General features: G+C 36.1%; 3 protein-coding genes across 5 annotated transcripts; 1 reads left to right on the top strand and 2 right to left on the bottom strand.

Moving 5' to 3' along the window:
• Positions 1-5264: 5264 nt before the first annotated feature.
• Positions 5265-22211, bottom strand: LOC121408725 (2-(3-amino-3-carboxypropyl)histidine synthase subunit 1-like). 2 transcript variants are annotated; one of them, XM_041600334.1, is made up of 13 exons: positions 22104-22211; positions 18554-18678; positions 17881-17951; positions 17348-17417; positions 15126-15189; positions 13643-13764; positions 12727-12881; positions 11947-12065; positions 11099-11167; positions 10399-10555; positions 9173-9273; positions 8132-8210; positions 5265-7735 (listed from the first exon to the last, which is right to left on the bottom strand). In XM_041600334.1, the coding sequence occupies exons 2-13, from the start codon at positions 18636-18638 to the stop codon at positions 7511-7513; spliced, it is 1317 nt and encodes a 438-aa protein (XP_041456268.1). In that variant the 5' UTR covers positions 18639-18678; positions 22104-22211; the 3' UTR covers positions 5265-7510. The 2 variants fall into 2 exon arrangements, with proteins under 2 accessions (XP_041456268.1, XP_041456267.1); XM_041600333.1 differs by having other exon boundaries at positions 18554-18663; positions 22104-22206.
• A 4748-nt stretch (positions 22212-26959) lies between these two features.
• On the top strand, positions 26960-43412 carry LOC121408724 (sin3 histone deacetylase corepressor complex component SDS3-like). Of its 2 annotated transcripts, XM_041600331.1 has the most exons (11): positions 26960-27140; positions 29535-29601; positions 30853-31000; positions 32139-32198; positions 32478-32574; positions 33379-33474; positions 33846-33907; positions 34191-34218; positions 36237-36287; positions 38884-39206; positions 40023-43412. In XM_041600331.1, exons 1-11 carry the CDS (start codon positions 27017-27019, stop codon positions 40116-40118), a joined length of 1152 nt encoding a protein of 383 aa, XP_041456265.1. In that variant the 5' UTR covers positions 26960-27016; the 3' UTR covers positions 40119-43412. The 2 variants fall into 2 exon arrangements, with proteins under 2 accessions (XP_041456265.1, XP_041456266.1); XM_041600332.1 differs by lacking the exon at positions 36237-36287.
• LOC121408723 (THO complex subunit 5 homolog) lies at positions 41973-62636 on the bottom strand. The gene is made up of 16 exons (XM_041600330.1): positions 62490-62636; positions 60629-60778; positions 59355-59566; positions 57244-57390; positions 56313-56427; positions 55596-55728; positions 53639-53757; positions 52799-52898; positions 51818-51929; positions 51422-51523; positions 50563-50774; positions 49923-50026; positions 47155-47242; positions 46535-46650; positions 45530-45741; positions 41973-44971 (listed from the first exon to the last, which is right to left on the bottom strand). Exons 1-16 carry the CDS (start codon positions 62604-62606, stop codon positions 44905-44907), a joined length of 2106 nt encoding a protein of 701 aa, XP_041456264.1. The 5' UTR covers positions 62607-62636; the 3' UTR covers positions 41973-44904.
• Between the last annotated feature and the right edge of the window lie 9453 nt (positions 62637-72089).

Here is a 72089-nt window from a genome sequence, read left to right as displayed (position 1 = left end):
ACACTTTAAGGGGCAAGCCCAGGAGGCTCATAATTCACAGGACGCCATCTCCCAGATACAAATTAACTACATTCTTACAATACAAAACAAGGAATAAGAAGAAAAAACATAATCTGACTGGGTGTTCCGTTCTCCTACACTTTAAGGGGCATGCCTAGTATAGGCTCATAATCCACAGGAAACCATCTCCCAGACAGAAATTAACTTCATTCTTACATATACGAAAAAAAAATCTGACTGGGCGTTCCGTTCTCCTATAATTTAAGGGGCAAGCCCAGTAGGCTCATAATTCACAGGACACCATCTCCCAGACAGAAATTAACTACATTCTTACAAATACCAAAAAAAAAAATTAATCTGACTAGGCATTCCGTTCTAAAACACTTTAAGGGGCAAGCCCAGCCCAGTAGGCTCATAATTCACAGGACACCATCTCCCAGACAGAAATTAACTACATTCTTACAAATACAAAACAAAGAATAAGAAGAAAAAACATAATCTGACTGGGTGTTCCGTTCTACACTTTAAGGGGCATGCCCAGTAGGCTCATAATTCACAGGACGCCATCTCCCAGACAGAAATTGACTACATTCTTACAAATACCAAAAAAAAAAAAATTAATCTGACTGGGCATTCCGTTCTCCTGACCAAAATTACTTATTCCATACAGTTGCAATTTATTTTTCATTAGTAACTTGTGAATAATTTTTGCATTCACCAGAGCGCTCAAAAACTTGAATTCGGGGCATATTTTTTGGTACGCCCACTATTGGTGGAAAGTAATATGGCAAGAAAATATTCATTTTAGATCTCTATTTTTAATTAAGAAAAAAATAATTTAAAGAATCAAATTTAAATAAGTCAAGTTGTATGAATAATAGGTGTAATGGAGACTGTCAGTGTAAAAAAATCAAGCATTTGCCCCAAAGAAAAAATAAGCCAAACATTGCCACCCTTATTGTTGCCACACATGGAGATATAACAAAGTGAGAACCACTTGTTCACTGCTACCACCCTGCCTGTGGGGAATCTACAGGTAGGACTATGGTATGCCAAGGTTGTACAGAGCACACACTTTAAAAAATCATTAAAATATCACTTTTGTGACCAAAATTACTAATTTCCATACAGTTGCAATTTATTTTTCATTAGTAACTTGGGAATAATTTTTGTATTCACCACAGCGCTCCAAAACTTGAATTTTGCCTTTTTGGGCATATTTTTTAGTACGCCCTCTATTGGTGGAAAGTAATATGGCAAGAAAATTTTCATTTTTTTATCTCTATTTTTAATTAAGAAAAAAATAATTTAAAGAATCAAATTTAAATAAGAGTCAAGTTGTATGAATAACAGGTGTAATAGAAACTGTCAGTGTAAAAAAATCAAGCATTTTCCCCCCCAAAAAAGAGAAAATAAGCCAGACATTGCCACCCTTATTTTGCCACACATGGAGATATAAGTGAGAACAAGGTTATATCATATTATAACCTTGTTCATTGAATGAGTGGTGAGAACAAGATTGTTCATTGAATGAGTGGACACGTGCAAAGTTTGGACTCACTGCCATACAACTTACATGGTCAAGGAGAAATTTAAAAAATAAAAAAATGTTAGGCCTAGAAAAGTAGAATCTAGTACGGTACTTGAGAAAACTCCTAGTAACAGATGGCTGCCATACTGTTACTACGGTACCGTATGTGTATGATGGGGTGTCCAAACTTCGCGCACTTTTCAGAAATATTCATCAATCTTAATTTTGTTCACAAATCATTCATAATTTATACAAAACCAATTCAAGAAATAGTTACCACATTGACGGCAAGATCGTAAACTATAAAATCATGGACGAAAATGTAAAGTAGGTCAAGGGGTTTCGCCGGTATCGCTATCTCAAAATTCTATTCCGATCGGCGAATGCGGGCTGTGCTGGAAAACCGTTCAGAAAAAGTGTGACCTAACTTCGCGCACCAAAGCTTTTGTGGAGATTTAAACAAAAAATCAAGCTCAAAAAGTGAAATATTTATATCAGATTGATGGCAAAATGCTATGGAATCGGTTAGTACCACATTTAACTCACATTTTTTATGATTTCTACTTGCAAAATGGTGATATCGTGATGCTTGTTGCTTTCTTCAAGACGGGCGCTAACGGTGACGAATTTGCCGATCTTTTGCCAATATTTTCATGAATACTGAACTCATCCAAAAGAAACTTTCACTAGAGGGTAATTTTAGGTCGCTTTTCACGTTGATGATGTCAGATTTTAAGGATATTGGCTAGTTTTTGAGATAATGGCGGTCCGCGAAGTATGGACACGTGCGAAGTTTGGACTCACTGGCACTGCCATACACATGAGTGACATGAATAGAGTATGATGTAGGCCTAGATCAAACATGGATTTTCAAAACGGGTCTAGACCTAATTTAAATCTCCTCTGAAGAGGATTTTTTCAGTCTAGGCCTAGGCCTATATAATTTTAAGATTTTATTCATAAAATACGGCATAGAGTAACTGCTGTAGACCAACTCAGCGATTTAACTCATAGGCAATTCAGATCATCGTAACACAGAAACGTGATACGAGACTTCCAATTGAGCAAATATTGAATCGCACATTGACATTGTGCTGGATGTGCAGGCTGGTGATCTTTGGACGATTTTCATTTCAGCTAATATAACGTTCCACAATTTACTAAATATGATTAAGTGAGTACCTGAATTAAGTTACTACCGAAATTATTGCCAATTCTGTAATAAATTAACAACGGTTCCTCGAGTTTACAGTGTATAATAAACTTGAAGTTTGATTTTACCGCTCCTGCCTGGCTCCCTGTCCCTGATAACATCGTCGACAAATAAATGAAATAAAATGCACCGTAACTTGCGCATGCGTCTCCCGGCCGGCCCATATATATTATAGCCTGTGGCGTTAATTGTGGGTGGCGCCTGTAATCATGCAGAGGTTCGAACCCTGGGGCCCGTACGTTTCTCAACACATGGACAAGTTAGTCATATCTTTACCAAAAACCACGGAGTTAGTTCCAATCTTACTAAACCTGTTTCACGAAAGGCTTCCTAACTAAAATACTTTGATATCGAGGCATGCCGATATCGATACTATCGGTAAAAAGTGCAGATGAGACGTAGCCTTAGTCACAAAATAGCATAATTTCAAAAAGAAAAATTATGACAAAATTGCAAATATTGTGATGAATTGGGAATTACATCTTTTAAAAATAATAGCACAGGTAAATTATGCATCATACATACTTAGACCATGAAGACTGGGGCATTCAATTGCTGAAAAATTGAATTATGAATAATTTATTTCATGACTAAAAAATCACATGTGGACGTTGAGATGGGTACCCCCGGGATATCCAATTTTAGTAGTTAACGAAAGTAAACCATAACGGTTTTATTTGTAAAATTATGATAATTATACAATGTTTTACGATTCCAAACATCATCGAAATAACATTTTTTAAATAAATCTTTGATACCGATCTTACGAATTGACAAATTATATGCATAAATTAGAGATTAGAATTTATCCAAATGTCAATAGGGTCTGAAAACGACAAATACAAGTCCAGTTATGGATGGCCTGACGTGGTAGAATTTTTATCGATTAAATTATTTTACTATTTCAAAATGAATAGTTTTGTGGAGTTTTACCAACAGTTTTCATAGTTACTTTGTATTACCGGTACAATAATCATTGAATGCAATTATCCCACTTGTTTTGGGGATGTAATTTCAACATTACGTAAGATTATAATTTTCAAATTTCTCGGCACTTTTGCATGTCATAGTCTACCCACGTGATGCCACTACGTCAACAAGTTATGACAGGTTCGGAGGTGTCATAAATATTTAGTGAGGTTGTTGTACCCGATCTTGGTAAACAGGGCTTCGTGAAACGGTTAGCGGACAAGCTCACTATCTCCGATTTAGTCAAGAAGTTAGACTTATGACTGTGTTGAGAAACGGGCCCCTGGTCACGTCTTTCGGATGGTGACGTGAAAGTCATAAAGATCGGTCCCAGACGTAAATAATATCTGATTGATATTATGGATTGATACACGTCTAGCTGACAAAACTCAAATACACACACACACCGGGTAATGGCGCGGCGCGTGCCGCTGCAGTGAGTGAGATCATATAGATAGCGCTCCTAGCTCAGTATTGTCAAAGATACACCTTTATAGCTTGTATGAAAAGTCCATTTTATTTTGAGTCATATTCTGAAATTTCTCCCCTTATTGTCATCAATCAAGACTTATGGGTGGAGTAAAATTGTCATTTTGCAAAGTTTTGTCTTATTTTGTACTTGTTGTAATTCTTCAGTCTCCATATACCGTAAAAAGCAGTTGAGTTTTTTGGCAATTTTTCATATGAAATGCTCAGAGAAATATTTGTTAAAGACTTTTGTAAGAAAAATACATATGGAGTACGTTTAGAATCCATTGTCATAATGAGAACATGGATACAAAATTTCGCTGCTCTATATAGTGCTCTTTTTACAATTAGAACAAGACACTTTATGTACACCTCTATAATTCATGACATTAGATTCTAAAGTAAGACTTACATTTCTCTCTTGCAATAAACATGTGTGCGTGAAAGGGTTAATTGAATAAAACATAATGCTGAAATTTTGAAAGAAAATGAGATATTGGCAATTCTATAAAAGTAAACTGTAAGAACAATTTTTCAATTGGCTGTGCATCTCATCTCCCTACAGCAATAACACAATGACTGCATTGTATTCTTTTATCATTTGAAGTAAAACTTAAAAGAAAAAACATCTTAATCTATTCTGGGCATTGGAGCATATTGTACTGACAACCCTGCATCACAATGACACCACCAACCCAACCAATATAGGAATGGTGATAGTATATTTTGTTAACAAGTAATTCAAAACTTCTCTTTTTTTGGCTGCTATTATTCATTCTTTCACCTATCAATTGTCTGACTTTCCTCTTTCCCCTATAACAACTTTATATCCAGGTTGGATTCTGGCATTTATCATTGGGAGATCACAGATGTGATTATCCATTTTTATTTTGCATTTTTGCACACAAACTTTTCCATATTTTTGTATTTTCCTCCAACAATGAATCTTGACCAATTGATTTGCCATTTGTAAAATATGATTCAAGACATTAAAGTGCATTTTCAATAAGTAAATTTATCAAAATTAATTAACAAGCAATGTTTCATCCAACATAAAATACAAAAGAAATATGAAATAGTGAGGATTTGATTCATTGCCATTTTTATTTGCTTATCACTTAAAATGTCATAATTTTTTTTATTTCACATCCTATTTACATGAAATGTCTACTTGTCTAGTTATATAGTTGCTTGATTTTTCTTGATTTGTTTAGAAGACCTGGGGCCCTGTTTCATAAAGGACTTAACTTTCAACTGTTGTAACCTTGCCTTCATGGCAACTACCATAGAAACCTTCATTCTGATTGGCTGCTGAGTCCTGTTACCATGGTAGTTGGCATGACAAAGTTACAACAGTTGTAGGTGCTTTATGCAACGGGCCCCAGCTGTTGGTAGAAAAGACAGGGTGAGATGAGGGATTTTATTAACATTTTCTAAATTTGAATTGACTTATTAGAAATAGAAGTACGAGGCTTGAGTAAATGAGAGAGGTCTTCTCCGGAAGATGGACAGTCGACTTGCCCAAAATGAAGAGTCTATTCTCCTGCTCCACTCGCCGATCAAGGCCTGCCTCTCTCATCTACTGAAACCAAGCCTCTCACCCTGCCTACTACTCAGTTTTCCACTCCTTCTGGTTTACTGTCCTTTTAAGGATGACATTCAATCAAAAATAATACTCTTTCTTCCCAACCTCCACTTTTTTGCCTTTCCATGTCACCTCCATTTCTATCCACTTTCTATCTCAGTCATTCCTGGACTGGACACAGTGTACCACAAACCACTTCCACCATTAAGATATATTTATTTATTTATTTGTATGAGGAAACTCAATATGAAAAACAAAACAAACATATTTTCCTAGTATAGCCCTTTATCAAGGAATGACAACATTAATTAAAGTCAACAGATCACATCAAAAAGCAAAGCATGCCAAATGGTGATGTAGCAACAATAATTATATCAGAAAGTATTTTGAGGAAAGAGAGGGCAACAAAACAGAGGAAAGGGTGAGAAAAGGGGTTTAAAAAAAAAGAAAAAGTAAAAAGGACGCAAAAGGAGGTAAAATCAAGTAAATGATAAAGGGGGAAAAAAGAAAAGAGAATATAACAAAAATAGTAAAAATAAGAGTGGAGAAGGGATGGGAGGAGAAATGAAGAATAGCTACTAGGACAACAACAACAAAAACAGAGAAAAGGGGAAGAAAGCAGAAAACAAAACAATAGGAAGCAAAATAAAACAAAAGGAAATAAAATTATGTCATAGGAAATGTGGGTGAAACATTTATCCCTATTGGTTGGAGGCAACCAAGTTGAAAAATCATGTTTACCTTCCTCCTTGTGTATATTGTTGGCATTGGGTGGGCTGCAAACTGCGCACATTTTAAAATTTCTCAAAATTATTGTTGTGAAAATTAAAGGGTGCAATAACACGTTATCCAGTCCATTTGAGTCGTATGGATCTCAAATACTCAGTCATCAGTCAGTATTCGATTCTTAATTTCTCCTTTGTTGAACTGATGACAATAAATGCTCTGGATAGCATAAATTGATAAGGACCTATTATAGTTGGAATGGGTACCACTGTAAGGAAGGTGAGGAGGAGGCTAGTCACAGAGGTAGCTACTTGAAGTCGAAGACTGAAGATTTCTGTGGTAGCTCAGTCACACCTCAAGAGGTGGCAGTTATTGTTGATGATCTTAATGACATATTGGTTGTTGGGGTGGCGCGTGAGGACGAAGAGTACCCTAGGGGCACTGGTTGCCTTACAAGGTACCAAAGCAGCCATGACAGCTAAGGCAGAGGTGCCATGTGGAGCGTTGTGGCCCAGTAGATTAGTCTCCGGACTTTGAAACAGATGGTTGTGGGTTCGATCCCAGCCATGGCGTAATTTCCTTCGGCAAGAAATTTATCCACATTGTGCTGCACTCGACCCAAGTGAGGTGAATGGGTACCCGGTAGGAAGAAATTCCTTGAATGCTTGAGTTTTCAGTACTGAAGTGGCTTCCCTGGTAAATATGCCATTATTATAATTACTATTATGATGATAAAATTATACCAAAGTTTTAGTGTCACTGGTCTTTAATTCTCTTCTGACTATATTAAAACAATTCGTAATCCAAACAATGAGATAATGATGATCAAAATGCAATAAACCTCAGTGCAACATATCAACAAGACTAAATACTCAGTCAAGAGATATGATTTTTCAAAGATTTGTTGAATTAATTAAGGCACCATCATGAGTTGTTGACTATGTATGTCATCACCACTCTCCACTGATTTGATCTTTGACAGTCTTCTAACACTCAATTTTCTTAACGACTTGCACTTTCACCTATTTGTCTCATCTTGCTGGGGAGAAACCGATATTGCACCCTCAGTTTTCAGGATGTCCTTTGAGGTGTCACTTTTATCTTTTACAATTTTTGATTTCCTAGTATGTCTTGTAGGTCGATGAGCTTGGTTGTTAGGCGTCCATGGACCCAGGCTATCGTTAGCATAAAAATCCATAGGGTAACGCGATTGCCATTCAGTGGACTTGAAGGCTACAGCAGCCTCAGTGAGAGAAAACAAATATGAATATCAATTAAAACAATTGAAAACCTTGATTTTAAAAATCACTTGGTAATATTGTATATTTAAAAATCACTTGGTATTACTGTAAATTGCATCAAACTTTCATATAAAATAAGCAATGAATTTCATGATTATTAAACTTGATTTTCAAAATGATTGACCCAGACAGGTCTGGTTATGCAACTCTTGATCGCACAAAGGTTCAAAGTAAGCCACACACGCAACAGAGAGCACAAAACTAGGACCTCGGTGCATGGAGCAGTGGGATGTCCCTAGGAAGTGTAAGAAAGTAACAAGCTATAACCCCACGTACTCATTTCATATATACACTAAAATTCACCTAAGATAAACAACATATATTGAATACTTGCTTACCTCATACGGTGAAAGTAAGGGCTTAGGAAAGGCATATCCCCAGTCGATGGACAGACGTGGACAGGCAATCTGCACCCATCTGTTTTGGATAGAACATATTGAGTTTTGAAAGTGAATTTTAATCTCATAAAAGTTGGGCATTAGTACGAACTTTACTTGTCCAGGGAGGCCACTTAGAATTGATTAAAAAAATAGAATAAAATCACATAGAGAATGGACCTTTTTGCACAATATATTGTTTTCTATGCATGGCAAAACATTGAATAATAGTGTCTAACTTCATCACTAGTAGTACCACCTCTAATATCCAAAAAGATATTCTCAGATCTAAAACAACAAACCCTGCAACGACTCTGCAGAATAATATTTTTTCAGAACCTGTAAAAGCACCCTATCAATGTTAAATATTAAGCATTTTATATCATTATCAAGAGAGAGAGATGAACAAACTCTTGACACATTTTCTAAGATATATCATTGGACTACACATTTTTCCAGGAAATATGGCAATAAAATAGTTTTCTCTCTTGGTGATATTAACATCATATCAAATAGCTCAAAATGGGATACCAGGAATATCACACACACATAACACCTAGAATATTTCTGGTATCCTATGAAATGATTACAATCTATGTTGACCGCTATTCATTAGGTGGTGCAATACAGCATGATATCCCACAACAAATATAGTGTATAAGCCTACATGGCAAGTTCATATTTTATACCAATTAATACATAGTTCTTCATATTTTGGTATCAATTAATACTTTTCTGTCAAATATAATTTTCAATTAATATTTGACCCCTGTAGGGGATCTGCCTGATGGGACTTCTGTTTTTTTTTTCTGGTCCATATGAGAGGTTGTAATACTCAATGCTCAAATTATCACGACTTGAGCAGTTTGTGAAGTGAACTAAGAAAAGTAGAGATCAGATGTATATAAAAAGGCTGATATCTTATGGAATCACCCTGAAGTGGTATTGAATTGCAGTTCCCTTTTTTCTAACAAAGTACAATATAACTGACAAAATACTCACGCATCAATGTCAGCAAACAATTCTAACTTTTGAGGGAAGATTTCAGACAGAAGAACAACAACATACTCCTTCCCTGCCTTTGTCACTTGCTCCTTCAGACTCTACAAAAAGAGAGAAGCATGATTTGAAACAGTTAGTAAATAACTTCACTGAAAAAAGAATGAAACCATACGAAAAATCGTTTTTAAATAAGACAGGATAGAGAGAACCAATAAAAAAAAACTCCATCATGTTCAGTTAGAGATAAGAGGGTAAAAAATGTTTGAAAGGTCTCAATTTATGGTGATCCTCAAATTGGCAGTAGCTTGACCCTACAGTGGTTTTGTAAACAAAATTGCATATTTTCTCTAGTACCTCTGAAGGTGAAGCTTGCCTCCTTCTTAGTTAAACATAAACCAAGATGATTAGTATTTGTAACAACAAATGCTGAGTTCACAAAAAAAGATAAGCAGCTTTTGGTACAATAAAAAGGTATTGGAAAATAAATGTTTTTTTTTCTTTTTGGATATGGCTCTCATTTGTGTACTGATTCAAATTAGCAAATTTGATAACTTCATTATTGCTAAAGTGGTAATTAGAACTTCTGGAAATTTGACAAAGTGCTAGACTAAACGAAATATGGACTGAAATTGAAATCCTAGCTTTTATCTTATCAGAGACTGCCAGATGTGATGAGGATCAATAAGCTATCTCCGTATCCAAGTAAGTAAGTTAAGTAATTAGACCAACTAGTGACTGATAAAGCAAAGTGATAATTAGTCCAAGTGCTCATTAGACATGGAAATTCAACAAAGTACTGGTTAGACAAATTATTTATGGACCAAAATGGTTTAGTCGAAATGAAGATAGTCCCACTGGAAGAGCTGCAAACCTTGAGAAATACAATTAGTTATCCAGTTTCCTGGAAGATCTCCAAAATAACTTCCAAGAAAAAGAACATTGCAACATGCTTCACATTTGTAAATTAGTAATGCACGCAATATACAGATGTAAATAAAAATCAAAAGATGTGTGAAGTCTATATGGCAAATCATAGAATACAATAAGGCCAGAGTGTTCAATGGACGCATGCCCTTTTGTCTCACATTCATTATAATCATTGAAGATACATACATACTTTAAAAAAAGAAGTCTGAAACTCGTTAATCATTTTTCTTTGTAATGGCAGCTCTTCACTGGACTTTGGCGATTACAGACGAAGCCTAGGTGTTAATCTTGTTAATTACCTCAAGAACTTTAGGAGAGCCCTGTCTTCCTAGGGTACCCAAGATGAGACCAATCTTCTTGCCATGTCTGGCCTTCTCAATAGCTTCTTGACGTACACCATGCATTCGCTCCGTCTCGTAATACTCCCTGGTGAATTCTTTGCTGTATGGGTCATACCTAGTTAGAAATTTATTGGAAGGTAAGAAGATATTTCAAGCCAGTCTAACACATTTAATAAAGGGTTAGTAATGTAAATTACAATAAAACATCATTAAAAATCTAATCTGACAAAAGTGTAGTAGTAGTATATATTTTTTTCTTCAAATGTTGATTCTAGGTGAAAAATTGAATTGCGAATTTTCTGATATCTGGCATCCTCTCTCAGTGACGCGTTGTTTATTTTCGTTTACAATAAGCCTTTTGAGCTCTTAACTTACAAAGTTAGTGATTGGATATAAGAAAGCTGAAAACAAAGATTCTATGTTGATCTTTAGCCTATTCTATAGTATGGGAAAAGGTTCCAAATCATAAAGAAAATACAATACAGATATCTTATTTGATCAGAAATGCATAATTGAATAAAGACAAGAAAAAGTGTTTAAAAATGATGCAATACTTGCAAATAGATTTCATAATGTATGTGATACAAATATGTTTTTAGACAGAGTGACTATGCATGCTGCAAATAAGAAATGTTATCTCTATAATGCTAAAACTTACTTGTAAGCTTCGATGGATGGATTAGCTATCATGATGGATTCCAGATGAAATCTACCATCTCCCAAATAACTACAAATAAAAAACAAACCATGATAGTTGAGATGTTAATTTCATTCAGCAAGAAATGTATACGCATTGTGCTGCATTCAACCCGGGTGAGGTAAATGGGTACCTCAAACATTTGTTTCTCTGTATGCGAAAACCACGTTATCATTATCAAGTAATGTGGACGGCATAAAAAATCATCATATCATGTGATATACAAGAATTGCAAATTGTACCATTATTATGAACTCTATCAAATACTGCTACATAAAGTAGGTCTTTGAAAAAACTTTTTTTTACTTTAATTTGTTCTTCAACTGGCTTGGAGATATTTCCATGTTGCCTAACACAATTAGTTAACAGGTAATTTCAGGTTTGGTCTATAAACTTCTTGGTGCTGATTTTTAGATCATCAAAGCACTGAATAAACTTAAGACTGGTCTTATGATAAGTTACAGTTGGTATTGAGCTAATGTGAATAAGACCATATTTGTACACTCAGATTGGGTGTTGGCACTAGGAAAGGCAAGCTGAATTGCACTTGCAACACCAGCACCAAAACCAATCATGAAATAATCCAGTATAAACAGACCATAATCTCCAGTTCATTCATCCATCCATTCATTCATGTGATTCTCTCTTCTGTTAACTTTCAATCTATCCAAACCTACTTTAAAAAAAAGCTAGTTTGGTCTCATTCACATTGACTCGCCCGTTTCATTTATAACCAGGGTCAAATGACACAAAGGTTGAAAAACTACCCATGTTCAATAACGAAGGAAATAAGACATAAGCTAGCTTACATAATGTTATCAACTTGACTGAGCTGAGGTGCCGTGCAGCCTAATATTTCCCCTTTTGAGAGAGGTTTAGCTTGAGGTAGTACCACTGTGTAGTCTGACTTCAACTCTCCTGCAGAAGCCTGCAAGATGAAAGAAGATATTCACTATTCAATCTCTATAATTGATAATAAGGGACGATTTTGATTTTTAAAAGTGGGAGAGACAACAATTCCCATACAGAAGAAGTAATTTGTTTTTGAAAAAGAGGACAATTATCTCACATAAATTATTTCCCACCAAATTCAGAATGGATTGGGGGTATGTTATTTTGACAGATTGTGGATTCATTTTGGGTCTCCCAGTCATCAACATTTCTGTGTGAAGAATATAATTTTGAAAAACAAAATAATTTAGGAATGGTACTAGAAATAAATTTCATAGAACACAAATCATCTAGAGTAGGCCCTTTTGAGGGTGTTTTCAATGGCCAGATATATGTTGTAGAGATTACTACTTTTGTCTGAAAAATGGCACCCATCTGCGAAGTTTTATGGAGGTATTGTAATGCTATGCACTTTACGCACATCTGGTTAACCCTTTTTTTTTGGGGGGGGGGTGATTCTGATTGTACATCACTGTGATTCCTATCACCTGGAGATGAAATTTATTCTTTGTACAAAAAATTCTTGTGGATAATCATACGAATGGAAAAATTCAATATTTTATACATTTGTGTTGGGAACTATATGGAATTGTCGGAACCCTTATGGCACACCGATGGATTGAGATAGTTATGCTTACATGCACGGCTCCAATGAACTGGATAGTACTGACGAGAGCTATAGATGACCCAGGATCAAAGTTGTGTCTGATGGTATCTATGAAGTGAGCTGTATCAATCTGGATATCCACAAACACATACAGCATGTTGATATCTGATGTGATGTTGATCGGAACTGCAACAACAGCAGAAATACAATACAATACAATTCATTCATAACTGCAGCATCAAAAATACAATACAATTCATAACTGCAGCATTAGGAATAAAATACAATATAATTCATTCATTTATATAACATTCTTACACAAGTCAATCTAGCAGTTTACCAGCCATTTACAATGTTCAAATAAACATATAATATTTACAGAATGCAGTTGAAAAGAGCATTTCTTCAGATTATTCTTAAAAATTTCCAATGCCAATACAAGTTGACGTATTGTGAAAGTGCCTTCCATATTGGATGCAGCAGCCTTAAAGGAGATGCACAAGTTTGTTGTTTATTCTAGGCATTTGGAGTCTGGTGTAATCTGAGCATGACCAAAGTGGGGGCTGTTTAATAAAGCTGTTGGTAAGTTATGCACAACTTTATGCTCGGCTTTACCCATGATTTTATGCATTATTTTGCAAACAACTGGTGACCCATTCTTATGCCAAATAAAATACCAGAAATTTTCCCCATTTTATCACCTATGTTAGTGCATAACTTTTAATATACCAAATATTCTGTTCAGATTGGTTGGTAAAAAGAGAATTTTAATCTCCAAAGATTGAAAAATTTTCAACTTTAGATGAATCAAAATGAATTTGTATCTGATAAAACAACCAAGAAACATCAGCATGGAACATTTAGGATTGGTCTCATATAATGAAACAGAACCTAACTAACAAGGTTAACTCACAACAAACTAATTAAAAGCCAACACCAATGCTTACCCAAGCAGCTATGTCCATAATGAACCATGAGGTCTGCCCCAAGGGCTCTAGCTGTGAAGTCATCCACACAACATGCCCCGTAGGTCACATCACCCATGATCAATGTGTCTGCATCGGTAAACCTATTCAACAAAACAAAAGTGATATTGATCATTAATGTATTATCTAGCGATAAATGATGATGGTTTGATGATAATGATGAGATAACGATGATAGTAATATGATGAAGCTGAGAATCATTATATTCATATTCATTCATGAAATAAAAATCATATTTAGGATCTTGCTGTACGATTGTTTATGTCATTTACATGATTCATTATAGTTGGGTCCATCACTCACTAGCAGGTGTTTCAGGTGATCAATCACCCATATTAATATTTACAGTACAGGTAAATTGAGAGTATGTTGCAAAGTGTACCATCAGGTAGTTACTGAAGTAAAAGTTTGTTGCACTCACATTTGCAAGTATTAGAGGAGTACAATATCTTTAACCAAAGCTCTGCCTTTAAATCTTATCCCAAATCCATGATCTGTACATCAAAATTCAGATTATATATCAGCAACAAATTCATATTGCAAATTTGAGTTTTAAAACAATTCCTCCAAAACACTGTAATACGAAATCAGTGATATATACATTAATGCACTCTACATTGGGGTTGTACTACTTAACTAACGGTGCTCTCCATGCAGCCATTTAACAATAATGTCGGGCTCCCTTTATCAATAATTGACAAACAGGGTTAGACATCTGCAAGTTCGTTTTTATTCCTGCACCTAATAACGGTAGAAAAGCTTTGTCTGTCAAGATCTAGATAAACTTTAAAGGGGAATGAAACCTTTGGAACAAATAGGCTTGTGTAGAAACAGAAAAATCAAAGAATAAGAATAAAGAAAGTTTGAGAAAAATTGGACAAATAATGAGAAAGTTATGAACATTTGAATATTGCAATCACTAATGCTATGGAGATCCTACTATTGGCAATGCGACAAGGATGTGTGATGTCACTGATGAACAACTTTCCCTTTGGTGGACTATAAAATACCCTCAAAATGTCTCTTTTTGCTTTTTCTTATGATGATACAAACTCTTTATCCATGATGTATTCTTAAAAAATATGTATTACATGCCCTCATGTAGAAAGAACACATGATCTATGGTTAGATGTGATAAAAGAGGCAATTCAAGTGAAATATATACTAAAGTAATGGGGAGAGTTGTTCACAAGTGACATCACACATCTTTGTCGCATTGCCAATTTGCTATCTCCATAGCATTAGTGATCGCAATATTCAAATGCTCATAACTTTCTCATTATTTGTCTGATTTTTCTCAAACTTTTTTTGATCTGTTTCTTTGATTTTTCTGTTTTCTCACAAGCTATCTTGTTCCAATGGTTTCATTCTCCTTTAACTTCTGTATCTTTAACTTCTGTGACAGTATGTTATGGGGACATCGCCCCCCCCCCCCTCCACCTACCTCTCAATGATATCTGCAATTGTGCAAGCAAATAGAAGCAGGCCTTCTGGAAACTGAAGAGCAACTAGATTAAAGAGTAAAGGAAAATCATACAACTGAGTGCATAAAGCAGGCATGAGTTATTATCTATTGAAAATGTTAAAGTACTAAATTAAAGACTGTGTCTTGTGTTGTAATAAAAGCAGAGATGCCTACCTCTTTACATCTCACGAGATAATTGTCTGCATAAGGAGCCACTGCAGACATGAAATGCACTTCCTGTTATCTTTGATGGCCATTTTGTGAGTGACACTGTCACTCCGTTGGATCCCGCACATACAATTTGGTTCCTCTTATTTAGATTTTAGAATATATATGCAGACAGCCTTATTTCATCTACACTTTTGACTCTCCTCCTTTCTGCATTACAAAATGGGTCAAAATAACCCAGCTCTAGCAGGATTACTAAGTGTTTTTGATTGACTAAGAATCAGTCATTACCGTACCAGGTATTCTACCCAAGCTGGATTTAAGTAAACATACTAAGAGTCACGCAGATACAATATCATTCCTGATTCCTAAAATAATGCACCATTATAAGATCATACCATGAATGCTACCTTATAATCATGCACAGCTCGAGATGAATATACCCGAGAGAGTTGTAATACCAATGAAGTTCAATAGTTAAATACAACAAGTGGAATGCCTCTGGCCGTCTCACCTGCATCACGCGGTTCAATATAGCAGCAGTGCTGACTTTGCATACTACTCTGACTCGCACAAGATGTTCAGTGATACATGGTTACTCTTATGTCCACTTTTTATGAACTAGACCAATAAACTTACAGAGATATGATGGTTATTCAACAAAAAACCCCAACATGGCCAAAGTTCATTGACCTTACATGACCTTTGACCTTGATCATGTGACCTGAAACTGGAACAGGATGTTCAGTGATACTTGATTACTCTTATGTACAAGTTTCATGAATCAGATCCATAAACTATCAAAGTTATGATGGTAATTCAACAGATACACCCAATTCGGCTAAAGTTCATTGACCTTTGACCTTGGACATGTGACCTGAAACACGCACAGGATGTTCAGTGATACTTGATTACTCTAATGTCCAAGTTTAATGAACTAGACCAATAAACTTTCAAAGTTATGATGGTAATTCAACAGATATCCCCGATTCGGCCAAAGTTCATTGACCCTAAATGACCTTTGACCTTAATCATGAGACCTGAAACTTGCACAAAATGTTCAGTGATGCTTGATTACTATTATGTCCAAGTTTCATGAATCAGATCCATAAACTTTCAAAGTTATGATGGGAATTCAACAGATATCCCCAATTCGGCCAAAGTTCATTGACCCTAAATGACCTTTGACCTTGATCATGTGACCTGAAACTTGCACAAAATGTTCAGTGATGCTTGATTACTATTATGTCCAAGTTTCATGAATCAGATCCATAAACTTTCAAAGTTATGATGGGAATTCAACAGATATCCCCAATTCGTCCAAAGTTCATTGACCCTAAATGACCTTTGACCTTGGTCATGTGACGTGAAACTCATGCAGGATGTTCATTGATACTTGATTAACCTTATGTCCAAGTTTCATGAACTAGGTCCATATATTTTCTAAGTTATGATGACATTTCAAAAACTTAACCTCAGGTTAAGATTGCGATGTTGATTCCTCCAACATGGTCTAAGTTCATTGACCCTAAATGACCTTTGACCTTGGTCATGTGACATGAAACTCTAATAGGATGTTCAGTAATACTTGATTAACCTTATGGCCAAGTTTTATTAACTAGGTCCATATACTTTCTAAGTTATGATGTCATTTCAAAAACTTAACCTCAGGTTAAGATTTGATGTTGACGCCGCCGCCGCCGCCGCCGTCGCCGTCGGAAAAGCGGCGCCTATAGTCTCACTTGCTTCGCAGGTGAGACAAAAAGTGGCTAAGCATTTTAAAGAGAAAATCCAATCTTCAGTGCTGTTTGACTCAATACCGGCCCTTAAATAAATAAATCAACTTTCAGAATGAGTTGGAAGATAAATGAAGTAAAATTATCCATTCATTTTTTAATTTATGCTTGCCCACTCTTTTCAAATCATTTAATAGCACTTTTACTAATTTATCCTATTCATTGTAAAAAAGATAAATATATCTTAGATCAACTGAAAGTCAATATCTTCATAAAAAAGCTCAAAAAATGGAATACCTCTTTTTGCACCAATAGACCTTGCCCGCCATATCGTCTTTGGGATTTCAAAATTATAATTTTGGGGAAGCTGAAATGACAAACCGGTAAACAACTGCATTTAGTCTATTTTTTATAATAGGAAACATCAAGTTTATCTGATATTGCAATCGGTAATTAAACAATAATATCACATAATACTGAAAGAAATCTTTTATTTGTTGCATTGCTCCCCCTCTTCCCTTCTTCCTTTTCTTATTTCCCATACAAATTCATTTTTCCTATGCAACAGATATGCCGGTACATTAAGATCATATTGCAATCATATTGATTCAATAAAGAGAACAATCTGTACCAATTTGAAATCATTTGTGCAACAGCAATAAGTAGGCCTAGCCATCTGCATCCCCTTTGGTTGCAAAAGAGCCTGTTTTAACAGTTTAGATTGTAATTGGATTTGATCATAGAATTTGAATTATCAGGTGTCAAAATAGCCCCCAATAAAGAACCCCCCCCCCCCCCCCATCCCTCTAAATCTACTAATATCATCTTACACTCTTCATGGCATCTTGGAGTAATGGATCATTCCTGAGTTCATCTGGGACCTGACCAATCACTGTTCCACCTGATTTAAAAAAGATACAGAATAGGTTGTAATAGTTATGCTGGTTTGTAGTGGGCAATTTCAGGTTGTCAAGAACTTCCTTTATTTTGCATAAAACTGGATCATGTCAGTAAGTTGAATATGTTCATTCATATTACAATTTTGCAATTTATTTCACTTTAATTTGGGCATTCTCTTCTTGGTTGATTCTAGACCTCCCTCTCGGTGTAGAAGTACAAGCAGTTCCCTCTACTCTTCTCTCCATTACAATAGCCGTAGTATTAACATTATTTTCACCAGTCGCTAAATCTGTAGAACTGGAGTAAATTCAATTGTACTGTCGAGATAAAGTCTTTTACCTAAATTTCTTAATGTACAAACTTCATATTTTTGCTCTTTAGCTACAGCAACTGCAGTATTTTAAGAAAAATATTGTTTGAACTGCCAGTGTTGCTTGATAAAACCCATCACTTTTTTGGATAGTGCTCTAGTTAAAGAATCAGAGCTTTTGTCAGGGCACAGAAAATCTACTTATGAAAAAGCAAATACACAAAAAGAAAACTCTCCCAAGCTCTTAAAAACTATTCTAATTTGTTTTGTTGAAATCTGGGAGTATACAATACCTTTTCTAGGTTTCCCTGGGGTGACTCGTTTAGGTGTTTTCTCTTTTGCAGAGATTACCAGCGGTCCTTTGTTATCATCACTCATGATGTTGGAAAAGCATACAGGCCCCTTGATAAAGAAATATCTAAATAAAAAAAAACAAAAAAAAAACAAGTATGAACAAAAATATTATAATTATTATACAGTTTTTATTGCTTGTAAACAAAGTATGTATGCATAGCTTTAGGTCCCATCCCACCCCCAGCCCTCTATCTTCAGATCACACAGCAAATATGATAGACTCTCTCCAATACGGGAGACAATATACCTAGAGATACCTCTAGAGGGAAGATTCTGAATGCAGGCTAGACCAAAAGCTTTGGTCTCTGTTATGTTGGTTGTTCAGCTGAACTCTGTTGGCTTCATTCACTCACCAAATACAGAGACCGAAGTTCTAGTGCGATTTGTACAGGGGACTCAATGGCCATATGTTTATGTACTTAAGATCGGATAAAACAGGGAAGTGAATTTGCACGACAGCCGAGGTAAGTCACTGTTTTTGTTCCTTTTAACTTGATTTTTCTCCGTTTTTTTTGGCAATTAATGCCAAGAGGAAATGTTAATTTGCATTTTGGTCGCGTTAATTTTCAAAATTTTTATTCATTAAAAACAAAAATTGAAGAGCCCCGACGGGGGATTTTGCATTGCAAGTCCCCTAATGGTGGCTGCACGATAGCGAGCCGTCTGTGTATGAGAAATTTAAAAAAAATGTTTAAAAACTCCTCGAAACAGATGGCTGCCAGCTGTCTAAATGCAGGCATGCTATGTCTCTGTATTCAGTTCCACATATTTTCTCCTCAAGATGACTGGGTAACTTCCTGGAACAGGGCTTTTGTGGGACTTGGCTCATTTTTCCTGCATCTATCTAGAGCAGCTTAAAAAATGTGCACACTTGGTGGCAGTGACAATCATTATTTAGACTATTCTATGCATTACATATTCTAACATAAAAAGAATTCCTATAATATATTTCTGTGTCTTCTGATATTGGAGAATTGCTTTGCAAATGGACAAAACAGAAACAACACTCATACTTGAGGTTTGATAAGATGATTTTTTTCCCACCAAAATTTTGTCTCACTGAGGTCAGAATTCAGAAGCTCATTTGCTTTGTGGATATGGATGAGAAAACTCCAAATCAAAACTGTAGTGTAGAGTAGACTATACAGAATTTTAAAGGTACATGGTGATAGATCTGGGATATTTTTTCTGAGAATCTTATTACCACATTTCTACCACCAAGCAGTAGAGGCACTGGTCAGAAAATTTGGATCATCCCAGTTTACAGGGACTGTAAGAAATCTAGGAAAGTTCATTTACCTGTCATATGCCCACATCCATAGAGTGTGCTTAGTCAATTTAAACATATCAGATTTCATAATTTAAGATTATTGGAGGATAGCAAGTCTTGAATTAGAAAAGCAGACAGTGAACTGTGGGGGGAGGGGGGGGGGAATTGAGGTCACTGAATCTATTTCTAGCACTAATATATTCTCCTTTATTGCCATATATGTCCCGCACTGTGGCAGAGGTAACTGAAAAAAAAATCCCCATAATGGCATAAATTTGGGGTATAAACAGGGACAATCTCAAGAAATGATTTGTCTTGGTTTATGAACACGAGGTCATGAGGAAATCATTGCTTTCAGGGACATTCCTAAGTCCTAACCATGGTAATCCTTTTATAAAAAAATGTAAACAAAGGAAATTAGTCTCCTGAAACACCATGTATCTCATTCTCAGTCACTGACTCACTCAGGATCAATTGGAAATTGACCATTTTTATTGTCCGGTCTTTAAATAAATTGTTGGATACCTTAGCAGTTAGTACCAAAATTTCAAAAAGTATATTTGGAAACAGGGTTACCAGATTTCACAAAATGAAATACGGGACAGTCAACAAAAAGGATCAACAAAGATACACAGTGTTAGACTTGTGAAAAATATAAGAATTGAAAGGGAGGGTAAACGAAAGAATGGAGGAGAGAAAGTAAAGACAAAAGAAAAGAGATGAATTAAAAAGAAAGAAAGAAAAACGAACTGAAGGGGAAAATGAAGAGAAAAAAATTTAAAAAGTTAGAATAAAAGAGAGAGAAAGGGTTTCCGTCATTCTTTGAAATGAATATAGAAAGAAAAGGACGATGAATAAATGTGCGAAAGACAAAATAAAGGAGAGAAAGGAAAAAAGAAAATAATAAAAATGGGGTGAAAAGAAAGAATGAAGGTAAGAAAAATATTTCCTTCATTCTTTGGAAGAAAGAAAACAGGAAGTGAGGAAGGAAGAGGGGAAGAAAGGAAGGAAGGAAGGAAGGGAAAGAAATGATAAGGGAAAAGAGTTAGAAAGAAATATATAATAAATAATGAAAGAAAGGAGGAAAGAGAGGGAGGAAAGAATGAAGGGAAGAGAGAATGAAAGAGAAAATAATGGAAGGAGAGAAAGCACGAAAAAAGAGAAAGGGAGAAGGAAGCAAAGAAAAAGTTTAAGGAAAGAAAGATGAATTTAGGAAATAAAAAATGAAATTTAATAAAGGAAAGTAACAGAAAGAAGGAAAGAAAGACAAATGAACAGAGAGAAAGGTTCAGGAAAAAAGATTGGAAATAAAGATAGATGGAACAAAAAAGGGCAAGCAGGAAGGATATAAAGATGAACAAAGAATGATACAAAAGAAAGAAAGAGGAAAAAAGTTCAAACTTCAAGCAAACAAAAAATCCAGTCATCTAACAAAAATCATAATGATATTTAGTGCTTTTTAATACATTTTTAGAATTTTGAAAATCTTAAATGTTTTAGATAATAAAATTTCAAAGTAAAACATTTTCAAACTTAAAAATTAGATGAAACATAGCGGCATCATACACAACAAGACTCAAAACGAAAGCTGAAACAACAAGATCTAGTTATGAAAATCGAAAACTCAATAATTTGTCATGTTTGTTCCACCGATTACACCTCCAAATGGTTATTTGATTTAAATTCATCACTTTTATCAACTACATTTTGTTCAATATTCTTAAATAAGGGACAAGGCGTCCCGGGAAGGGTTTGTCAGGATGCCGGGACAAAGGAGCAAAATACGGGACAATCCCGGGAAATACGGGACGTCTGGTCACCCTGTTTGGAAATAATCTTTAAGACAGTCTACCATTTACTATTCATTTATTGTCATAATCAAAGTGCTGTGCAAATCCACTGATATTATAAAACACTTCATGATCAACAAAGTTATTCAACTTTCAAGATGCAAGACACACAGTCCAATAATTTGCACAAGCACGGCCTGTGATTGACAGCGGACGTGCGGAAGTTGGCGATTTAATTCATGTGCAATCTGGATACACCATTCCAGGAAACGTGCTATCGCCTACTACATTACGTGGATACAAAATCGCACGCTGATTTCAAGCAGACAGTACCGTACTAGCGCAAATTGTAGTCTCGCTTTACATTAAAGGTATCCGCCTGTTTTACGATAACGACTTAAACTATCGCTATGTCTACTTAATACTTACAGGTACTATCGTAGTACTAGCCTAGTCTAGTTGAATCTGGGAGAAAACGGGAATAAAACTAACCCTTGGCCTCGATTATCGGACCCACCTTGATGATGTCGCTCTTGGTGGGCGACCAATACGCGTGCTTCGCTGTCGATCTTAGAGGAATTTAGCGACCAAAAGAGTGTAATATGTCTTCAAAAGGACGCAAAAGAAGAAGAAAAAATCATTATTCCCTATTTCAAAAGTCAAACGGTTGAGATTGGATATTGGATTCATTCAATAACTGATATCATATAAATAATAATGGACGGACGGACACCGAGCGATACCATAATACGTCCCGACTAGGACGGGCGTTACGGGGCTTATAATCATCACATTTGCCTAATTGGAATAATTAGAGTAACTCAATCAAAGCGAGCTAGCAATACGTGACTATCAGTGTATTGAACCCAAATAAATGAAGTAAATTAAAAGAAAAGCAACTGACCTACTGAAAAAATCGAGAAATATTGCAAATAATAGTATAGTAGTAGGCCTAGTAGTAGTCGTAGTAAGAAGTAATAGTAGTAGTAGTAGTAGTAGTAGTAGTAGTCAGGCGCGCCGGAATTGGAATTAACCATTTTCAAAAATTATAAATTATAATCCTCTACACATGATTATATCTGTGTGTAATTTTCTGATAACATGTCTATATTGAGTTGAAATAACCATGGTATTTTCTTTAGGGCACTGACTTGTTATCACTTTATTAACCAATTTATATTTAGTTGAAATTAAAATATTGAAACAAGTTTCTCGAGATGTTATGGTTTCTGGGCTCGACAGCTATGACATAGATCTCGGGGGGGGGGGGGGGGGGGGGTACTTCCATTCACGAGTGGATACCTTGCGCGACCATGGGGTCTCGAAAAGCACCCTAAACACGTAATTTCCATATTCTGAAAATGAACCCCTTAACAAGTATTGGCGTGTGAAACCCTACCCTTAACAAGTATTGGAAACAAAACGATACTCTTAGCAAATATTCCATGAAATGAATCCCTAAACAAGTACAGGAATTTTTTATTGTTACGGGTCCTTCGGTCGTCTGCTTTACCTTATTTGGTTTAGTACGACCCCCATCTTCTACACCTTGCGCGAATCGGACTCTATACACGAAGTGTTGGGGCAAAAAGGACATCCTTTATAAAACATTTTAATTTTGTTTTATCATCCCCACAAATTCGACCCTAAACACGTTATTTTCCTAGCGAAATAGATTTTTTTTCATTATTTTTGTGTTTTTGACACCAGTTATCACGTTACGTACGTAACGTGCCCTATCGTGAAAAAGACATCCTTTTTACGTGTTTTTTTTTTGGTCGCGCATGGTATCCACTCGTCAATGTAAGTGCCCCCCCCCCCCGGACATAGATTCCATATGTTGCTCGAGTAACTAGTGTTCACGCGCGTTAGTGATATCGGGTCCGGTCTGAGCGTTTGGGCGGCCGCGCGTTTGTTAGACGACACAGCCAGCATAGAGTTATAAACCTAATCATTGGTGGACCACTATAAATTTGCCATTCGCTTTTAGTCTGAAATGTATTCATTAAAAGGTTAAACGTTTTAACACTGTAATAAGATGGAAAAGGGGCTTATCAAAGGTATGTTTCACAGAGGAACTGTTCGTCAAAAGACTCAAGGCTTACTATGATAATGTATTTGCCCCCGGTCAGGGGCAATTTTTTTTTCATTTTTGACAATGGAAATGACAATTTACAGGCAGAAAAGTGCCTTCGTTTACTTTTGTCCTTAAATAATTTATCATTTTTCTATTTTCAGGGGGGCACATTGGGGGGGGGGGCAAAATCTCGTTTTGCCCCCCAAAATTTTATTTGGGGGGGGGGGGGGGCAAGTGCCCCCCCTGCCCCCCGCTTCCGGCGCCTTTGGTAGTAGCAGTAGTAGTAGTAGTAGCATTGGCGACGGAAGCCAAAGAATAGGGGGGTCCACCTGAAATTTTGGGATGGGCACGTACAGGTAAAAAAATTGGACAAGCAAAAAAAAAAAAGAAAGAAAAAGAAAGTACGTTAGCAACCAAAATTTTAAGGGGGACACAATTTTTTTTATGGAGTCCACGTACCTGAATTTAGGGGGGGGGGAATGCAGAAAACAAAATTGACAGCCCCCCCCAAAAAAAAGTTTTCAACAGAAATTTAAGGGAAGGGTTCCGCGCCCCACCTTAAATTTAGGGAGGTGGACAAGTACAGGACCCCCCGCTTAGCATTAGAATTGTTTAGAATTAGCATTGTTTAATACTATATGATTCAGTCAAGTCGGTCCCTATGGTCAAATCTGTAAAAAATGAAATATTGTGTAATTCAAACGATAAAAAAAAACAAAATAAATAGTGAGTGATGGACATCATCGGCTGACTCATTTGCATGTCACTGAGTTTTGTGAAAAATAAGCGAAACTTTAAAATGCCATAACTTTCTTATTTTACATCCGATTTTGATGAAATTATCAGTGTTATGCTAGTTTCATTTTTCTCTATTTATTCAAATCAACATTTTCCTGGGGTGGACTTGACCTTTAAATATAGACCAATTACATTGCAATCAAGAATTCGCATCTTTCTCAATGATGCGAACTAGCGCGAAGCGTACGTGAGCTGAACTTTTTGATAACCGATGTAAAAATTGAACATTTCAAGCACGTTCTACAAGATAAAGCTGGGTAAAATAAAGACGAATGTCAGCTCTGAAATCATCGATATACTGATCCGAAATCTAAGATTTTTAGCACACGGCACGCCTAACATACAGGAAAATTGCAAATAGCTATGGGTCTCATCTCACCTAACAATAATGAAAATACGAAGCGCGAGCTATATTCACGGAAATATATAGGCTATACTGGCCTCCCGGGGGGGGGGGGGCACTTACATTGACGAGCGGATACCATGCGCGACCAAAAAAAAAACACGTAAAAAGGATGTCCTTTTCACGATAGGGCACGTTACGTACGTACCGTGAAAAGGGTGTAAAAAACACAAAAATAATAATAAAAGGGTATCTATTTCGCTAGGAAAATTACGTGTTTAGGGTCGAATTCGCGGGGATGATAAAACAAAATTAAAATGTTTTATAAAGGATGTCCTTTTAGCCTCAACACTAGTGTTTAGAGTCCTATTTGCGCGAGGTGTAGAAGGTGGGGTCGTACTAAACCAAATAAGGTAAAGTCGACAACCAAAGGACCCGTAACAATAAAACATTCCTGTACTTGTTTAGGGGTTCATTTCAGGGAATATTTGCCAAGAGTATCGTTTTGTTTCCAATACTTGATAAGGGTAGGGTTTCACACGCCAATACTTGTTAAGGGGTGCATTTTCAGAATATGGAAATTACGTGTTTAGGGTGCTTTTCGAGACCCCATGGTCGCGCATGGTATCCACTCGTGAATGGAAGTGGCCCCGGGACTGGCCTATAGAAAGATGCCATTTCAAGGGCGGTGGGATCTTCATGAAGACGACACGGATCATTAATCAAATAATTCATGTATCGTGAGCCAAACATTATTTCTATATTCAGCACTTTTGCAAAAAAAAAACAAGATATGAAAACTCGAATCACGAACAAAATATCCCACATCATCTTTAGCAGAATATTATTAACTTTCATTCACTTTTCGTTTTCTTTTTTTTCTTCCTCCCCTCCTTTTGTTTACCCTCGCATATGGCTTGGATTTGAGGTCGGAACTATATGGCTCTGCGGAGGAGCGCGGGGGGGGGGGCAGTATTAGTGTATTTTGTTTTCTGCACCCCCTCCCCCCAAAAAACGATCACAGTTTTTGTAAAATCATGAATCAGATGGCTGTAACCACAATTTTTACATACCGTACCCGGGATACCGTGTGAGTAAAAAAGAACATGACCCCTTACAAATCCCAAGTTAGTTTTTCTTAAATTTGGGATAGGTGTCGAGTTTTTTCCACATGAAAAGGGATAGATTTAATAGTACACTAATAATGCGAGAGCAAAGCACGAACTTTAACTTTTGTAACATATTATTAACATAACATTATTAACATAATATTAGACATATTAAGGGAGCATCGATCGAGAGGCTGGGGTACAAGAGAAAAAGAAAAAAAAATGGAGTATAGGAAAAGGATTTTTTGCGCAATTAACCATTTTATTTATTATGTTCCCACATGGCCACATCCAAATCAATTCGACAACCATTTTATTTTTCTTTGCTAACCGAGTGATAGATGTGTGGAACAGTCTCTAGAAGATGTAGTTAGGCCTACTGCGGAGCCTATGCTTGTGCGCTCACTGATTGTATTTAGACTGAGTGGATAGGTGTGGGATGTCTAACCTGTGCAGGAGTGTTGAGAATATGGTCTTAGACACTGAGACGCTAAGTGTGTGAACTGTACGTGAGTCTCATTTGATGATATTGCTAAAGAGGAATGGAATACATGAATTATAGGATATTCAAACAATTTTTTTTTTCTATCCACGATACCCCCGGCGATACCCCTGTCAACACAAGTAGTGCATCTAATTTTGTCTGAAGCCGAGCCGTAATGGACATTCTACTTTGATCGATGCACATGCTCAATCCTACAACTTCGTTGGACTAAACTAACTAACTAACTAACTAACTAACTAACTAACTAACTAACTAACTAACTAGCTAACTAACTAACTATATACATGTATACTGTACATGATTTAGTATTGGTTTTATTTCCTTGAAGACACCGCACAAAAATTTTGTTACATTTATTGGTCTCCTAATTCACCTACGTTAATAGTCGCTCAATTGCAACTGAAGAAGGTCGACCGGCGTCAATTTTTTTGTTGTTCGGTAACAAAATAACGGCGATATCAATATAATTATTGCATTATTTCAGATAATATTAGTGATTTTCACCCAGATATGAGTATCATGTTGGGAAATAAATCCCTGCCGAACGGCGTTGATCCAGCTCGAGAATATGAATTCAGCGACAGTGAGGATATTCGAGACAAACGGACAACTGCACAACAAGAATCAGATGAAGGTAAACATGGTAAAACTCGGGATGGGAGTCGGGGCAAAACTAACCCAGGCAGGGCCAGGGTCCGGGGAGCTCCGGCCCGCTTCCCAGGAGACGACGGTGCAAAACGAGGGAGACACTGCCAGTCACTGCGGTAGATTAGGTAGATTTGGGGTCTCGATAATAATAATAGTATGGCAAGTTCCCCCAAGTCTGCGCAGTACCCCAGCCCAGGCCCCATAACCTCGTTCGTAGGATGAGTGCAGTCAGTGTCTGCGCACACGCGTTTCTGCGCGAATCAAAGAAAGTTAAAGAAGATACGGGACAACCACAGACTTTACATGCAATAGTTTTTAGTCATAGAATAGATATTCATTGAATTCAAAAAATCTGATTTAAAATGGTCGAAAAGTAATGAATTTTTGGAATTTCATTTGACGGCCTCAAAAAATGCATTTTTTTCATCAAAATCCCAGAATCGTGAGCAAAGTGAATGGTAGACCAAAAGCTTCGGTCTCTGTTTTGTTGGTTGTTCAGCTGAACTTCGTTGGCTTCACTCACCAAATACAGAGACCGAAGTTCTTGCGCGATCTGTACAGGGGACTCAATGGCCATATGTTTATTTACTTAAGAGTTAAGATCGGATAAAACGGGGAAGTGAATTTGTGCGACAGCCGAGGTAAGTCACTGTTTTTGTTCCTTTTAACTTCATTTTTCTCCGTTTTTTGGCAATTGATGCCAAGAGGGAATATAAATTTGCACTCTGGTCACTATAATTTTCGAAATTTTTATTCATTAAAGACAAAAATTGAAAAGCCCCGACGGGGGGATTTTGCATTGCAAGTCCCCTAATGGTGGCTGCACGATAGCGAGCCGTCTGTGTACAAGGAGAAATAAAAAAAAATGTTAAAAAACTCCTCGAAACAGACGGCTGCCAGCTGTTTGAGTGAATGGGTGCGCAGACATGGGGTACCAAATTATTTTTTGGTTCAATCTGGAAATGACTGCCCGATATTTTTCCAAGAAAATAATATATTTCTTTCAAATTTTTATGAGATGTTTGGTTCATTTACTCATAATAATATGAGGAAAATTATCAACTGAAAGATTTTGTGAAATAAAAAGAAACTCATGTAAAATCTTAACTCAAATCGTTAGGTCCGAAGACTTTGGGACCACCATCATAATCTTAATCAAATGCGGAAACAGAAATTATGCACTTGACATATCACAATATGGATGAATGGAGGTCTATCGTGACACGCAAATACTGGCATCGAGACACAGACTGGAACCTGAAAACCCCCAGAAAAGTTCTGTCGCGATACTTCTTTCAAAATTCAAAACAAAATGGCTGATCGAGACCAAGGTTATGTATTTTTTTTTGAGGTTTCACTGCCTCAATGTCAATCTACTCCAGTCCTGGTCTCCCTTGTTTTGCATGGTCGACTTCCTAGGTAAGCCCCAAACTAAGAAACGTTAAAACTAGCGTGAAAGAAAAGAAGAGAAGACGCCCGTACATATGCCAGTGTATCCTACATGTAATCCTATTACCGGACACCTGTATTTCAGTGCTTAAAAATGACAACTAGAGAGGAAATAAAATCAAGAAAAATTTGCACTTGCTATTCCAAATATGAAAATTATGAAGATGATAAAATCGTTTTCTTTGCATTGCACTTACCATGCTTGCCGCATACTGCATGCCCCTCCACAAAAAATTATTTTTGTGTGTGAAAAATTACATCATGATTCTGAAGGGGTAAAGCAGACCTTCATTTTTGAGGAGCGCGATCGCGTCGGCGCTCCTACCGCGATTAAAAAAATTAGGAGAACAAAAAATCGCGCTCCAAAAAAAAATTGCTGAAATTTCACATTTTGCATCTTTAAATCCATGAAATGGCCATCTATTTTCCATAATTCCTTGAAATTATTTTGATTTAGTTAAAAACCATCAGAAAAATGAAGAATATTCACCTCTTGCCCGACTCTGATATGAATTTAAACTCGGTAAATATTGTAGTCCCATATCTAGATTTTCATGGCAACACCATGGAAGTCCTTGAAATTATGTTCAATGTATTGCTCTATGAAATGATCTCGATGGTTTTAGAGGTGTTGTCGCATGAGTTTTATCTCCCCGCATAAAATCCCATCTTTGTACCTTGATGTTTGGGTAGATGTACATGTACATGTAGCATAGTGTAGCAGTAGTGTAGTGGTAGTGAAGTGGAGTGGAGCCCAAGAATAAGTTATGGAATCAATGATTTTGAACTCCTTTAGCTTTTGTTTTTGAAAGAACAACAACTTTGAATCAGATCCATTGGAGTCATAGGGCATTGTGGTTAAATCAAGAGTTCATTGAGTTTCCCTAGAACTCTAACCATATATACATGTAAAAAAAATGCTTGTTTTCAGATACTGAGGATGCTAGTGAAACAGATGCTGCTAAACTTGAAGAGGAGTACACGGAGATGAAAGAAATGTAAGTTGAAAACTTTTTTGCCCGATTATTGCTCGGCAACTAGTATTTTTTACCAAGCCAAGAAAGCCAATTTTCAGATAAAAGTGACAATTTCTAATTTTTCACATAGTTTGACCATAGAAAATATTTTAAGTGAAAAAGGGCACATTCTGTTTTTACTTATCAGTTCAAGAAGTATTCTCTAATTTGGGGTATTTATTAGAGCATAACGAATCTTGTCTCACATACAGATTTTGTTAGATTTCAGCTTCTTTTCTTGTTAAATTTTTTTTCCAAAGGTGTTGGGATTTCAAATCATATGTTCTTTGAATCCATGGTCAACTTTTACTTTGTGAGAATATCGTAATTTTAGAATGTTTCTCACCTTTCTTTGTTTTCTTGTTTCATAAGGGAAACCTGGGTCACTCACCTTTTTTATAAGATGTATTTCCTTTGACAGATTGTATGGCAACATAAAAATAGATATAACTTATACATGAATACATGTAAGTTTGCAATTACTTTGCTTTTAAAAAGAACCAGTGAGCTTCTTGAGGAAATGTAAATTATAATACTTCGTAGTGCTTTTGTCTTTTCTCATAATGAGAGGATTGTGGGTTATCTCAAAAGCCTACCACAGGCTTTAATGTTTCATTCATGCAAATGATGTATTACATTCCCAATCATATTCTATGTTTACTGACACTGCAGAAGACGTCTTTGTACCGTTTATACTTTCTCCTATGAGTCTATTCTTTTTTTTTTTATAGATTTTGAACCCTTTGTCCATAAAGTGCAGTATTATAGTTTTCATTGAATGCAAGTCTCTGTCACATACATTGGTCTTCAAGTGGAGATTTGCAATACACGTGAGGTTATACTTGTCATGAAGGGCTATGAAACAAAGTTCATACCCCCCTGAAAATAGGTATGCTGCTTGAATTTATGTCAGTGCTTGCAAGGCATTTTTTGTGTGTTGGGTACTACATTCCCATGATATACCTGTAGTGGCAAGCGAGCTCTTTTCTTTCTTTTAATGCAAATGACAATTGACAGAGACTACTTTGATCTTGAAGTGAAGATCTGGTAGACTTCGGTTTTTATATATGGGGCACTGCATTGCAATATTGATGGCTGTTGGTAATGAAAAGGAAACTGCTATTTTCATTTATAAATATGTTCCTAATTCTCACATAAGTTTGTCATGATAGGATGGGGGTTTGGATAATCATCACTGATATTTTCTTTCGAATTTTTATTGATACTTCTCAGGATTTACAAAGAGAAATTGGCAACATTGAAGAAACAACTTCAGCAAGTGATGGATGGAACGCACCCCGAACTCAACAAAAAACTCAAGAAGATGGAGCAACAATTCAAAGAGCGTTTACGCATGGCAGAGATTGCTAAGCAAGTGGAGGTATGCTGCTTCAACTTCTTATCATACAAACTTGTATTAAAGTAAACTTAAGTGAAATGCTCTGATGATAAACACAGAGTGGCAATTAGCCGATGCAAGGCTGATACTGTCAGCTTGGAATGTACATGTAGTATTTTGAGTATTATCAGATATTACAAAACTACTCTAAAATAGACATTCAATAAGTCAATGTTACAAATCTAGCTCAGAAAAAGTTGAGTCTATTGAATACAGTATATGAAAACATTAAAGGCAGAGTTTAAAATATAGGGTTTCATGTTGATATAACTAGAGAAAATAATAATGACACTTTCTTGTGGTTCCAATAAGCTTAATCTGATCTCAGTCTTCTCTGTATATTAAAATTCTAAAACAAGCATATTAATGAATGCAAAGATCATTTGTCAAAATTTGATGATGATGGTTCTTGAAATAAGACTTATAGAAAAGAATAATAATGACACTTTCTTGTGGTTCCAATAAGCTTAATCTGATCTCAGTCTTCTCTGTATATTAAAATTCTAAAACAAGCATATTAATGAATGCAAAGATCATTTGTCAAAATTTGATGATGGTTCTTGAAATAAGACTTATAGAAAAGAATAATAATGACACTTTCTTGTGGTTCCAATAAGCTTAATCTGATCTCAGTCCTCTCTGTATATTAAAATTCTAAAACAAGCATATTAATGAATGCAAAGATCATTTGTCAAAATTTGATGATGATGGTTCTTGAAATAAGACTTATAGAAAAGAATAATAATGACACTTTCTTGTGGTTCCAATAAGCTTAATCTGATCTCAGTCTTCTCTGTATATTAAAATTCTAAAACAAGCATATTAATGAATGCAAAGATCATTTGTCAAAATTTGATGATGGTTCTTGAAATAAGACTTTGTTGAAGCATCAGTATTTAGAAAAGAAAATACAAATCTAATAAGGACAAGAACAGGTCACCAGTTGTGTAGAAAGTCTTTTGTAATGACAAAAGCGCTATGAAACACTGCCCTGGCCTTGGTATATTGGTGATTTGATTCTTTATAAAGGACATTAGTGTTCTATGATATCAACAGGAAATGAAAGAGATGTTACTTGTCAATATTGATAAGAGAAAATCTTTTTCTTGATTCATTTCAGATGGAGCTTGTGGAAAGAGAATATCTAAAGGATCAGAAAAATGCTGGCAAGGACTTTGAGGTAAGAAAGACTAATTCACATCCTGTAAAAGTAAATGTAATGCTATCTCTTTATCTCTGTACGATATATCTTTAAAACTGTTGAGTGTATTCCTCCATCCACCACAGGAGGCTTTACCATTTTGAGATCTTCCATCTGTGTGTGGATACATTTTCCACACAGTATTTGGTGGGCCATGACAGAAGACACCACTGCTGATGCACCGCTTTCTTTTATTTTAGCTATCCATCTTTCATATCAATCCTCTTTATCTTTCAATGTGTACTTTTGTGTCTGTAGTTAAAGAAAGTTGATCTCATGGAGACTCTGTTACTAGATCTTGATGATAGGAGGAGGATGATCGAGATTGAACATCAGTCAATGGAGCTAACAGGAGGTACGTGTAGGAATATTACTCGATCCTATCACTTTTAAAACTGAAGATAAATTGAGCTGGAAAAAATATTTCCTGTTAGAGTCTTGCAAGCTATTAAGCTTGATTTGAATTATTGAAAAATCTTGTTGTAGCATATGGGTTTTTATATGGTGAACCTAACCAAATATTAGGTTTAACTAAAATGTCAAAATCATTTTTAATTGCAATTATCATGTAATTGGAAGCAGTGTGAACATTTGTTTAAGAAGAAAAAGAAGAGATAAAACAAAGCGATCTGTTTGTCCAATTACATGGTGCTCAAAAGTTAGTGAACCCCAGCAGAAAATGAACTTATTGAAAGTGTTCAAAGTTATGCCATGTTTTAGATATTTAATTGTGAAGTCAGGTGATGAAATATTACATTCAATAAAGTTTTTTTCTTTGGGCTTGCTGAACATTGTAGTGTTGTTGTCTACAATCAACACTCAGCACGAAAGAGTCCAGCTTGTGGTGAGATTCATAAACTTTTGAGCACAACCTTATATGATGTGACAGCGTATTCCTGGGGAGTGTTTCATGAAAAGTTTAACACTGACTTTCACTAGCAGATGTTATAAGCTACTGAAAATCCTTGCATCTGATTGGCTGAGAGCAAATTAGTCAGAAAACAGATCACTGACGAAACTCTTAATGAAACGCTCTCCTGACATAGATTTGCTTCTAATGCACAGAATACCTTGTGACCTGCCTTTCAATTTGAGTGACTTTGTAAACACAACACACATATGACAATATTGTTGCTCTCTCATATCTTTTTCTCTCCAGATTCGATGGAGATTAAACCAGTTATCACAAGGAAACTACGGCGGAGACCAAACGACCCTATTCCACTACCAGAAAAGAGAAGGAAGCCTACTCCTGATATCCTTTTGTGCTGTTTTCATCTAATAAGAGAATTAATTAAGGAAGTCATTATTGCATAAAATGGGGCAAATTGTTCAGAAAATATGAATGCACATAATAAATCAGTGGGAACCTTTAATTTCAAAACTTTAAAATTGTGAGAACAACCCGACAAATCTGCATTTAAGATTTGACAATGCTGTTAACCTCATATTTTCTGAAAAAAAAATTCTTATAGAGAATTATTTTCAGTCTAAAGAAGGTTGCTACTTATATAAGAACTCTAAAACTGAACTAAAAATTTATATATCACTTTATTTTGCAATTCCAAATAATATTAAGAAGTTAATGGAAATCTACTATAATTTTCATCCTTGACTAATGGATACGTCAGTTCTGCTATACTTTAAACGACGATGAGATTGCAGCTGATCTCAAGGCCCTTACTAAGGTATGTACTATTTTCAATCAGAAGCTTTTCTCGCAGGATTCCTGTGCAGTGTCATGAAACTAATCTTATGATTCTTGTCATATGAAGAATTCAACCATTTTGTATTCAACTTGTTGCTAGGTGCTTTGTATCTTAGCTTTTATTGATAGTATTATTGTATATTAGCCCCGCAATCAAATACTTAGCTTTGGGTTACCAGACCCTGAATATATTTATTTTCTCCTGTTTCATATGAAAGGTATTGAATTGACTCTTCTCTATTCTATTCTTATATTTCATACAGACCAAGAGTGGGACCACCAAGAAATCAGGTACATTTTCAAATTTTTACGACTTTAATAAGCATGATGATTTTTGTTGTGTAAACTGCATGTTCTTGGTAAAGGGTGCATTTGTATCACAAGATATTATAGATGTAACAAGCCTGCACAAAACCTATAGTAAGTCGCTGGGCAGTGTTCTCTGTATTCATGGGCCCAAATAATCCTTGCGGATTGAAATCAATTCTTGCAAAATTTGCATCACAGAGTGATTTTTCCTCTGTCTTCAGTCTGAAGTCATGAAGTTTGACCAAAATGAGATACAATAATGTGTCAAGGCCAATTTGGAGACTTATTAGAGTTTCAGATGTGGTGCAGTCTGTACATCTCATGCTTTAAAGGGGAAGTTCACCCTGACAAAAAGTTTATTGTAAAAATAGCAGAAAAATAATAAAAAATATTGCCGAAGGTTTGAGAAAAATTCATCAAATAATTAAAAAGTTATTATAATTTCAATTATTTGATTTGTGACATCATATGCGAGCAGCATTCATACAGAGCGAATGGTAAAAAATCAAATAAATGTCATTTTCTCAGAAAATTGAAAATGTTTTTCACTCTACCTATTGTATATCAATAGACAAATCATTTCACACCCGATCATGAATAGAAAACAAAATTAAGTCATCAGGAACCATATAAAATTTGAAATTCATGCATTTTATATTACATAACAAATGGGGCAGCTGCTCGTCTATGTCTATGACGTCACAAATCCAAAACTTTGAACTCTAATAACTTTCTTACTTTTTAACGGATTTTCCTGAAAACTTCACCAATATTTTTTACTAACTTTTCTGCTATTTTTACAACAAAGTTTTCTTAAGGGTGAACTTCCCCTTTAATGGTGACCTTCAAACTCTTATTTTCTCATCTTGCCATCAAATTCATCTACATGTAACAATAGTTCAAGTAGAGGTGGTGTTTTCTGTGAATTGTTGATCATTTCTTGATTTCAAAGTTTACTATCTGCCCGATTGACAAAATTGGAAACTAGGTTCAGTCTACCTATTACGTGGTTTTTATCTCAGCGGTTAGATATCCTTTTCAACCTTTCTATGTGCTTTGGAGTGAATTAACCTTATTAAGGAAAGCATTGGGAAAGATGGGCAGTAGGACTACAATCAATCATGAAGAGTTATTCAGTTATTCATCTATTCATGATTACTAGATCAAAAAAATGAGAGAAAGTTATTTTTGAAAAATGATTACTTCCCCAATGTTATGTTTTAACTGTTCAGCTTTTCTCCTGAGTGTGTGAGGGTGTTGATGCATGTGTTCGTGTAAAATGTCTTTTCCTATCAATCATAAGAATCCACCATTTGCCTTCACCATAGAAAAAATAATACTGCATACCACCATGTAAATCTCTTCTATGAAGATTTAATTTTTCAGTTACTAAGTTTTAATAGTTTATACATTTAGAAAGGGAACCGTATGCCCTTTTTGTCACTGGGCATGGAATTCATGCTTTTTGGAAAACTTACATGTACTAGTAGGTACTGATGATTATATGAACAACGAAGTAAGGGCTGCATGATATTTCGATAATATTAAAATATAAACTGTGACATCAAAACTTCAATGAATAGACAATAACGAGCCAATGATATATTGCCTGTCTTGATATTGTAAACAATTTGGATTTTAATGTGCTTCAGATGAGAAATCTACATTGTATTTGCTATAAAACACAAATATATCTTCATTACTCTAATCCCAACCTCCCTTGCCTGTCCCCTAACCAATATCATACATGTATTCCTCCACTTCTACACCTGTTAGTCTTGTATAAAAATAAGTCATATGTGAACATCACTTCAAGTTACTTGGGGAAAGTATATTGCGATTTCATGTTGTTAACAGCTGGTTTAATCCAATACCCAAATATGCAATAAGATACAGCCTTAATAGTAAGTTTTAAGAAGATTATCCAGGGAAATGAGAAATATGAAAAGAAAAACAACAAAAACATGCACTATCCGGACAAGTGCCCTTTCTCTTGGCAGGGTCCATGCGGAAATCAGCAGAGAAGTCATCACCATGGAAGCCTAAATCCTGTAAGTTCTTGGCCTGCCTGCCTCCCTAGTAACCCCCTGGAGCTCTGTAACACAAACGTTAGCATGTTGATCGTAAAGTTGATTTGTGAGCTTGATTACAAGTGATCTGTGTAATCAAATCAGCCAAAGATCAAGCGTTATGCTTCGTGTTATGGAGCTCTCTTATCTGTTGCCACTTGGTCAAATCAAACTCCACATGGTCAAAATTCTTAGGCCCTTATTCTGATGTCGGGTTTAACTTAAACTCAGGTTGTGGTTTAAGTATGGATAGCCAATTGTTACATAAAACACTAACAGTAGAGATATAATATTTCACCTCATTTGGCTCTCAAATCATTCATAATTGTGTAGGAAGTATAAATAGATGATTGTCTTCACCATCGATGAATCAGGAAAGAGCACAGTAAACATAAGAAATATACTAATAAAAATTTTGACACTTTTGGCTTCCCATAATTTTAGCACAGAGTTAGACCATGGCCTAAGTTAAACCCGACTTCAGAATATGGGCCTTTAACCAGTTAATATACTTCTATTACCAGTTTATCCAATATCCTTTTGGCTAAAGTATTTAGTCCTACTTGCCCTGCCCAATTGTTCGCCTTGGTTTAGACCAAATAGTAATTTCATATAACCTTTAGTATTCATTAGGCCAATAGCCAGTAAGATAAATAGAAAAATGGACCAAATGGCCCCTATTCTGAAGTCGGGTTTAACGTAAACTCAGGTTTCAAGTTGCTGTTTAATTATGGACAGCCAATTGTAACATAATCACTAACAGTAGAGATATCATACTTTCAGCTCATTCGGCTCTCAAATCATTCATAATCGTGTAGGAAGTATAAATAGATTATTGTCTTCATCATCGATGAATCAGGAAAGAGCACAGCAAACATAAGAAACATACAACTTAATAAAAAAATTTGATACTTTTGGCTTCCCATACTTAAACCACAACTTTAAACCTGAGTTTAAGTTAAACCCAACTTCAGAATACGGGCCAATGGGTTTAACCCAAATGAAGACAGCCCGTGTGGATATTAGATCTAGTGGTTTCAGACCAAACGTGCATTGACCCCCTTTGTCGCAATAGTTACTTGTTATTCAGAGCATGGAGGTTTTTGTTCATAGAAACACAATTTATTTTGTCCCTCTTGTTAGATATTTGGTTATGTTCTCATGTGAAAGTTAACTACCATTCATTTCCTACTTCAGGGAGTGGTGTAGTGATGATTCCAGGGAAGGAGTATTAAGATTTAATAGTTAGTAACCTTAAAAAATCTTGGGGGGGTGGAGTCTGCCCCTCAACATTTTTCTTGATAAATCTGCCGCACAAATTTTTTAAACTGTGCTGTTGGCAGTTTACTTTCAAGTCTCGCGCAACTTTTGAGAACGAATTTGCGATGCCGGGTACACGGTTACAAAATTATGCAACATTATGTAAGTTGCATGTTGAACCAAAAATTGCTTTAAACATATTCGTGTAAACACATGTTTATTTGATTACAGAATTTTTACTCTTACAGCAATTAATCCTTGAGAAAAATTGCACATTAAGCCAAACATGAACATAACATGAAAGCTATAATTTAATCCTAATCATAGTTTTCTAAACAAGAAAAGAGAAAAACTATCACACCCTTAACTGTAATGAAACAATATTTTCAGAGAAATTCAAGACAGGAGCAATTGTAGCTTGATCACACATTTGATCTCCGTTTATCTTGGCTTAGTTGTTAGGTTTCAAGTTTAATATTTCTTTTTCACGGGTGATGTGCTTCCTATTATTTTGTGTGCCCTTTAATGATTGTTTTAATGTCACCCCTATTTACTTTAATTTTCAGCTGACTTTTTATCCATCTGTATAAAAATAACATAGCATCCATCTGTATACTTACCATGGATATACTTATTCACTACTAATACTGTGTCTGTAAATTCTCATTGCATGTGTAGATGAGGTCTTTCTCTCCGCAGTGGGTGACTCTATCCCCTTATCTCATTTTCTAGGCATTGTTTTGCTAACATGCTTCAGTAATTGATATGTAGCTTGATTCTCATGTTGTCATATTTCATTTTCTATTTCTTTCTGGCAGAAGTATAATTAAAGAGGAAATGAATATACATATTATGCAGTGCATATGAAATAAATCAAACAATATAAATGAAGTTGATATTAAAAGATTCTTTCATTATTATGATTTATCCTTACAGTGCATATTATTATTATAAAAACATTTTTTTTTTTTGGGGGGGGAAGCTGTTGACATGATTTTAAATATGGAGATTGTCATACTCTTCTCTATCAGATTCTGCATTCAGTAGTCCCAATCAAATGAATTCCCCTTTCTATGTATTATTATATTTGATTCATGTGCAAATACCTTATTATTTTATACATGATTGAACTATATTTAATGGAAAAACAAACTGACAAATTAGGTCATTGATGAATAAAGAAGTCACTGGTGTCAAGCCCACCGATACTAGAAATAAGCCAAATGATATTAAGGGGAAAGCACATCCAAGCCTCCCTACACCTATGCTTATTTGCATCTATGTTTGATGTGCTTTATTATTGCTCCATTTTGTGTAGCGTGGAAACCGAAGACTAGCATGAAATCTCACTCCAACCATGGCCATCACAACCACGGCAGCAGCAGTGGAGCAGCAAGCAACATAACCGGTAGCACAACCACCGGCAGCACTACCACTGCCACTGGCAGCACCAACACTACCACAACTTCTAGTGGTAGCCACTCTGCAGGGAGCAACAGCAACCACAAGTACAATGTCCGGATCGAGGATGGGAAACTGTTCTATGAGAAGCGGTGGTTCCACAGGGGCCAGAATGTCTATGTGGAGTCAAAGGATATGGGCAAAGTCAGCGCAATTGTTACCTCCATCGGCCAGATTGAGGTAAAGTGAATTTTGATATTAAGTTATTTTATGTGTAGAATGAAAGTGATTACTAACAATAATGAGAAGGGGGATCATGCATACCATTTCCCCTTGACAAATTGAAACATATTTGAAATTCGACATACATCATGTTACTGGCTGTGGTAATTTCTTTCTAACTTGTTCCTTCATTTGAAGACCAATTTTTAGGGTTTTTTTTTGTTTTTCATCACTGAAGTAAATATGTGTGAGGCATCTAGAATTTGTACAAATAGCTTTAAAACAATAATTCATCTAATCTCGTATGTAAATTTCCTGGAAAAGTACTCCTTCATTTTCATGATTCATACATGTACATATGTCATGGAGGATAGTACATATCGGGGGGGGGGGGGGGGGGTTGGGAATGAATTTTAAGAGCATGTGGACGACAATATCTGGCCTAATAAGGATGGCGAATGCAAATTTATCTTTACAAAAATAATCAGTCCAGTTTTGAATGTTGTTGAAGTGCATAAAGATCAGAATAATTGTCATGGGTTGAATCCCAGCCATTCTCTTCAAGAGATTTATCCACATTGTGCTGCACTCAACCCAGGTTAGGTAAAAGGATATGTGGCAGGCAAGAATATCAAATCCTTTAAACACCCGTATGCTTGCAAGGTAGCCAGCTGGAGCCAAGGTAAGACTGACAATTAGCACCTAGAGAACTCTGCAGAGTGGATATGTGCGTTTAAACAAGTGGCATTATTATTGTGTCATCTGATTCAGAATCAAAACATGAAAGTTAATTTATACATTGCTTTTTTTTCTTATTTTATTCTTTTTTTACAGATATGGGTGAAGAAGACCCTTGACAATCAGAAGATGAGGATCTATGTCACTCAGATGCAGAAAGGAAAATATAAGATCAGGAAACGTTCTACATAACCATTTTTTTGATACTGTGTGAATGATGTACTATAGTGTAAATATCAGTGTGGTTTATATCTAAGGGTCTGTCCTTACTGCCTCTATACTGGGAATTGAACACAAAATATTGTTCACTCAACCAGAATGGTGCTAAAGTTGAGATGCTGTTTAACAAAATCCTAAATTTTCTGGGGGGGGGGGCAATGGAAATTCTGCCTGACTGCAAATTGCTTTTGAGAAACACCCCCAAAGGACCAATAAAGATTTGACTAAAATGAAAAAAAATATATTCGAGTTATGAATTTTTTATTATGTTAGAAACATGTGGCCAGCTACCAATATACCATGCAATATTGCTTCCAGAAATTCCCATCCTTTAATGATTCATGACAATAGTTTTCTCCTAGAAGCATGTCAGAAATAGTAGGTCTGATATATGAATTTACAGATGAAATCATTTTCAATAATGGATTTATGTAATATGACATGTGGAAAAGCAGTTCGCATGATTTTTGTGACATGTCACCGAAAAAAACCCCCGTTTTTAAAAAATTTCGCAGCTCTGTTAATCTTTGATAGATTTTCTGCTTTGATCAGACCCAACTTGTTTCCAGGATGAACCTTCATTTTCACAAAAATAAGAGTTGTTGAAATGTTCTTTCAGTGCTCCTATTCAGTTTTGAACTCGGATGAAATGTAATTGATATAAGTGAAAGCTCTTTCATCATGTATGACAAGGATGTTTTGTAGTATAATATTTATTTTGAGGTCTACTTTCAGAATCATTGAAAGAGACAATGGAAATGGCTGTATTTTTACATTAATGGTATAATTTGGCAGAATAACAATGACTTCCAATTCTGGTTTGATGTTTAATTCATTGAAACCTGTCTAAAGTTGTGGCAAAGAGATTCAACAAAGTGAATTGTATTATTGTAGCATTCAAATCTTGAATATTCTATGGATCAGTAATGTTATTTTTCAATCAATTTTTATTTTTGTCACTCCTTATTTTCTTCTCTCCACTTTTTCTTTATCTCTCATCACCCCCATCTCTATTCCAATCTTCTATTTTCCACTCCATCAGAATTTCTCTTCCTTGCATATTCTGAACAATGTTATCATCAGCATATAAATAAGTGTCACTTTTATTTGGTATTTCATTATTTATACATGGCGTTTGCAACAGTTTCACTGCAGTTGACCAAGATATGTTATTGTGCTGAGAAATTCTGCCTGAGACAGCAACAACCACAAATGACAACCAAACATTTCTTGGGGAAAAAAGGACAAAAATAAGCATAATTTTTACCTTGAAATGACTTGTGGTTGGGGCTGATTCATTCTCTCTTTTTAAAAACTTCACATTGCAAGGATTTTAGCTAAAACTTAATGACTGTTTTCCACATCTTGTTCAAATATATTTTTTTTACCTTTTGTAAATATCAGGTCATGTTTTACAAGTCAAGTGTAAAGACATTAATTCTTTTTTTACTATTTTCATGGATTTTCATGGGAATGCCATATGAATTGTTCATAACATGTGCAAAACCCATTGGAAATGTGTCAAACAACAGTTGCATGCACATAATATGCAAATGCGCGGTCAGCCTGTTGTATCTGCACTGCATTGACTTTGCGTACATGAAAGAGCGATAGGTTTTGCTTGATTGCGTGCATTGAAATTGCTGCCAGGGTTATTGTATCCCAAGTGGCATTTTTGTACAGGGAAAATCTAAACCGCTCAAATCAAAATTACAATCATGTAGCTCTTTTGCAATATTTTCACTGATTCTTTGGTGTAAAAATAAAGATACCATCGTGAAGCACTAATGAAGCAATTGTCTTATTCTTTCCAACCATGTATTTTTCCAGCAATGAAAATGTAAGGCTTGGGAACAAAGTGTGGACTTTGAAGTAGATTTTCTCTGAAAATGGTTTGCACTGTTGTATGTGTGACATCGGTTCAGATGACCGTTGACGAAATGGCCAAGAATCATTGTGGAGTAGGTTGAATAAATATAGATATCCGTATTTATGCCAATACTTCAGGGTTATATCTGCGACAATGGATTTTTTCAAGTTTTCTTCTGCACAGCACCAATATGAAAATTTTAGGACAAGTCTCACTTAGTATTGAGCTATCTATATAGGCCATGTTCCTGCTCACAATTTTCACCCTAAAGACTGTATTCTGAACTCTGGTTTAATTTAGACCGTGGTCCAACTCTGTGCTAAAATTATGGGAAGCCAAACATGTCAGAATTTGTTCACATGGTGTTTCTTATGTTTACTGTGCTCTTTCATAATTTTTTGATGGTGAAGACAATTATCTATTTAATCTTCCCAGACAATTAATGATTTGAGAGTCAAATGAGATACTATGATCCTCTCTGTTAGAAATGTATGTCACAATTGGCTATCCATAGTTAAACCACAACTTAGACCAGAGTTTAGATTAAACCAGAACTTCAGAAAATGGGCCCAATAATCCCGGGGTACATTGATTCTTGTCACTTAAGATCTCTGCCGCTATCATGCCATCATGGCGAAACTTTGCATGATGGTAGACAATGATGTTATCTACAGGATTTCATTGGTAAATTTCACTGAAATCATATTTTATTTTAAATGAATTATTTTATTTATTAATGAAATCATACTTTTGCTAATATGTACTAATATAAATAAAGCTCCCCGATTGTTGATTTTTGCCTCAATACTATTTATACCATTCCTAATGATTGTAAATGAAAACAAATCTGTAAAAAAATTGATTTCTTGTGTAATCAAAAAAAAATTCTTGATTGATCATTTGATCATTTTAGTGATTTATTACACTAGAAGTTATGTGCAAACAACCATGAAAAGCAAACAGTTCATAAAGCATTGTATTACGAGGCCCAGGTTATGTAACAAGTAAAACAAACGAGCAATCTCTTGTTTCAATATTTGAGTGTACACTGTCACTTTCATTAAAAGAAAATTACACATCTCACTTTGTGACAACCCCTCTCTTTCATTATCTCTGCTATATTTCATGTTTATCACCTGAAATGACAACACAATTTCTCAATCAAGCTCTCTATTTCCTTATGAAATTCATCATAGGTACTCACTACTGTACTTTCAGTTTTGTCTCACACTTATGTATAAAATTAGAAAATAATGCAACATGCTGTTTAAAGAGTTCATTTTGATTTCATTTTATTGTAAACCCTTTGAGACTTGAATGTACATAACATGATACATGTATTTACAAATGTAAATTATGTACTTGTGAACAAACTTATGTTCAATAAAGATGAAAACACAACATTACAGTGGCTTTGCCTCATGATTTGTGTGTATGTCAAGACAAAGATTATCTCCACAAAGTCAATAAATGAACATGAAAATATCTACACATGGTATAAAATTAATCAGAATGACAGATTCACAGAAAAGGTGACAATGATTCCATGAAGTCTAGATAATGTTGAATTTTTCTTTGATCCCAAATCCGATCCCATTTATATTAACAGGCGTGTATGTCTGTGTGGTGGTGGTGGGTTGGGGGGAAGGGCCGAGTAGTAGTATACAAAATTATTAAAAGTTAAACATTACAGGGCCCGTAGCAGAAAGAGTTGCGTTTGAACACAAACCCAAAATTCAATCGCAAGACCCATATACGCGCTGTTGATTGGTTGAAAATCAAGTTGCGAGTGAGTTGCGATTGATTGCAACTCTTTCTGCAACGGGCCCCAGAGCTGCCAAGTAGTACTCATTTTCATTATTTAGCCATGAAAAATTAGAAAAATACTGATTTTTGAAGTTTCAATTCTCTTTGTTATTCTACGGCACTTCTTCGGAAATACTGATTTTCAGCTTTGAAATTACCGAAATGTTCTTGTTCAGGTTGGCAGCTCTGTATTCAGTTTTGTTCATACAAAAAATATCTTGGGGAAGAAAAAGCATCATATTCAAGATGTCTCAATGAAACTTATTGAATTTCTCTCTCCTGAAACTGCAATGGTGTTTCCAGTCATTTGTACATTTTCACTTATTTGAAGCACTAAATTCAGGGCTTATACAATATATCAGAGGAACAGGCAACAATCAGGGCCTTACAACTCAATATTTAAATAGTCAAATTGATGTTAACCAATGCCTCTATACGGGTTTTCTATTTTTGGAGGAAGCAAATGAAGTAGAGGGGGAATATGAGAGTCATCTTGAGGATGTACTGTATTGGGCAAGAGCGATTGCTGCAAGTTTGAGGCATATTGGGCTACCTTCACTTACATAAACAAACCTAATTCAAATTTAGAATGAAACGTTACTTCCAGAGCTTTACGGTAGTACTAATCAGCCTTCTTTTACCTATTACCATTTAAAAAATGAAACTTGATAACAATAGAGACATCATCATCCCCCCTAAATTTTTTGCTGATGACCTTTTTTTTTTTTGGTCGATATTTTTTGCCTGTGTCCCCCTAAAAAAATTTTTGGTTTCCGCCGCCAATGGGTATGATTGCAAATTAGTGTGTTATTAGTGCCCCTTGGTAAGGCATTTATTTTCATCAGCCTTCGGTCCTCTGCTTTCTTGCTTACAAACATTCACAAATCCAAATCAATTGGGTACAAAATCACCACCACCACCAAATTTTTTTCCAAATCGATGTAATTTGTGATTCTTAGAGAATAGTTTCGCTTCCTTTGGAGCCAAGAGCTAAAGAAATTTGGAAAAATAAGAAATGGTTCGGATTGCAGACAGCTGGTTTTTAACCACTTTAAAATAACACAATTAGACTGGAATGTTGTCTTATAAACGTTGCATAAAGTATCCTTGCAGAGAGTTGTACTTGAATGGTTTGGATCGATTTCTTCCCCTGAAAGAAAAAAAAAAGAAATTACATGTAAGCAATGTTTTCCAGGAAAAAAAAACTTCATGCAACAATTACATACATGTACAATAATCATGTGTTAGATTTGACCTTATGTCTAATACATAATATTTGGTATTAATAATGGCCACAAGTGCACTATAACAAAGAAGTTAGGCTGAAGCAGCATATCAAACAAACTTGATTTCTATCTCTAAATCTGCAATCCATTTCTGTCAATATTGCTGCAATTTGAAACTGATGTTCACAAATGTTGATATCACCTGGAAAGTGACTATTTGGACTTGTGTTCCTAAATGACATAAAAGAATAAAAAGTTCAAAATATCTTCGCACCTTTCCCAGAATAAATACACGGTATTTGCTGCTGGGAGAATTGCTCCAGCCTTCAGTATAGACCAATGTGGTTTGTGTGTTTTTTTTAATTGAAATTTCTAACTGGGGGCTTTTAGTATGCCTGGTAATTGGCGATTGACACTCTGACTTACCAATGCACCCCGTTCATTTAATCACCACTCCCCTACCCTCCCTTCAACAAGCTCACCTTGTAACTCTTGTGTACATCTTCTCCATGACAAACTCTGATGGTCCTTCAGTACTGCCCGCACCCTGTTGGTCCCTTCTCCGTCCTTGCTGAGTCTCAAGGTACACATCAAGACACATGAGAACCCTCTGGAGCTGGTTTGTCATCAGGTAATTGACGGTCTTCTTGCCGATCAGCTCTCCGTAGTGGATGTTCAACTCTGCTTCCATGTCCTGTTCAAGATACACAAGAAGAAAACATTACTGTCCACTTTAAAAACAAAACTGTATGTACAGGTGAATCTACCTCGGTCAAATTATTTTTGCGTTATAGATTTGTCACAAAGAACCTCAAAGGACAGTTTCCGCTCCCTGGACTTTTTAGAGTTAAAGGAATTTAGTGATTGAAATGGGATTGTAACTGAAGAGTTGATCAACTGCTACCTCAAGGGCACAAACGTTAAGCTCAATCAACCAGTTGTGACGTTATCCCTTTCCTTAAATCTTGCCATCTTTTTCATCATGTTCACTCCTTTCGTGGTTGATTTCAAGTGCTCACCTTTTAGTGGTGGTATTGGGACAACTTTTACATCACCTCAACATCAAACTTAAAATGAATCTGGGACTTTAAAAAGTCTCTCAATGTGTTTTTTCTATCTAAAATGTGATATGGATTATTCTTCATAGCTCATTAGGTTTTTGATCTGGAGAAGGCAATCTGAGTTGTGTTTCCAACACCACCAAACTTGAAATCATTCAATATACAATTAAAAAATTCCCATTTCATGCCATTTTTAATTTTTGAGCATCAAAATTTCACTTCATGAACCCATCTGTTGTCACCTACGAAGGAATCTGGCTTCAACCAGGGGCCCGTAACACAAAGCTTAGCAATTATCATAGAACGTTCTTTTACTGTTGATTGCACTGACTACAAAGTACAATCAAACGTAAAAATAAAGCATGCGATCAATCACTGACCTTTGTGTTATTACTTAAAATTATAAATTAAACTGATGATACTTACCCTGATGTGAAGATCATTGTTTGAGTTACGTTGCCCTTGCCATTGGAGGTTGAGAATAAAATGAGGAGGCTGGTTAGGGTAGTCTAAGCCCAGTAGTATCAAAACCTGAAGTTTGGCTGGATGTAAAAAAGGTAAATGCAAATCACATAATGGAAGTGGTTAAAGGGGGACCATACTCAGAAGGCAGTGAATCTCTGTATATACAGTCATCATCCAGGGATAGTTTGGCATTCCTGTCCTAGCATTGGGCTGCTTCACAGGAAAATCCCTTTTATGAAATGAAATGTTCTACTGTATTTGTAATACCTTTATCATTAGATTTGTAAGATTGTAACGGTAAAAAAGTGATATCTTCGCCGTACAATATGAGTGAAGCAAAAATGTTCAAAACCAGCAGATTACATCCCAAGAATTAAATATTCTTGGGCATAATAATTAAGAATAATAAATAAGAACCACAAGCATCAGACGGCTTTCAGCAATAGGGAGAAGTGGACGATGTGCCAGATAAAATGAAACATCAGCTTGAAAGGTTTATCCCACATAAAGATAGCCCACCTAGATATTAGACCAAGTGGTTGTAGATGAAATGTGTATAGCCAATATTGTACTACATTTACCTGATCTTCGCTCCATCATGGCTTGAAAGATCGTACGAGAGTCATCCAATCTGTCAGCAGAAGGGTGTCCCTTCAAAAATGGTATCATCTGCATTAAAAAAAAAGATTAAAAATAATATTTATGAAAAATTATAAATACACACTTGTCTACATTTACAAGTGTATGCATCATGGCTTGGAAGATTGCATGCAAGTCACTGTATCTTTAATACACTACTCAAAAAAAGTTAAGGACCACTTTTAAAATGTATGTAATTTTTTTTTTATATACAAGGTGTTTCTACAATCAACAACTTCCTGACAACAGCAATGCCAAGATACAGCTGTCCTGAATGCCATCAAACACACTGTAATCAATTTGGTTTCAGTTGTTGCATGATGTCTCTCACATCATTGCATATCCTGAAAAGCGGGCCCATTGTGAAGTGGTACAAAAGTGGATTCAAAAGCATTTTCTGTCTTTAGTCTTTACAATCAACAAATTGCTGACAACAGTAATGCCAGGATACAGGTGTCCTGAATATCCTCAAACACAATGAAATCAATTTCAGACATGCAGTTCTTTCACCATGTTTCTCACATCATTGCAGTGGGCCCATATAAAAGTGGCTTCCAAAGCAATTGCTGTCTTTAAAATCAACAACTTGCCTACAACGGCAATGCCAAGACACCACCTAAGTGAAACAGATGTAGCCAGAGCCCTAGGGATGCTCGAAGCTGGCCTCAGTCAGCGAAGAGTAGCCAGAGTGATGGGCGTGTCACACAGTGTCATTAGCAGAGCAAGTGAAAGACACCGAGAGACAGGGCTATACTCTGAGAGACCCCGTAGTGGCCGACCAGTTTCAACAACCCCTAGAGATGATCGCTACTTGACGAATCTCAGTCTCCGCAACCGCTTTCACAGTGCACGCCGCCTCAATAATGACTTCACTGCAGCAACTGGAGTGATTGTTTCCACTCAAACAATCCGTAACCGACTTCACAGAGCAAATTTGAATGCCAGACGGCCAGCTCAGTGTGTCCCACTCACCCCTGCTCACAGAAGAATTCGTCTCAACTGGGCTCGGCAGCATGTCAGATGGACCAGACAGCAATGGCGTAGAGTTCTGTTCACAGATGAGAGCAGATTTTCCCTTGACCACAATGATGGACGTTTGAGAGTCTGGAGGCGACCAGGAGAGAGATTTGCTGACCCCTGTATTGCAGAACATGACCGTTATGGGGGAGGCAGCATCATGGTGTGGGGAGGCATCACCTATGACAACCGTACTCGTCTCTACGTGGTCCCAGGGAGAGCAATGACAGGAGTGAGGTACAGGGATGAAGTCCTCGAACCTATTGTGGTGCCATTTGCTGAAAATGTGGGTGAAAACTTCATTTTGATGGATGACAATGCCCGTCCCCACCGAGCTAGGGTGGTGACCGAGTTCCTTGAGGGCCATGGAATTGAGCGTATGGAGTGGCCAGCGAGGTCCCCGGACTTGAACCCGATAGAGCACGTCTGGGACATGATGGGGAGAAGTATCCAGCAGCTCGAAGCCCATCCACTTGGACTGCAGCAGCTGGGTGTGGCTCTGGAGGCTGCATGGGATGCACTGGTCGTCAGAGACATTAATCACCTCATTAGCTCCATGAGACAGCGCTGTGAAGCCGTTATTGCTGCAGGAGGAGGTCATACGCGATACTAGGCTGCCTGAAAGACACTCAGACATTCATTTTTTCCTCTTCATGTCGATAGTTGATACCCCTGTGAACCCACTTTTCAGGATGTGCAGTGATGAGAGCGACAGTGTGCAACAACTGAAACCACCCATGCGTGAAATTGATTATAGCGTGTTTAAGGACATTCAGGACAGTTGTACTGAGGTATTTCCAGAAATAAAACACCTTGTATAAAAAAATTACATACGTTTTAAAAAGTGGTCCTTAACTTTTTTTGAGTAATGTAGTTCACCAATGTAAAAGTTACCACCTGTAAGCAACATCATCTGGGGCCAATCTCAGAAACAAAAAATAAAATTGCAACTCTAATATGCAGGATTCTGGTAAGTTGACAAATGACTTGCACTTAATTCAGTTGCACTTCATTAGATTCTTTCTGCCACAGGATTGGTCTTGTAATATAAAGCTTTGCAATTGACTGGAAGGCAGATTTTTACAATGGAATTGATTGACCACTAAACACAATCCAACAAACAAATCAACTGTTTGGTGATGATTTTTTTCCCTGATTGCTGCTTGTAAGCAAGCAACCAGAGGACCGATGGCTTAAGGTCCTCTCCGAAGGACCTGGTACTGAGGATTAATGCCTTCCCAAAGGGCACTAGCGCACCAAGTGGGAATCGAACCAGGGTCACCGGAATACGAATCCCCCGCTTTGCCGATTGAGCTATCGCGCCTCCTGTGTGATCTTATCGACCCTGTGCCATATAACAAATACATTAGTGATCGAGTGTAAAGCAGATTTCTAATAATCACAATGATCAGATTGTGCAATCGAATGTACAAATCACCTGGGCGATAAGTCAACCTTCTCCATACAAAGGGTAGATTTACAAATGTCCAGTCCAAAACAAGACACAATTTCCCATCATCATAAAAAGGGAAACTAAAAACTCAGTCACATTTGGATTATGGCAGCCGTACTAAAACAGCCGTTTTAACATTCTTCATAATAGCTAAAGATAAGTGGCTTGAATAAATGTGAACAAAACCACTGTTTTTTTAACTTGCCGTATGGCCGCTGTAGAGCAAATGTGACCCATTACCTGGAAGTCTTCAGCAGTTATGGTGGTCCAGGATTTGAGCGATGAACAGATCTTGGTCGGGAACAAATTAATAGAGGCTGCAGGAACTGCTATTGTTTTGGCTTCTGCTCCAAAGAAGGTGGTGCAAAGAGAGAAGTATAGGAAGAATAATGATCAATTAATCAAGAGAAAAAGAGTTGTAATATCACTCTAAATGCAGGTGTCACAGGAGAATTTTTCTTTGGAGTATCTTGGGTGTACCAGAATCATCACACGATCTAATCTATGAGAATGCCATTTTCAGGTATACATTGACCTCTGAGACCTTTGACATTTGACCTCGATACCTGCAAAACTAATCAGATCATCATCTTTCCTACATGCATACATTCATATTTTTACCAAAATGTGATCATTAAAGCATTTTTGAAGTTGTTGTGAAAATGTAAACATCTTAGTAGGCTGAACATGCTGATGAATGGATAGTCGACCTAACTACAAATATGTGTCCACTACAGTTTGCAGCCATCATAACACAGCAAAAGTTTATCTCCTACTCAATTTCATTGATGATTCGAGGATGTCATTTAGAGCAAATCCTGTTTACACAATCTTTTTCCCTTTAATAGCCTGAAAAATATGATCCATTGCAAGATCTCACCTAGACTGACAAGCTGCCGATTCAGATCCAGTCTTGCCTTAACCCTGGCCTTCAAGGCCTTGACGGTTGACTCCATATGACTGTTACTGACACGGGCTGATGCCTTGACTGTGTTACTATCACCATCTGATAAGAAGTCTAATCCACCCAACCACTGAGCCCAACAGTATGGATGACCAATCTGACCGACGTACGAAGCAAGGTCATTCATGCTGGAAAAAGAATACAATTAATAGATTTTTACTAGAAAGTTTGTGTCTAATTCAAGCGAATATGAGACAGAAAAGGGGAATTAAAAGTCAGTGATGCATCAGCTTTTCAAGGGAATGGATTTTATTTGCTAACCCCAGACTTTGTAAAAATCATTGGAAATACCTACAACAGAGACTTCTTTAGGAGAAAGCGAGAAATTTTCAACCAATCCTTATTAGCTCGGGTAAGGCCAGGGGAAGTGAGATATTGACTTTACCATAAGGCATTTACAAGTGGCATTACATAAATTCTGCTAGTCATTAATATCAATCTACCATGGTTTTACCATGTGTGATATATACAGTATATATCCACATGGTGTCGAATTCCCTATGAAAGCAGAGGCCCCACTGATATTCATTGAATTCTTCTACAAACAATGAAATTGCTAGCAAAATTATCAAACCCCCTTTCACTTATTTCACCAGAATGTCCCTCATGTGAAGGGGGGGGGGGGTGACGTAATGACGCTCATGCAACTATGACAGTCGATGTATGTAGGCTAACTGGTTTTTGTTGTTCACTAATTAGATGAATGTGCCATGATAATGATACCTATTATAAAAAAAATATATTTTTTCTAAGTAATATTTTATGAAATACATACCCAATCTTGCTGAGCTGGTAGGCATTGGTTGCGTTGGGCGATTCCTTCCCATCATCCCCAGGAAACAGCAAGCTCAGAAGATTTGACGGTGATAAGAGACCACTACAAAAAAAAAAACAAATATCAACAGGGTCAACCACTAGGAGGAAATCTTCCATTTCAAATCCACTAAAAATAAACAAACTGTCAATGGTCAATGGTAAAGCTCTGAATTGACGATGGGTGATCTACCAGAGCTTCAAGTAGCTTATGAATCGAAGTTATTGGGAGAAAAATGGGGGTCAGACATGAACAGACAAAAAGGTTGACGATTATATTAAATTGCTCAGTTGCTTCTAAGATATTTCCGATAATCTACGCTAGTTAGGTGTTCTTTCTCCCCTATAAGTAAAATACCTGGCTGAGTTGGCAACTTGCTGAACAGTACCACCAAGCTTGATTTCCACATTGACTGTAATGATCTGAAGCACCATCATGTAGTTGAAGGTAAGCGTCAGGAGAGTACCACCTGGTCAGTAAAAAAAAAAAATGTTAATGAGGAATGAAAGACAAGACAATGTCAGAGGATAACATACAGCATAACTGCTATTATTGACGTTTGACTTTGAATGATTTTTATTCCCAAAATCTACTTGGGTGGCAAGGTCACTCATAATAAACAGATTTTGTAGAAAGTTTTTGTTCTTAATTCCTCAAGTATTGCAATGACAAGCTAATTCCACTTCAGGACCATGTGACTTGACCTTAGCGCTCAATTTACCTTGAATTACTTCGCTATCAATTGCATCACCTCATTCTACTGTGTGCAACTCTGTAAGAGCTCTGACGAGCTTGCACGCTAAATTGTGATCATAACCGAATTTAGTACACTGCGCTAGGATGTGTATTGCTATTTCTGGCTGACACAGAAATACACAGCTTAAAGGTAAAAGAAAAAAGTTTCAGCAAACAATTATTTCATGAAGTCTTTTAAGTCAAGTTTAATTGTCAAAATATTATCATACATCTAGATCTCGTACATTATGTACACTTATCTTTGTAAATCATGAAATCTTAGTCCAAAATCAATAATTCTGATGATCACTAACACAGAAAAGCATATGTGGGGCATTGTATTAACATTGCTTCGAAAAATACCAGACATTTGATGGAGTTCTGTGCTTATTTTGATCATTTCTCAGCAATAACGTATTTTCTTTCAGAGTTATTTGGGAATATTTATACATACAAACACTTTGGTGGTAATTTCATTGGATTCTGTTTGAACTCATTTTGAGATCGTTACCACAACTGGTATTTTTTTTCAAAATGCAAAGGAGTAAGCCAGGCTTTACTCATTTTACAGAACTGAAGTAAATAACCAAATACTTGTTTTACCTTTGAATCTAAGAGTCATGATAACCTGCAGGGGATGCTTAGCAAGAATCTTCTGTCTTTGTTCTTCTAACTTGTCTCCCATAGTTTTTCTCCTACGTTTCTGAAAGTTAGAAAATAATTTCTATCAAATTACCAGAACTACAACATGGAGTCCCAACTGCGCATTGTTTAAAAAATACCTCCATCACTGCTTGACCTGTGCAAGTAACTTCCAAGGTCTGTATAACCTGAGTCCATAAAGACTTGTTATAATAACAAATTTATTATCAGCCAATCAGATTGAAAGAATCCAGTTGGTTTTAACAATTATTGTAAATTTGTTATCATAATAAGTATTATGAAATGGACCCCTGTTCCCCTACACCCTATGGAGTATCTTTTTCTGTTTAATTGAAAAATTAATTTCTTTCAGACAGCTCTACAAATATCCATTCAACTGTAGGTCTAGTAGTAGTGATAAGTTCATGTGATCATCTAAATACTATAAAGTCAATAGAAAATGTGAGTGGGAATATCACAAGATATTTCACATGGATATTTTCACAGAAGTCAGATAATAGAAGATAATTTTATTAAATGCCAATTGCTATCACAAACTTTGGGCTTGACTTTACATTTCATATGCACCAAAAGTAAACCACCTTAAACTGGTCAGAGAATCTGTAAATCACCCAAAAAAGACATTTTGTACACATTAAAAACAAGAGAAGGTATTTCACCATGTGAAAATACATTGAAAGTGCCAGCATTCAGGCTTTTACCCGGTACTTGAAAACATTTGGCATTACTGGCACTGAAATGGGATGAATTTCTGCTCTGAAAACTACAAGATCTACTTACAGATTCAGAAAGTGATTCTTCATTGTCTGAATCACTGTCCTCCTCGTCCTCGTTAGAAGCTGAGAGCGTAGAGGATGCCGTCTCTGCATCACCCTCTATCTTCAAAGTCATTGATCCATCTGGATTAGGAGAAAAAGTGTGGCTAAATGAAGATATTACCACCATCGTCGTTACTAATGCTTGGCAATATTCTGTATTATCAAAATGATGGTGCAATATGAAAAAATATCAAATATAGATAATGGTTTTATGATTATATCGATATATATCAAAGTAACATATGTCCAAAATATTGATTATAAAAAATTAATCATTATTTCTTGACCACAAATGCTGCTCAGTACTGCTTTAAACCAACTCTAAATGACTATCTAAATGAAGATATTACCACCATAATCGTTACTAGTGCTTGGCAATATTTCTGTATTATCAAAATGATGGTGCAATATGAAAAAAATATCAAATATAGATAATGGTTTCATGTTTATATCGATATATCAAAGTAACATATGTCCAAAATATTGTCGATTATAAAAAAAAAATCATTATTTTCTTGACCACAAATGCTGCTCAGTAGGGGAAGGCGGGGTAAGTTGAGCATAGGGGCAAGTTGAGCCACCAGCCCCAGGCCAATAATGAATGAGTCAGACATTGTGGTGGTGTCATGTATTGATGACCCATAGCATAACCCCTAACCCCACCATATTGTTTTCAACTTTGAAACAAAAAGTAGTTTTTTAGAGGGAAAAATATGAATTTCAGCCAAAAAAGTAAAAAAGAGTGTGAAATAGATAACTGCTTTATAAACACACACGTCTTTAGATATAATAAAGACATGATAACAACATTATTAGTCCAGATATGGATCTTCATTCTTGTCATAGTCTTTTATATGATGGATGCATAATAAATGTGTGGATACAAAATTATCGCACTAAGTTCGGACTGGGGTAAGTTGAGCCAAACAGCATGGGGCAAGTTGAGCCATGGTAATTCCTATGGTAATGTATCTTAAAAAAACAAACAAACCATAAAAGTCGATTGAAATGCTGGCTGAAAGGAGTAAATTTACATGGCTGTTTTTTCCTTTTAAAGAATGTTAGTATTTATAGAGAATTAGCAAGTGAAAAGACTTTAAACAAAAAAAATTGACATGCTGGTTCTCCCCTCATACATTTTGTACATAGTTTTTGTGGCTCAACTTACCCCAGAAGGTGGCTCAAACTTACCCCATATATGGGGCAAGTTGAGCCATTTGACATCGTTTTTTTCAAAGGTCACGATGACTTTCAGTGTGGGGATAGAGAGTTATATATAGGTGGAAAATATTTCAGAAGAATTAAATTTCAAGGCAAGGTACTTATTTCGACAAGATTATTAATCATATCAATTCTAACATGCAAAAAGCAAAAACTGTCACAACTTACCCCGCCTTCCCCTACTGCTTTAAACCAACTCAAAACTTTGTTGGTACCCAAATGCCTACTTTTCATGGCCAAGCACCGATGAAAATCTTACTTTCATTTCCCCCTTCCCAGCTCTCAGGGAATTGCAGCTTATATTGAACATACATAATGGATTTTCAGACTTGGCTAAATATCGTGCCATCAGCCATATTTCGCTGGTGGTAATCAACTAATATTAAAATCAAATATCGACCAGCACTAATCATTATATCTTCTACATACTGTCTCCTTCATATTCATCAGAAGCTAAGTAGAGGATGCAGTCGTTGCAGTACCTGCAAAAATATTTATTTTAGATATTTAGAATATCATTTTCATACCAATTTCTTTGTCAGTGGAGAAATAAGTGTGGGTGAGATATTGAATGCAGGTCAGAAAAATTTGAGAGGTGGATGGTTGTGACTAGCGCAGGCCACCATTTTAGTGGGATCACTGATGACAAGTCTTAGTGCTCTGGGGCTCCGATCCCATCTCCACTGTCAAATACTTACCACAAGCTTCATGGTATGCATTGGCCTGTACATAGAGGAAGTATAGTGGCCTGGGTAGAAGCTTGGCTAACTGGTGTTGAGATCGGATCTCATTGAAAGGCATTGATAAATACTGCTGAACTGGTATGGTAGCCTACAAAATCAAAATAGAAATCAAATTTCAGTGGTATGTGTACACATGTAAGAATAATCAAATTTCTTTGGATAAACCATGTTAGATCCTATCTGCTTAATAGCAAAACGAATCATTAGTTGCTACTCACATGTATAGGGGTTCACAAGAAATTAAGGTGGAATCTGTCATGCCAGCAAGCTGGATAAAAATCCGGATTCAATTTGATTCCAGAGTAACATGGTAAAACAGCTTTCACCGATGTTATCTAATACTGAAGTGATAAATACAAGGATTTCTTTGTGGTATATCTTTACTTTCATGCTGAATTTACCAATTTCCGCGATATCCATCTGATACACTCGAGACCATCACAAGTCATGCTTTGGGGGGAGTGGGAGACATAACTGACGATAACAAATTTGGTAGCAAAACTAGTACCAAATGCTAATCTTACTTCCATAACAAAGTATAATGGATTTGTGATTTGAAATTCAATTCTATGTGTTGTATAATAGCTATAGTATAATAACTTGACATCTCTTTGCTCAAAGGAGAGGGGATGAATTTAAAGGGTAAAGCTATGTAGAATATTAGTATTCCACCTCAAGAATATTTGTTAGTCTTGGTTGCAGGCTCTCAAGGTAATCTTTCTTCTGGTGAATACATTTGGCAACTCCATCACGGTTTCCCTGTCTAGCTTTGTACTGTTCTGCCAATCTGTAAAAAAGTAAAGATCAGATTACCAATGAATAAAAATATTAATGGATTTATTACTAGACAAGAGCAATGCCTTTGGCATTCCCACCTATAGGTTTTTATACTTTAAAAAGTCATGAGATTTCAAAAATGTAACCCTGGTTAAGATTTGATGTTGATGACGCCTAAACTTCCGGTTAAGTTGTAAAGACAATGCCCAATACCAAGTTAGTCTAACATCGCTTTATCTGTGTGATTAAACAAACTGTTTATGAACCAAAATTTTATATATGACAAAGTGAAAACAAGGAAGTAGATATTACAATACCTGGTTATACTAAAAGAAGGCTAGCCAAAGTGAATATCAGACGAAGTGATGGTTTGACCAATTATAGGATACTATGTGGGTTTAGTCTTGTTGGTGACCTTATTGGCCCTTGTTCTTACGTCAGGTTTAACTTACACCACAGTCTAATTCTGTGTTAAAATTATGGGGAGCCAAAAATTATAAAATTTTATCTATATTTTATATTTCTCAGATTTAATATTTTGTTTCCTTCTGCTTTCATAATAAAGAAAAATACTTCAAAATACTTCAGTAATCATTCCAAAACAATTTGGGCATCATATGAATAATAAACTGGATGTGTACTGTTAGGGATTTGTTGCCCAAGTGGCCCTCCATGGCTAAACTACAAGTTTAAACCAGGGTTTGATTTAAATCTGAGTTCAGAATACGGGCCATTGTGGCCATGTGCACAATAAAACTTTTCATTTTACAGTAAAAATTACCATGCACATAGGTGCTGGTTACCACGCATATAGGAACTGCCTCACCTTTTCCTTTGTTCTAATTCCCAGTCAAGCCTAGCTAATTGCAGCTTATGTTCATCATGTTTGGTGGTTGATGGTTTAGATATACTGGGAGGAGCTTCCTTGTAGAAGGTTTCCACATCAACTAACTCAATATCTTCATCCTTGGATCTGTATCAAATAAATGCAGTGAATGTAAATTGGAATTGCCAAGATTTACCAAAAAAGATTGGTCTCAGATTCTCCTCTACAAGGCTGGGATCAAGACCAGAGAGTCCCTGAGAATAGGACAAAACAACAATCATTCAATTTGAGATCAGGATTGGCAATTCAATAATAATATAGTGATTAGAAAGTCTGAGATCTGCATCAAATAAGCTCAAGATCAATATTCTTGAGATCAAGACCGAGATCACAACAGGGTGTTGTGCCATGCACCTGTAATCCAAGCTATGTGGGGAAGCTACAAATTGATGCAGAGTAGGCCTGGGACTTTCGGGTTTTTTTCTTTTCGGGTACCCGTGGTAATTTTCGGGCGGGTACCCGAAAATCATGTCGCTCGAAATATGACTGATGGAAAAACCCCATAGGTGACGTCATCAAGCCAAAGCGATGCAAGCCAATTTATGAATGAAAATATAGTAAGCATGCGCATTGCAAGCCTCCCGTGCGCGCGCCACGCAGTATTCTATCGAAACAAGTCTGCAATACTCTATCACCTCGTACCAAAATCGACCTAGAATTCCACTTTTCTATATTTTATATGAATTATAAGAGGTATTCTCAGAGGATCTGTTTTCTCACCGATACCGCACAGGTAAGCAAATTTTATTACTTCTTGCTTTTCCGTCAAAATCTTACGAAGTATAGCGTCGATATTAGTCGTGTTCGTGAGTTTGTAGAATCTATCGCTACGTGAAAAAAGTCAATTGATTTCCGGGTTTCAGAGCGTCAAATGCGCCAGCCAATCACGATCGTGTTACCATTTTCGGTTCATAATGAACTGAAAATGGTATCAAGAACGTGATTGGCTGGCGCCTCGTATGCTCCGAAACCCGGAAATCAATTGACTTTGTTCACGCAGCGATAGATTCACTCACAAACACGATGCAACATCGACGCTACTTCGTAAGATTTTGACGGAAAAACAAGAAGTAATAAAACTTGCTTACTTGCGTGGTATCGGTGAGAAAACAGATCCTCTGAGAATACCTTTCATGATTCATATGAAATAAAGGAAAGTGGGATTCTAGGTCGATTTTGGTACAAGGTGATAGAGTATTGCAGATTTGTTTTGACAGAATACTGCGTGGGGCTAAGGCTTGCAATGCGCATGCTTACAATATTTTCATTCATAATTGGCTTGCGTCGCAGTGGCTGGATGACGTCACTGCGCTGCAAAAGAAACATGGCGACGATTGAACGATCTTAATCACATCATCATCACTTGAAAAACAAGTATATTTATGGATATTTCGAGGGTAATTGGTGAGATTCAAAATGAGACTTGTGTACTTTTGTGATGAGTTTACAATAATGTCTTACACTACGCAATACAAATCAAATGTACGTTATACTGGTGAGCAATTTTCGGGTATCGGGTATTGATTTTTCTACCCGGGTACCCGACGCTTACGGGCGGGACCCGGGTACCCGGGTTTTAGTCCCAGCCCTAATGCAGAGGTTCAAGCCCTGGTCACATCTTTTGGATGGTAACTTGAAAGGTCAGTCCAATGCATAAATAATCAGATCTGATTGATACACGTCTGTAAAAACCAATTCACACACAAGCAGACTGTGAATTCGAAATCAAGATCGATCTTAGATACGGACAATGCTCTGACAAAGAAATCAGTATGGAGATAAAGCAAAACATAATGCAAAGTTGCTACATGTACATGTAGGATCAAATGATATACATCAATTCAATTTGATGAAGGTCCATGTCTGTATGGTGGAAATGGAAAATGGGCAACTAAAAAAAAAAAACATAACTAGATTTTTTCCACCCATTCCAGAAACCTGCCCCCTCATATTTCAGATTTCAAGTCTTGCATATCCCCCTATCATGAGCTTTAAGATGAAAATAATGCAGCTCTAATAGGGCTTCAATTATTATAAAATTGGATTCTCACTTGAACTCCAGACACTTTGTGATCTCCTTCTGTAGATGCATGACCTCATAGAGAAGATTCTGAAGTTGTAGATGCAAGTTGTCCACCTTCTGCTTGGCTCCCTGTGTCTCATCCCGAGCCTTCTTGCATCTCAGGTGAGACATCCGATTCAATTTCTTCATAGTTACAAACAAGAGGGCAGCTTCCTTCTGCTTCTCTTCCATCTCCTCATTCTGCAGAGAAAGAGAGAGAGGGGGGGGGGGGGGGGTGGGAAGGATGATGGTGAATAAAACGTAAGAGCATATGATCAAAGTTAACTCATTGCAAAATGATATGAAACTACAGTGATTTATAATTCCATTATTGAGCAATGTATTTTCTTTATGAAAAATACATGTACATGGACAGGGGGTTGGAAAATACCAGTTGGCCATAACCAGTAACAATACAAATTTTACAGGTTATTAGCATAATAAATCTAGGTACATTAAAACTCCCTATCAGTATTTTGTTATATTTAGAATGAATCAAATGTGGTAAACTATCATCATTATCATCATGATCAATTGTACTGTGCTTTTCGCAAGATGGCCCAAACAGCTTTAATAGAATATCATTTAAATATTAAAAATGAAATCTTTTAATCCTAAAATTCTGAATTTGAAGAACAAACTCTTTTCATAGTCTTTTACATCCCTCATATCAAATCGATAGTACACCTTGAATAATAACAACAATAATGACGATAACAATACAACTACTAATACTACTACTACTACTACTACTACTACTACTACTACTACTACTACTAACAATATTCTACAGGTTACAAATCATGGAATAGATAAGTGAAAAATCCAAAGTGATGCTGGGACCCTGAACACAAAGGTAAGCAATCATTGTAGATCACTGTTCTACGATTGATTGGATTGACTACAATGTAGAATTGTGTATGATTAGTTGCCAACTTTCTTGTTACAGGACTATGGTGGCTGATTATGGAGTGAACCAGATCATACATAACTTGCCAGACAGACAGACATGCCAAGTGGGTGTTTCATAAAGTTGTTCGTAAGTTAAGAGCGACTTTAAGAACTACTGGTGATCCTTTCTTGTGGTAAATGGTATATTCATTGGCGATGGTTTAGCGCGTAAGAAAGGTTTACCAGTCCTTCTTAAAGTCGCTCTTATCTCACGAACAGCTTTCTGAAACGGCCCCAAGGTAAACAGACACATTATTGGGCAAATTATACTTAAAGATTGTCTTCATTACATTATATCATCTTCATTACTACCTTCATAGTTCCGGATGGCTCCTGAGATTTGTGGGCATGGATATCAGCCATCAGACTCCTCAGCTTCATTGACGTCTCATTGTGAAGCTGAAGATCTTTCTCCATGTCTCGGGCACCTACTTCCTTCTCTTCATCGTATGGAGAGTGCTCCTAAGGAAAGCAGTAAAGGGAGAAGAGACACGATTGGGATCATCTTCGCCTTCTGGGGCCTGTAACACAAAGCTTAGCAATGATCGTAGAACAATTTTCTACCATTGATTGCATTGAATACAATGTACAACCAATCATGAAAATCAAGCGTACGATAAATCGTTAACCTTTGTGTTACCGGACCCTGGTCTTCGGTATTACATTGTAACTCAGTATGGACTCTCTCCCATTTGAAAGATCATTCCTTGTATCATCGATCTGTGTTCGATTTCACAGAGTCTATCAACACCTTTCTTAAACATGTGAAATATCCAGATAACTTCTTAAAATCTAAATAGCCATGAATGAGAGATTAACTCTCCCATGTAATAAAAATCATTATATTTACAAGAAATTGGACAGAAGTATATTAAAGATGTAGAGACATTTAAAAATGGGTTAAAAACACTTGTTTCTGCTAATCAGCTCCTTTGGTGTAGTACTATTGAGGTTTGCCGGGGCTGACATTTGCAATATACTGGGTGAACTTCCTAATCTTTGATGAAAAGTGTACTGATTTTAATATGCATAAGTTGTGACTCTCCTTTACACAGGACCAACATTATCCTACTGCATTCACACCTGCACAGAAATACAGTGGCAAGGAACGCTTACACACAATGCTCTAGTATCAGTTGTTTTTTGTTAGATGTGTTTCAGCCTGAGCGGGACTTGAGCCCATCACGTTGAGATCTATGATTTTATCTGAAACAGGAGCTCTAAACCACTGAGCTACACCGCCTCCTCTTATTGTATATGTACAGGGTCCACGAGATGGTACTGCAATTTAACTGTGTCATAACAGAAAAATTATGACAGCGTTATTCATAGGTGTCATGATTTAGTCAGGATGTTTTCCCTGATCTCGGGCCTTCCTGGCAAAGACAGGCAGCTTCATGAAAATTAGACTTTCTAGTCTAACTTAGGCAGAGATGCCAACTTTTGGAAATCAGCATTAGGGAGGATTCGCAACCGACACCAAATTATGTGCGCATAGCGCACATCTTTTTTTACTTGGCCTAATTTAGAATAGATGTAGGCCTAGATCTAAATTAACTTAATTTATCCCCAAATTTTGGCCAAAACACCAGAAAAACTAAGCCAAACATGTCATTCATTGCCAACCTTATTTTCACCACAAAAGGGGGTCCCGAGGCGAGGACAAAATCATGTCTTCTAAGACTAAGTTCTATAGGCCTACTTTATGCCCAACAATAACATCAAGGTAAATATAACCTTGTAACATAACATTATAATATTTGGATGAGTGAGTGCTCCATCGGTGTGACACTTTTTTGTTGACTAGTTAAAGAGTAGATTCTAATTAAAATAAAAGACCATCTGCAGATCTGCACGTCAGAAACAAAAAGTACAACAGATTCATTCAATATTCTATGCCTTTGATTGCCAATGGAAAGCTTAAACAGTTTGCAGATTTCTTACAGTGAATGAAATGATCTTTATTTTCCAAAACGCTTCAAGACAAATCAATTTACTCAGTCTCAGAGGATTATCACAGAAACGTGTTATCACCTGTTAAATTGCGTGCAAGATAAATCGCACGCAAAGCCACTCGGTCGAAGTTATTGAGCTTTATCGAGTCGAATTTCGCCTCCGATGGAGCTCATCTGCATCATTCACAGTGAATTGTGTGACAATACAGAATACGTACCCTTTTGACTTTGATAAGTACTGGCTTTTTAGAGTCCCTCTTTGGTGATGAACTACTACTTTGATCATCATCATTTTTTGATACAATTCTTCTTTTTTTCACAGTGGGCACCGACATTTTTCAAGTCTTGCTAGCCTATATCCTATGGTACTCTTTTTTTTTCACGAGAAATGAAAAGAAACAAACGTAGAGGGCCATATATCTCGCCCCTATTCATTCACTGGACTCTCGATGAACACATTGCTGACACATGGATATCATGCGCGACCAAAAAACACGTAAAAAGGATGTGTTTTTTTCACGATAGGGCACGTTGCGTACGTAACGTGATACGGGTGTCAAAAACACAAAAATAATGAAAAAATTGTATCTATTTCGCTAGGAAAACTACGTGTATAGGGTCGAATTTGCGGGGATGATAAAACAAAATTAAAATGTTTTATAAAGGATGTACTTTTGCCCCAACACGTGTTTAGAGTCAAATTTGCGCGATGTGTAGGTGGGGTCGTACTAAACCAAATAATGTAAAGCCGACAACCGAAGGACCCGTAACAATAAAACATTCTTGTACTAGTTTAGGGGTTCATGTCAGGGAATATTTGCCAAGAGTATTGTTTTGTTCCCAATACTTATTAAGGGTAGGGTTTCCGGGAGGGTTTCACACGCCAATACTTGTTAAGGGGTGCATTTTCAGAATATTAAAATTACGTGTTTAGGGTGCATTTCGAGACCCCATGGTCGCGCATGGTATCCACTCGTGAATGGAAGTGCCCCCCCCCCGGTGAGACCCACATGATGAAGTAAAATACTGCACTGAAATGTTCACCCGTGCATTCAATTTCAATTTAATGACTATAGTATTTATGAAATTTGCTTTAGCAACCAAAAACTGGTCACGATTGATAATTTATCACATCACCTTTAACTTTTGCAAGTTCAAAGGATTGCCTCTCAATCCAAACCTCAATTGCTGCTTGTGGAATTAGATGTTCAAAGGTCAGTGATAACTATCTAAGAAAAGGAAACTTAGAAGAAATGCAGACTATAAGACAGTATAGTATGTTGACCCAGATCGTACCCCTGCAGAGAGAGACCCAGACTCGGCTCATCAAAATTTGCGTAAGGCGTTAAAACACAGAAAGAATTGGAGGGGGGGGGGGGGGAGAGAGCTAGACTGTGTTATCAAACGTTCCTATGCATATGGTAATTAAAGAGAGGTCACAGCAACAAAAAATTATACCCCCTTTGCCTGCTGGAGATTTGAGAGTCGTGATAGTTATATGATTTCAACTGAAAAAGTAGAAATTACAGGAAAGAAAAACCAGTATGACAAACTGCAAGATCTCAATTTGAGTCAAAACATTGAACATTTTGCAGAAGGCAGAAGTACAGCAAACTGCAGAAAAGAATGACAAAGTCCATGTACATAATGTCCAGTGCATGCAGGAAAGACTCACGGTGCTGGAATAATAAATCATAATGATGGAACAAATCAAAGTGGAAAAGCTCATGCTCATGCAGATCATGAAAACATACATGCTGAAAGGATGAAGGAGTTTGATGATACTGATATTAAATACTATAGGGAATGCTGTAGGAAGGAGTGTATAGATGAGGCAAAATCTGATTGTGATGATGTCCAAAGAATGCAAAGACCAGTAGAGGAAGGAAAAGATGTAGACAAAATAAGTAAACGGATGTATGATAAAAGGATGATTGAAGATGAGAAGATTGAAAGTACTATTGAAATCATCAGGTCCAATAAGATGCATACCAACTTAGTCCAGGATAGGCCCCATAGAAAATTGACCAAACCTTGTTTTTTCAAATATACAATATTTTCTTATGGTTTCTTGTCAATTCGAGGGTGCTGATTACGAATCTGGATGATGCCGCTCGTGTAACCTTGAGCATTTTCCGCAAATTGGCAAAATCCAATATGGCCGCCAAATAATTATGCAAATTACCCATGAAAATCATAAAATTGTCCGCACATTGGCTATGAAGTGCATGAAATTGTGTGGGAGAAGTGTAATACTCTCTGAAAAAATAATTTTTGACAAATATTTATTTTTCTGATATTCAAAATAGCCGACATAGGCCATTGTATACTCTAATATGTACAATATGAATAGCGAAAACTAATTTTCACAAAAATGAGCACTAAACTGCAAAAAATCGTGATGTATGAACAAAGTAATATATGCAAATCATCATTACTAACATGATATATCATTTATTATGTCATATATGGTAACATTGCTGTATTTTGATGTCTATGATAGCAGCCCGACTGGCCCAAACAGTATAATGTACAATGCCAACGGCAAAAAAATGACAAGAGTGAGCACTAAAATGCATATTATTAAGATAAATGAGTGGAATACTGACTAAAAACATAATCATTAATATGCCATTTATGTGATAAATGCTGTATTTTGAAATTCAAAATGGCCGCCATGGGCCCTGTTTGTTTGTTTTATTTATTTACATACGGTAAAAAACCTGCTATCAGCCGTCAGGCTGTTTTTCAGCAAGTCCGTAGAACATACGTACAATAATACAAAAACAACAAAAACAAATTTATACATGAGTGAATAATAAAAGCAAAGTGACATTAGAATAACATATTTCGCAACTTAATTACACACACGCAACCCCCCCCCAACCACCAAAAATATACACACGTGTCGTTTAATGATAAAGCTAAAATGTCATGGGAAATAAATTTGATATGCTTCGGGTAAAACAAGAAAGAGTTATTTCATTCCGGACCAGTTGAGGAAGTTCATTGAAAATATGCGATGCATTATACAGTGTACTCAATTTCAAAATATTTGTGTTGGGTTTATCTAAAACTAGGGTTCTTTCAATATTTCTTAGTGAATATGAGCTCGTTTTGGTACATATAGTCTGGAACAAATAAGAACTGGTGCTAGATTATTTAAAAGTTTGAAAATTAGAGTTACTAAGTCCTTTTTTATTTAAACATTTAGACAGTCAACCTTAATCCTCTTGAATAGTTCAACTCTATTATATTGGAAATCTACTTGTAACACAGTACGCAAGGCTCTGTTCTGGATTATTTGTAATCTTTTTAACAGTTGGGAGTTTGGATGCATCCATATGATGTTGCAGTAATCGAAATGCGGGTGTATCATTGTTTGATAAAGGATCATCGCAGTTTGTTCATCAATGTACGTTCTTGCTCTTCTGAGCATAAAAAACTTCGGAGCAATTTAGACTTGACATTGTCTATTTGGCCTTTCCAGGACAAATGTTTATCTATCACAATGCCTAAATACTTGCATTCATCGACAACCTCCAATGGTTGACCATTTATATGAAAGAAAACATCTCTAAACGATTTTAGTCCGTGTCTTGTACCTAATAACATGACCTTACACTTTTTAACATTTAGCAAGAGTTCGTTATGCAACAACCAATTGTGAATAGACTGCAGTCAGAATTTAGCATTGTTTGTAACTGAATAGGGTCTTTGGATGCTAAATACAAACACGTGTCATCAGCATAAAGCGACATTGTGCTGTACTTGGTGACACGAGGAATGTCATTCATGTAGACAATAAACATCAATGGGCCAAGAATGCTCCCTTGAGCCACACCGCATGTTACAAAAGATTCTTTCGACCTATTTCCATTGATAATTGTAACCTGTTTTCTAAGGTAAAAATAATCCTTTATCCATCTGAGAACAGTGTCATCGAAACCATAACATTTCATTTTCTTTAAAAGGATTTCATAGGATACCATGTCAAATGCCTTTTCCAGGTCTAATGTTACTAAACCAATGACATGACCTGTATCAATTGCTCTATTTAGATCTTCTGTCATATTCAACAAAGCATGACAAGTTGAAAAATTTGGTCGAAACCCGTACTGATTATGCGCTAAAATGTTCGATTCATTCAAGTATTTATACATTTGTTTGAAGACAATTTTTTCCAAAACCTTCGATAACACGGGTAAAACCGAGATTGGTCTATAATTCATTGGGTTTGTTGCATCCCCATGCACCCTTGAAATGCGGAGTGATTCTAGCCCTTTTCCACTAAATCGGGTACATGACCATCCCTCAAAGATAAGTTTATAATGTGAGTCAAAGAGTCAACAATACTTGGAGTACAATCTTTTAAAATACTGGAGGGAATGTCATCAATACCAGTAGCATTTTTACTAGGGATTTCGAGCAAAACTTTTTTAACATTTTCACAAGTGGTCAGTTCAAAACTGAAAGATGACTGTACTTGTTCAACATATTGTTCTGGATTACTTTTAAAAATGACAGTTTCTTTACGGGTTTTGGCGACAGTAGAAAAGTACTCATTTAGGACACTTGCTATATTGATGTCACCAACATATTCCCTTTTATTTTCCTGATTGATGTAGATTTGTTTTTGCTAGGAATTAAAACTCGCAATAATTTCCTATATCATGTACAATGGGAATGGAGAAACTAATTTTTCACACGAGTAAGAAATATAAAATGCATGTAATTGTGATCTACGAGTAAAATATTGTCTGACAACATGTTTTATGGCAAGACATATCATCTCTTTTGTCATGCATGAGATAAATGCTGTATTATGAAATTCAAAATGGCCCCTATAATATAGGCCCTAACAGTATTGTCTACAATGTGAATGGGGACATATAATTTTGTAAGAATTTTGATGTGCTTGACTATGACATATCCATATAATCCTGCTGTATGAGTAAAATGTTATTTGAAAACAATTTTTTTAAATTATAGTATTTCTTTTGCCATAAAGTTGATAAACACTGTATTTTGACATTCAAAATAACCTCTACAAGCCCTAACTAAACTATGTAACATGCGAATAGGGAAACTAATTTTCGCAAGAGTGAGAATCATAAACTGCATATCTGTGGTGTACGAGTAAAAATATTGTCTTAAACATGATTTCTAACTAAATACATCATATATTGGTCGTGGAGGTAATAAATGCTGTACTTTGAAATCCAAAATGGCTGCCATAGGTCCTAAAAGTATTGTGTATAACATGGGAAATATAATTTTGACAGTTTGGCTTTGCTTGACTCTAAATATTGCATATAATTGTGAATTATGATGTAAGGGTGAACTATTGTCTAAAACCATGGTTTCTAACGAGATATATCATAATGTTGTGCAATTAAGGTGATAAATGCTGCATTTCTAAATGGCCACCATAGGCCCTTATAGTATAATATACAATTTGAGTGAAGACAATAATGTTCACAAAAAGGGCATATGGCAGCCATTTTAAATGTTGAAATGCAGTATTCATCACCTGAATTACACAAGATATGATATATTTTGTTATAAATCATGTTTTCAGACAACATTTCACTCATACATCACCATTTGGTCCCGGCATTTTGCCAAGCAAAGCCAGATTTTGTTGAAATGATTTGTTCCCATTCACAATGTGCATAATACCGTTGGGTATGTAGCGGCCATTTTGACTTTAAAATAACAGTATTTTGCACCTAACTGGCAGAATAAATGATATATCTTAATAGAAATTATGCTTTCAGACAATATTTTACTCATAGATCACTATTACGTGCATTTATGGTGCTTACTTCTGTGAATTATTGGTTTCCCACTTTGCTTTTTTACATACAGTTAATGTCGATGGCGGCCATTTTGAAAGTCAAAATACAGTATTTAATACAAACTTGAAACCTGAGCGCTATATTTCGTTAGAAAATACGTTTCTAGAGAGTATCCCATTAATTTATCACATGCATTTTAGTGCTCACTCTTGTGATTTCTTTGCTCCTCTTTCTCATTGTGCATAATACTTTTAGGGCCTTTGGCAGCCATTTTGAATATCAAATTACAACATTCATCGCATACATGGCATATTAATAATATATTTCGATAACAATTATGTTTTTAGTCAGCATTCCACTCGTTTAATCTTAATAACATGCATCTTAGTGATCACTCTTGTGAATTTTTGGCCCCCATTGCCATTGTACGCAATACTGTTTGAGCAAATGGCGGCTATTTTAGATATTAAAAATACAGCAATGTTCCCATATGTGACATAATAAATGATATATCTCGTTAGTAATGATGATTTGCATTTATTACTTCGTTCATTCATCGCAAATTGTTTGCAGTTTAGTGCTCATTTCTGTGAAAATTAGTTTTCCCTATTCATATAGTACATAATAGAGTATACAAGGGCCTATGGCGGCCATTTTGAATTTCAGGAAAATAAATATTTCGTCAAAAATTATTGTTTCAGAGAGTATTTCACTCCTGCCACACAATTTCATGCATTTCATAGCCAATGTGCGGACAATTTTATGATTTTCATGGGCAATTTGCATATTTTGGCGGCCATATTGGATATTGCCAATTTGCGGAAATTGCTCAAGGTTACACGAGTGGCATCATTCAGATTCGTAATCAGCACCCACGAATTGACAAGAAACCATAAAAAATATTGTATATATATAAAAAAAAAAAAGGTTATGCCTCTTCTATCATGGACTAATTGTGTTTGTTAGTGGGCTCGGGAAATATGCCACTGTGGTGATAATTACTTTTTCGCCGCATCTGGTCTGATTATATGTGTAGTACATAATTCGGAGGCATGCGAAAATACACTATGCAATATGTCCTGAAATATGACTCAAATTTCCTCGACCGGTGCTTCTGCGGGCACTCATCTGGCATATATAATAATGAATAACAATATTCCATCGACCACATTTGAAATTTTCATTTGCCGCAAACGATCGGAAAAGTGTTAAAATCTGGTTTCAGTAAAGGTCAAATTCTTACTTTTTCCACTAATTAAAGGTAAATCGATATAATCTGGGCAAATATCTCAGCGTAATAGTGCTTGGTTATTGATGTCTTGTCATGCGTACAAATTTCTGTTTGTTTATTAATGTAAAAGATGGAAAATTGATCCAAATGGATATTCATTCAATCCTCGGATTTCTTCACTGAAACTGGCGGCTTCGAAGGCAAACATCAAAAAGGTCTTAACTGCCGTTCTTTCTTTTGTGCTTCTTTAGAAATGAACAGCTGCTTGAATAAGTTTGTTGCCTGTTGGAACTCCAGTCAGAAACTTCTTGCGTTAATGGTATGGAAAAAACTAGGGCAGAAAACAGTCTCGCGCAACTTTTGTGACCAAATTTGCGACGTACGGGTATAGCATCACGCTGCCACATGTATCCCGGACATGTATATGCCGAAAATGGCTCATTTTTATATTTTACAAAGTGTACAAAGTCTAGACTATGGAAGATGATATTCATAAAAAGGTGATTTTTTCCCCTAAAACATTGTTCTGTTTCATTAATATAAGGTTTAGTAGTTTTTAAATGGTCTGCAATAATTTCCATTTAAAAAACAATGAAAAACAAAAGATGAAAAAACAAAGAAATTCAAATAGGAAAATAATGTTTTCGCGAATAAATTTCCATATTTTATTCATAATAAATAAGAAATAATTATTTCCAGATTTTTTTAAGTACTGGCTAGTAGCTATTTGATAAAGAATGTGCGTGCCAAATTTCGGCGCGATCGCGCGAACGGCGGCCGAGATTATAGAAGGGGGCAGTCCTTTTAGGGTTAAGGACAGCAGAAGGACAGTCGCTCCTGAGGAGCGAGGCCCAGGTCATTAAGTATATGCGATTTACAAGCTCGAGAAGGCTTTGCTTTCACTGATTACTGAGAAAGTTGAGAGTACACTACAAATACAAATTCGTGACACTACGAAATAATGGATGTGAGTAATCAGCTACGGGCACCTACTATTGCTTGGCCCATGGTAACTCCTTTCTTTCACATTTATCTTCTTCTTCCTCCTCTCCTTCCTTATCATCTTATTATTATCATTATTATTTTATTATCATCATTGTTGTCACAACTATTGTTAACATCAGTATCATAATTATTATTACCATCATCATTGTTTGAAATCATTATCATTACTATCCTTATTGTTATCAACATGATGTTCATTTCTTTGTTCTTGATATAGTCATTATTATCATCGTTATCATGGTTATCGTTAAAAATGTTTCCAATTACTTTGCTTCTATTGTTGTTAAAATGATTTATGACAAGTTTTTACAATATTTATTTATTTATGTATTTATTTATTTATTTATTTATTTATTAACAATATTTCAACAGGATACCCAATCAACAAAAGAATTGCTCTCCCTTGGGTTCCTGCATATTAAAAAACAATCAACAATATTAAAAAGCTCGTTCTTGATTAATTTTGCACAGACACAGTATAAGGATAATATTATAGTGTAAAAGTTGGTGAACTGAACTTGTCCCGAAACCTTCAAAGCTTCGAATTTCATTGACCTGTTCAAAAAAATTAATTATACACAAAGACAGGTAAAACAAATTAAAAGTGCAGAAGCAAAACCTGCGTGCATTGTTTGATTCCGAGTATCATAATTAACATTGAAGCGTCGTAGTGAAGTGAAACAAAAATGCAATCATAGAAATTGACCCACACATTGTTAACACTCTCCTTGCACCAGTGGTTATCATTTTGTGCAATCAAACTGAACAAAAAAATTGCACTTTCAACATACTCTGCAATAATGAGAAAGTTTATTCATGCACATCATCATTATATCATAATAATAATAGTAATAATATTATTTTGTCCTCACAGGGTGATGTATCGATCGACCTATCTTATCATAATAATTACGGGTAGCTTGATAAGCCTCAATTGATGGTACCAGTATGTATGCCAAGGTGTGGAGAGTAATTGAACGGAATCAACTGACGACCTGACATTTCTGCATTTAATAATCGAATTGTTTCTCTGGGTCTTGTTATCCTATTCTTCTGGCTGACCATCGAAACCGTCTCAGTTCAACAAAAACTATTACTTCATTGCAATTGAGAGATATATGTCGGTTTGTTTGGGGTTGGTTTCGTTCATATGTCTTGTCAGATCCCTTATGACATCGGCTTAATATGACAAATAATCGCACTGTTTAATTAGATATCAAGGCGTTGATTAGAATAACGACAGAGTATATCGTCATCTCGTTGAGAAATATATACATCATCCTCGGATCTTATTTTCATCAAGTTTGCTGATTCCTTTCCAGTTTTCTCCAGAGAGGATGATTTTTTTGGTTTAATTTTGGTCATTTTTCTTATAGTTTCTGTAAATAGTTGAACTCTTTTGAAGGCATTAGTTCTTAAGTTTGGGAATACTCTTGTCACTACTGACACTATTACAGGCACCCAGTAATTTCTTGTTGCTGATGATATCTGCAGCGTCGTGTGATGACCAATTACATCATGTTTTGGCTACTTCTCTTGTTTTCCTTGGTCTTACTTCAAGAAACAGGTAATTGTTTAAGACTATTTATTTTATTCATTATCCTTTTATAGGCGTTAATAAAACCGATGCAGCTTTCTGTTCCTTTATAGCATTTCACAAAACCAATTTGTTTTGATTTCAGCCCATCCGAAATGGTTAACTTGCTTTGGTTGGTTTGGTTTCAGTTACCGTATGAAATCATAACGAGATACAGTTTTGAAAATAGCAAATAACACTATGT

The sequence above is a fragment of the Lytechinus variegatus genome, chromosome 2, assembly GCF_018143015.1.
Source record: "Lytechinus variegatus isolate NC3 chromosome 2, Lvar_3.0, whole genome shotgun sequence".
Taxonomy (NCBI): domain Eukaryota; kingdom Metazoa; phylum Echinodermata; class Echinoidea; order Temnopleuroida; family Toxopneustidae; genus Lytechinus; species Lytechinus variegatus.
This window is presented reverse-complemented; position numbering and strand designations above follow the sequence as displayed.

Excerpts from the sequence above, each read along its gene's own strand:
- LOC121408723 (XM_041600330.1), bottom strand. The coding sequence starts at position 62,606 with ATGTCGGTGCCCACTGTGAAAAAAAGAAGAATTGTATCAAAAAATGAT. Across the intron at positions 51,930-52,798 it reads CATGACTCTTAGATTCAAAG|GTGGTACTCTCCTGACGCTT; the intron begins GTAAAACAAGTA and ends TTTACTGACCAG. Across the intron at positions 50,775-51,421 it reads TACCAGCTCAGCAAGATTGG|CATGAATGACCTTGCTTCGT; the intron begins GTATGTATTTCA and ends TTCTTTTTCCAG.
- LOC121408724 (XM_041600331.1), top strand. The coding sequence starts at position 27,017 with ATGAGTATCATGTTGGGAAATAAATCCCTGCCGAACGGCGTTGATCCA. Across the intron at positions 32,575-33,378 it reads GTCAATGGAGCTAACAGGAG|ATTCGATGGAGATTAAACCA; the intron begins GTACGTGTAGGA and ends TTTTCTCTCCAG. Across the intron at positions 39,207-40,022 it reads CCTCCATCGGCCAGATTGAG|ATATGGGTGAAGAAGACCCT; the intron begins GTAAAGTGAATT and ends CTTTTTTTACAG.
- LOC121408725 (XM_041600334.1), bottom strand. The coding sequence starts at position 18,638 with ATGAGTGATGATAACAAAGGACCGCTGGTAATCTCTGCAAAAGAGAAA. Across the intron at positions 12,882-13,642 it reads TTATGGACATAGCTGCTTGG|TTCCGATCAACATCACATCA; the intron begins GTAAGCATTGGT and ends CTGTTGTTGCAG. Across the intron at positions 11,168-11,946 it reads AGTCAAGTTGATAACATTAT|TTATTTGGGAGATGGTAGAT; the intron begins GTAAGCTAGCTT and ends TTTTATTTGTAG.